Raw genomic sequence first — 71,477 nt, forward strand, 5'->3', positions numbered from 1 at the left:
TTAAGGCGGGCAACATAATGATTTGTTATATGTATATATTATGAAATGATGATCACAGTAAGCTTAGTTAATATATCCACCTCACATAGTTGTTAATTTTTTTTTTTTATTAACACATAATGTATTATTTGCTTTAGGGGTAGAGGTCTGTGAATCATCAGTCTTAACACAATTCACAGTATTCACCACAGCACATACCCTCCCCAATGTCCATAACCATAACCCAATCACCCTATCCCTCCCACCTGGTTTTTTTTGGTGGTGGTGAGAAAATTTAAGATCTACAGTCTTAGGAACTTCTAAATGTACACTAGAGTATTGTTAACTCTAGTCACCATGCTCTACATTAGACTCCCAGAACATTTTTATAACTGGAAGTTTGTACCCTTTGACCAGCAGCCTGCATTTCCCCCATCCCCCACCCCCTGGCAACTACTAATCTGCTACTCTCTGTTGCTAAGAGTCTCATTTTTTTAGATTCCACACATAAGTGAAATGATGCAGTATTTTTCTGTCTTTGATTGATGGGAAGAAGTGTCTTGATAGGTTTTAGGCTTTGCTTAACATAGTATGTGGTGCCTGGAGTGTTTAATAAACATTTGGGGCATGTAGACCTCACTTCTGGAAAAAATAATGGCTTCAATGACATAGAATTCACATGCCATACAGTTCACCCATTTAAAGTAAAATTAATTGGTTCTTAGTATATTCACAAAGTTGTACAACAATCTTTACAGTCAGTTTTAGAACAACTTAGTCATTCCATAAAAGAAACCCCATGCCCATTAGTAGTCACTACCAATTTCTCCCTTGGCCCCTCCTCACCCAGGCCTGTACAACTGCTAATTGACTTTCTGTATGGACTTGCCTGTTCTGGACATTTCATATAAATAGCATAGAGTATGGAGTCTGATGTGTCTGGCTTCTTTCACTGAGGGTGTTTTTAACATTACTCCCTCATTTTTTTTTCCGTAGTTCATTTCTTTTTGTTGCCAAATATTCTGTTGTATGGATATGCACTTTATTTATTTATTTATTTTATTTATCCTTTCGTCAGTTGGTAGACATTTGGGTTGTTTCTACTTTTGACTGTTGCAGATAACGCTGCTGTGAACATCTGGGACAGGGTTTTTTGGACATATGTTTCTGTTTCTCTTGAGTGTATACGTAGGAGTGGATTTACTGGGTTCTGTGATAACTGTTTAAGGAACTCCTAGACTGTTTTCCAAAGCAGCTATACCATTTTTACAATCCCACCAGTGTCTGAGAGTCCCACTTTTCTCTTTGTCCTTACCAACACTAATATCTGTCTTTTTTTTTTTTTCTTTTAAGACTTACTTGATAGAGCGTGAGTATGTATGCACGCTTTGGGGGCAGGGGGAGAGGGAATCTCAAGCAGAGTCCTGCTGAGTGCAGAGCCCCATGCAGGGCTTAATCCCACAACCCTAAGATCATGACCTGAGCCGACTGAGACGCCCAAGTGCCTCTACAGCTAGCTGCTTTACTGTAGCTGGCCTAGCATGTGTGAGGTGTGGGGTCAGTGTGCTTTTGATTTTCATTTCCCTGAGGCCTGGTGATGTTGATCATTTTTCCATGCACTTATCGGTCATTTATTTATCTTCTGTGGAGAAATACTTTTTTCAGATCCTTTGCCCATTTAATAGAATGTTTTGTCTTGGGACGCCTGGGTGGCGCAGTTGGTTGGACGACTGCCTTCGGCTCAGGGCGTGATCCTGGAGTCCCGGGATCGAGTCCCACATCAGGCTCCCAGCTCCATGGGGAGTCTGCTTCGCTCTCTGACCTTCTCCTCGCTCATGCTCTGTCTCACTGTCTCTCTCTCTCAAATAAATAAATAAAAAATCTTAAAAAAAAAAAAAATAGAATGTTTTGTCTTTTTATTATTGAGTTGTATCTAGAATATATTTAAAAAGTCTTACAAGTTCCTTATCAGACATGTGATTTGCAAAAATCTTGCATTTTATGGATTGTTTTCATATAATTACTGTCCTTTGAAGGTCAATACTGCATTTTAGTAATAGGCCAGTTAAATATCTGAAGGGTTTACTGTGAAGGTTGTACTTGTATTACAGTATTGCTAAAAACAGTTATTTTCATTTACGTATTAGTACTTTTAACCAAAATATGGTTTTTGAGGCTAGAAAGTAGGTGATGTTTAGTATACTCGAACGAGATCGTTTCACACGGCTTAAGCAAAAATAATTTGATGTTGAAGAGGCTCTTTGGAATCTTAGCCGAACAAGCCACTCATGATTTTTGTAGATTATTAATCCTACAGCCTCACCATCCATTTCAGTGACAGCTTTGAATATTATGTTAGGAAGAATATATCTCTGCAGATAACACATAGTAATCTTAAGTTTCATGCTAAATTATGCCCTGAATTAATGGTAGTTATTTGTTTAGTATAGTTCTGGCTTCTTTTTTTAACAATAGCTTTATCCATACAGGTGTGTTTCCCTGCCCATCAGATAGCCATCATACTGGAGCTCAGTTAGTGGTCACAGTCTCTGCTTCTCAGTTGTATGGTCCCTGCAGGTTTTAACACTCAGCTTCCCAAATGCTGATATAGGGAGAGAGATTCGAGAATGCTAAGGCAGAGTTAGGAAGGTAAATCTTCAGACGTCTTAATCATTGGTCTTCTGGGGAGAAGAGTCGATGGATCTGGGAAGGAATTAGGAAGTTCATGTTGGGCATTTGGCTTTCTGTTCTCTTTTGCTTTTATTTTGTTCTTTGCTATTCTGTATGAAGTTGTGTTGATCTTATTTTTTTTTAAAGATTTTATTTATTTATTTGGCAGAGATCACAAGTAGGCAGAGAGGCAGGCAGAGAGAGAGGGAGGGAAGCAGGCTCCCTGCTGAGCAGAGAGCCCAATCCAGGGCTTGATCCCAGGACCCTGAGATCATGACCTGAGCCGAAGGCAGAGAGGCTTAACCCACTGAGCCACCCAGGCGCCCTGTGTTGATCTTTCTTTTTTCACCCTAGTTCATTTCTTTTTGTTTTAGGATAGAAACTGCATCAAGGGTTTAACGTTTATAGAATGCATATAATTTTATTACTGGTGTTTACTGTTTATATTTCTTCTTGTCTGAATTGTTTCCTTACACCTTTTCTGTTTTGTGTAAGATACGGATCCAGCTAAATGGTTAGTCATATAACAGGTCTTTGAGCTTCTGTTTTGTGCCCAGGCTTTCTTAAAATTTTAAGACCTGAGACGGGATCGTTATGTGAAGGCATTAGTAGCTTAAGTTGGTGGTTTTCCACCAGGGGCAGTTTTGTCCCCCAGGAGACATGTGACAATGTCTGGAGACAGTTTTTATTGTCACAACAAGGGGGTGCTCCTGGGTGCCAGCCAGCCTGGTGGGTACAGGCCCGTAATGCTGTTAAGCATTATGCAGTGTGCAAGAAAGCCCTCCCTTGCCCCACCCCAGCCCCAGAGAATGACCTGGTTCAAAATGTTAATAGTGCCATAGTTTGAGAAACCAAACTCGCCTGTGAAATAGAGCTTTTAACTGTTTAACTTTTAAGCTGTTTAACTCAGACAAATATTTGAGCTCCAGGTAATTCCTGATCTGGAGAGAGATCAGTATGAGTTGGTCCTAGAGGACAGTTAGGCTCTGAAGGGGAAAATTAGGATATTCCTTTGTCAGAAGAAAGGAATGACAGGTCCTTGGGGAGAGAGAGGGTAGTGGATGTGGGAGAAAGTTGTTTCTTAGCCTAGAAAATGGTAGAGTGGTGACAGAATTGTTGAGTATTTTATTTTTTAAATGCTGCTCGAACACAAGTAGGAAAGACTATTTGCAGATGGTATGAGGTGGAAGAAAGAGACCATGGACTTCTTACCTGCCCAGGCTGGAGAGGTTTGTTACTGTTGTAATTGAAAGTTGATCGTGGTCTCTGCAGTTTCAACTGTAGGAGCATTGTCTCCCCTAAGTGGCATCTGGACTGTCTGGAGGCATCGCAGCCTTTCCTGTAGCATTGCTCGAGTGTTCTCTTGGTACACTTGTGCCTCGACGGGTTCGGGAGAACGATAATTAAGCTCCAGGCCATGCCATTGAGGAGCCGTACGTAGTCTGATGGGTTATTCTGCGTTTCGGTTATCTTGCCTCCAAACGTTGAATCTTTTTTCAGTGTGTTTTTTACTGATTTTCTTTTATATTTAAACTGGTGTAACAGTGGAATGGCTGTCCTAGTGAACGTATACTTGTCTTCGTGTTATGCTCTATAAATTTTCACAACCCGGTCAGCATCTTCAAGAGCTTTCTTTCCTGTGTTTTTTCAGGTTGTAGTTCCCCCGCTCCCTGGAAAAGCGTTTTTGCGTCAGCTTCCTTTTAGAGGAGATGATGGAATATTTGATGATAATTTTATTGAAGAAAGGAAGCAAGGACTGGAGCAGTTTATAAACAAGTGAGTACTTTCTGTACCTCGAGGTTTAAGAGGGAATAGTGTTCTGAGACGACTTCAGGTGAACACTAGTAGTTTAGGTATTAAGCTGAACGGTAACACTACTTTTCTTTTTGGCCATTTCCTGTTTGTGCCATTTGAATAAAGTAGAAGTATGTAACAAGTTGAAGATCATGTGATAAATATTAACACACTTGAGTGATTAAAATGAGTAGCTTTGTGTTGACCTAAGTTTTGTATTTGTTTTTCATAGTTAATTTATGCAAATTACATTTAAAATTGCAGCATTTAAAAAATACAGTTTTACTTACGATTCTCTCTCATTTAAGGTATGTTCTAGCATGAACAATAAAACTTACAGTACACTTGCAATCACTTTGTTTGATTGCAAATGGAGGTATTATCAGCATGTCTTATGTAAAGGTACACATTTAAAATGTTCATGGCAGAATGTATTTTTTTCAAAATGTAAGAAGACCTGAGATTTTGGTTTTTAAACCAAATTTCTAGCTTTTAATTTTACTCCTTTGGAAATGCAGCAGTTTTTAAAAACCAAAGTAATAGAATTCTGCCAGGAAAGGGATCGCTGTAATTGTGCATTGGCCTTAAATTTGACCAAATAAAATCAAATGCTGGAGAATATGGTTGTGTGAGCTTACGTATTAATCAACACTTCAGTTTTTAACCTAGTAATAAAGATTGAAGATCTGTGAGTGGTTAAACAGGAGGGAAAGTTGTACAACGCCTTAAACTTTTACTTAAGTGCTGTAGCACGTCACTTTTGTTGTCTTACGAACGTGCTTTCCTGTAGGAGAAGGGAACACCGCCAGCTGAGGTGGTTTTGTAATTCAGAGATAGAAGTCTGGTCACCCATCTGTATCTTATGTGTCGTCTGCAATGGAAACCTTTAAAGCAAGCCAAAAAGAAAAAAAGAAAAAACTGGACACTTACACCTCTTTCTTAATATTTTGAGCTTTAGTGAACTTCAGTATATTTCTAATTCTGATCCTGTAGCTTTTCCTTCTTTAAAATGTGTTTGTAGAATTAATGACATGTTTCACTTTTGACATTAAAATTCATTTAGGTTTCTTGTGAATATACCCAGTAATATATAAAGAAGTGAATTGGTCACTTGTTCCAGAAGCAGTGCAGAGCAGGTGATTAAATGTTTTCTAAATGACCCCAGTGAGCCAAAGGAAAGGAAGTATCAACCATTTGCTGAGAGAGCATAGCCTTGTGAGCAGTCCAGAATAACACTTATTATTACTAAATCATACATGCTTCTTCTTAACCTTAGAAAATGTGTGTTTGACCCACCAGGCTTGCTTTTGAAAAATACTGGACTAAGTGTGTGTTTTTTAATTCCTAGGGTCGCTGGTCATCCTCTGGCACAGAATGAACGTTGTCTTCACATGTTTTTACAGGATGAAATTATAGATAAAAGCTATACTCCATCTAAAATAAGACATGCCTGAAATTTGGTGAGAAGGGGCAAAAACAAAACAAAACAAAACAAAAAAACAAAAAAAACACACCTCTCCGTGACTATTAATGGTTCATACGCACCAGTGAAGAAGTTCTAACTAACTCTCAGCATGCCGCACAAAAACTGGTATAACGTGCCCTTGGTATACTAACATCCATATGCTCAGTTTGGTTTGGTTTTGTTTTGGCAGTTGACAAGAAGTTAATTTGCTTTAGTGAAAATCCCTCCTTCCAGCCTTTCTATATAAATAGCTCTTCCTTGCTGTTTTAATGTGGTCCCCATGATCACCTCGCAGACCTGTTACTCCAGTATAACCCGCAGTGTCCTAACTAAAGTTACTGACTTGGTCTTATTTGCACAGTTTTTGTGTCCTGTTCGCTTCTTGAATCTGATTAACTAGAATAATTCTCTTATCCTTTTTAATATGTGATGTCCCTTGACCTAATTTATGTGTAGAAGCACTACACCATTGGTTTCCAGTCCCCTGTGTGTAAGATACACACCTGTGTGCAGAAAAGTCTCCCTTCAGGCTTGTAATACCCTTCACGTGGAAGATTAATGAGGGAAATCTTTATATTCTGTATAAAAACAAAATCAAATTTATATACTAAAATCATTTGTCTAAAAATTTAAGTTGTTTTCAAATAAAAAATAAAAAAGCATTTCTGATATGCACTGATTGTGTTGCCTCCGGCTGCTTCCCCACCCCCCACCCCCTTATGGCTTTCCTGCTTAACTCACTGTTGAGAGGGATTATTTACTAATTATATACTTCTCATTCCTGTAACTCCATTCCTCTTAAACAGTGGTGATATCAAATATGCTACCACCCTTTGAATTGGGGTATTTTCTTTTATACAACAAAAAAAGTGATGTACTAGAAAAAGCATTCCTTAAAGCTTACTGAGTTGTTATGAAGCACTTTGTGTATTTGAAAAATGCTTTATAATCTTAAGTCATTCTTCTTAAAAGGCCTCTTAAGATAAGTCAGTACTGTGCCTCCTATTTTTCACAGGAATTTTTTTCCTAGTTTTCTGAGTGACTTGTTTAAACACACTTAGCAAGGGAATAATAACCCTTTTCTTGGTCAGCAGAGTCATGCTTTCTCTTTAATTTGGTTTGGGGTCGTGGTACACTTCATCCTCTTTGACCAAAGCAGAGGGGCACAATGTTCTAGCCTGACTTGTGTAAGTGATAAGAAGCCAGAAAATGAAGGAATCCTTGCTCTCTAACTTGTGTTGTAGCCAGACCATTGCAGTCAGAATGTGGTCTCTAATTTGAGTCTATACAACATCTGGTGGTTTGGGGGGTCTCGTTGTGACCCAGAGTTAAACCCAAGGTAAGGAAAGTTAGTCCTCCCACTCCAGAGCTGTCTCTGGAAACAGTTCAGTCCATTTGAGAGGAAACCAGCTTAGGTCTGGGCCAAACTAGGATGTCCACCAAGCAGACTGGAAGTCCTAGGAATTAGAGCTGCCCTCTAATTCCTTTTGTTGCTTAAATAATACTTCACAATTCCATAAACTGGATATTTCACTTACTATAAATTAAGGTACAAAGCTAAACAACAGGTGATTTCAGTGAGCTGGAGAAGTAACATCAAAGGCCATCGAGTTTTGGTATGCAGGATGAGCAGTGGCAGCTCTGAATTCATTCCTTTCAAGCAGGTATGGTTTTGCCCCCAAGGCACATGTCGCACTATCCCAAGACATCTTCGGTCGTCACAATTGGGGACCGCTGCCGACTGTAGTGGGCGGAAGTTAGAGACACCGCTGAGCCTCCTACAATGCGAGGGGTGGGCTCCTATGTCAGAAAACACCAGGAGTACAGAGGCTTCCACTCACTGGAATTCTTTTGATTTTGGTCATTTACAGACAAGGAAATAACATGGCTTCGGAGGGATGGTATTGGCCTGCTTATTTTTAACCTCTACAATTGCCCAAGGGCAGGCATGTTCTTAGAAAGTTGAAGTTAGGTGAAAAGTTGCTTATTTCAGATACGTTTTTGCCTGATGTGGGAAAGTTCTTCTCAGGGTTGTGTCAGAGAATTGAAGCCATGGTCCCTATTAGAATAACACCTTTGAGGCGCCTGGGTGGCTCAGTTGGTTAGGTATCCCATTCATTTTTTTTTTAAGAAGATTTTATTTATTTATTTGACAGAGAGATCACAAGCAGGCAGAGAGGCAGGCAGAGAAAGAGGGGGAAGCAGGCTCCCTGCTGAGCAGAGAGCCTGATGCGAGGCTCGATCCCAGGACCCTGAGATCATGACCAGAGCCAAAGGCAGCGGCTTAACCCACTGAGCCACCCAGGCGCCCCAGGTATCCCACTCTTGATTTCGGTTCAGGTCATGGTCTCAGGGCCGTGGGTTGGAGCCCCACTTCCAGGCCTCAAGCTCAGTGGGGAGTCTGCTAATCCCTCTTCCCTGTGCCCTGCCTCCCGGATCGTCGTGTGTGCACGTGCACACTCTCAATTCTCTGAAGAAAAAATGAAGTGACACCTTTGAGCCTGTGAAGTAAAAATGCAGGTGCTGTTAACTCCCACCTTAAAGGAGGAGGTTCTAGAAGTCCTTAAGGCTCTTCTTAGAAGCAGAAATTAACCTGGCAGTGAGTTGTGATGTAAGAGCCTCTCAGTAATTGCCTCGTCTCGGCTGTTAGTTGTGAAGCATCAGCATCAGTATTTAAAGCCTCCGGTAACTTACAGTGGTGGGAACCGGATGTAAAATCCTTAGCACAGCGGTATCTGGGACACGTAAAGACTTCGTTATCTGATGGCAGTGCTCATCATTGAAACCACCACTAAACCCATGGCTGTTCCTGCATAGGTTCATCTCGTATTTATTTGGCTTCCTTCTTGGAGGTTCTGCCATCCATGCCCCTCAGTTGAGGTGATGACCTCTGAGAGGGGACGCAAGGGAGGATCTTTGTATTACATCGTGGGGCTTTTGAGCCCCGCCCTCTTGGCGATTACAAGCCCTTGTGCTGCTGCTGCAGCCCGCTCTGTCAGTGTCGGGTTGCGGGAGTGAGGATAAACAGCCACTGGAGAGAGGAGGCTATTGGCCTCTAGACCTTCACAGAGAACAGTGTGACATCTGGATGGACAGATAGCGTGGCACACTGCCGGGCACGTGGGTGGGCTGCTCGGTGGATGCTGGCTGTGATGATGACAGTGGGCCAGTGCTGGGCCTGAGAAATGAGTTAGAAACCATTTTAGGAGGATGAAGTGTAAATTTCCCTTGGTACTTCCTTCGTGATCTCTGTCGCAGAGCATCAATCTCACACATGGGAAGACTGAGGCCGCGCAAGCCTAAGGGACACACTCACGGTTACCCAGGATGCAATGGCTCTGGATGCAGACTGTAGGGACGTCTGACTCGAAAGGCCGTACGTTGGTGCACTTGCTGCTTTTGAACGGGTCCTGAGACCCGGTAACCAGCCTTTACTCGGTAAAGGCTCAGTACATTTACCGAATGAGTGGAAAATGAGTTTTCAGTAACATTTCCTGTGTGTCTTCTAGACTGAACATGAATGAAGAATGGATGGGTTTTGTTTTGGGTTTTGGTTAGATTTAAGTGTGGGTATAAAAAACACTTTGGGACATGAATAACTTGCTGATCAGGAGTTTATTTTTCTACACTTAGGTGTGTACCATAATTGCTCCCTAAGACTGAGTCCAAGAATTTTTTTTTTTTTAAACTTGGTAGATAATTCTGAAACAGAACTGTTCAAACACTTAGCCAGAAGGCCCTTTGCCTAGAATTTGGTCAGATTCCATCTTAACCTAGCTACTTAAGTCATTACAAAACAAAGTCAAGAAATCCAAAGAAAGACAAGTACCATATGATTTCACTCATCTATGGAATTTAAGAAAACAAGCAAAAGGGGAAAAAAAGAGGCCAACCAAGAAGTAGACTCTGGACTGTAGAGAACAAACTGATGGTTTCCAGAGGGAAGGAGGGTGGGAGGATGGGTTAACCAGGGGATGGGGACTAAGGAGGGCATTTGTGTTGAGCACCAAGTGTTGTGTGGAAGTGCTGAATCACTATATTGTACACCGGAAACTCCTATTACACAGTATGTTGACTAACTGGAATTTATTCATTTATTTATTTATTTGGCTCCACACCCAACAGGGGGCTTAATAAACTCAGTGACCCTGAGATTAAGGGTGGTGTGCTATATCAACTGAGCCAGCTAGGTGCCCCTACCTGGAATTTTAGGAAAAACTGAAAAATTTTAAAAAGAAAGGAGTCAGGACTTACCAGATCTTGAGAAGTTACTTTTGTAACTCAATTCACAGTGGGTTGGGCTTCTCCCTTCGGCTCAGGTCATGATCCCAGGGTCCTGGGATCGAGCCGTGCATCAGGCTCTCTGCTAGGCAGGGAGCCTGCTTCCCCCTTCTCTCTCTGCCTGCCTCTCTGCCTACTTGTGATCTCTGTTAAATAAATAAAATCTGAAAAAAAAAAAATTGTCATGAAAGAACTCACTGATAGTCTAGCCAGAGAGAAGAAACGGCAAATTTGAGGACAAAAAGGGATCTAGGAGTTCAGATGGAGGCAAGGCAATGGCTATTCAAAATAAAGGGACTTCCGGTTCCAACTGTGATGTGTAAAGAGGTGAAAGTTGGCACTCTTGTCCTTACAGGAAAAAGCTGGTCAGGGGAGCTGGGGTGGCTCAGTTGGTTAGGCGTCTGACTCTCAATTTTGGCTCAGGTCATGATCCCGGGGTGGTGAGATCAAGTCCTGCATTGGTCTCTGCGCTGGGAGTGGAGCTTGCTCAAGATTCTCTCCCTCGGGGCGCCTGGGTGGCTCAGCTGGTTATGCATCTGCCTTTGGCTCAGGTCATGACCCCAGGATCCTGGGGTGGAGTCCTGAGTCAGGCTCCCTGCTCAATGGGAAGCCTGCTTCTCTCTCTCCCTCTGCCTGCTGCTCTTCCTCCTTGTGCTCTCTCTCTCTCCCTGTCAAATAAATAAAATACTAAAAAAAAAAAAAAAAAAAAAAACCTCTCCCTCTGCCCCCAGTGCCCCACCCCACATGCACATGTACCCTCTTCCCTCTCGGAAAAGCGGGTCACACTGAAATTCCGTGTCTTTCCTTGGACCCACTCATCAGAATTGAGGTTGCAGGGCAAACCGTCATCCCAAAATCTGAAGAAAGAGGCTCCTCTAGAACGGACAGTCAAAATCTGTTTACCTGGAGCAGACACTGCTGAGCCATAAACTCAGGAACACTTAGACACTGATACTGGATTGCTGCAAGTTGAGCGCGGCCCAGCACGAGAGTGAGAAGTTCCTGGAGCCTGCAGTTTTGAGGGGCTGCAGGGCTCAAAGCCCATGTCCCTGGGCTTTTAACCTGCAGGCACCCCACCAGATACCACAGTGAAGCTTAAGAAGATCTCCTTACGGCTCTGGCAGGGAGAGGAGATGAATAATCATTGTGAAGTACACCCAGAACCTTCTTTACCACCAAGGCCTACTCTCCAGGGCAAAAGACTTTGCCAGAGCCTAATCCCTGTCGGGGGAAGGGTGCTCCTTGCCCACCAGCCCCTCTAGCCTTCCTCTCTTACCTAAGGAGGGGGGGATACATTCAGTCAACCAGGTTGTCAAGACTTCAAGGAAACAGGTTGGGAATGGGGCTATCAGAGAAGGGAGGGCGGGGCAGAGGGGCAAGGCTCTACCGCTGCCGGCACACTGGGGAGGGTCACAGGCCCACTACGACAGGGAGATTTAATCTGGGCCTAAGAACATGCATACACTCCCCCCTACTTCACCACCACACCCCAGAGCTCTGGTAGAGCCCTAGTGATTGCCGCTGACTGCTGTAAGACTCTGAGAAGTAATGAGGGAAACCCAAGGTTAAGAGAGAGACAAAAGCAGACCTAAAGGAATTTGAAGCCTCTGGTACCTAAAACCACAGCAAAAACCGAACACATCCACTCCCTAGCCAGATTACCATAAATCACAGAGGCGTACTTACCTCACTTCCTGTTACCCAATGCAGCAAGTCTGGCTTTCAACAAAACTTCACAAGGCATGCCCAAAGGCAGGAAGTCAGAGAGAGAGAGAGAGAGAGAGCAGGCATCAGAGCCGGAGCCAGACGTGGGACAGATTCTGGAACTGTCAGGCAGGGAATTTAAAATAACTATGTCATATATATATATATAAATATTTAAAATATTTAAAATATTAAAATATTTAAATATTTAAAATATTTAAAATAACTATGTCTTTATATATATATATATATAAAGATTTTATTTATTTATTTGACAGACAGAGATCACAAGTAGGCAGAGAGGCAGGCAGAGAGAGAGAGGAGGAAGCAGGCTCCCCGCTGAGCAGAGAGCCCAATGTGGGGCTCAATCCCAGGACCCTGGGATCATGACCTGAGCCGAAGGCAGAGGCTTTAACTCACTGAGCCCACCCAGGTGCCCAACTATGTTACATTTAAAATAATTATATAATATGTGAAAGGTTTTAAGACCACATGCAAGAACAGAGGGGAAACAGAACAGAGCCATGGTCGAGAACTTTCCAAAATTAAAGATACCAAACCACAGGTCCAGGAAGCTGAGAGGGTAGCAAGCAGGACCAATTCAAAACAAAACAACCCGTAGGCATATGATTTCCTAATTGCAGAAAATCCCAGACCAACAGGAAAATCTCGAGAGAAGCCTCAGAGTCAAAGGAATACTGGCCGGACGGTTTTTAAATGCTTTTCATCCGCAGTCTGGAGGCCAGAGGGGGCGCCATTGTTTCATCTGGAGTCTGGATTCGGATGGCGGGGAAGGTTGCATGTCTATACTCCGTATTCTCTAACTGGGATTTAGCATTTCTTCCGTTGTGAAGGTGGGAGCCAACCAGAGAAATAGTAGAATACGAGTATGTGTGTCCCATGTGTGACTGCAGATCTTGAAATACACTGGTTACCCCTTGAAAATGAGTGCAGTTGTCAGACCCGCCCCTGAATCTTGTTTAATGTGTTACAGAGTGGCCTGGATGTTACCTTATCACAAGTTTTAAAAAACACGTTAATGGGGTGCCTGGATGGCTCAGTCAAGCATCCAACTTTTGGTTTCGGTTCAGGTCCTGATGTCAGGGTCGTGAGATGGAGCCCTGCATCTGGCTCCACGCCCACAGGGGAGTCTGCTGGAGATTCTCTCTCTCTGCCCCTCCCCCTGCTCGTGTGTGTGTGTGTGTGTGTGTGTGTGTATACGAGCGCACACTCTAAAAAATAAAAATAAAACCCACTTTTTTTTTTTTAAAGATTTTATTTATTTATTTGACAGACAGAGATCACAAGCAGGCAGAGAGGCAGGCAGAGAGAGAGGAGGAAGCAGGCTCCCTGCTGAGCAGAGAACCCGATGCGGGGCTCGATCCCAGGACCCTGAGACTATAACCTGAGCCGAAGGCAGCGGCTTAACCCACTAAGCCACCCAGGTGCCCCTTTAATAAATGATTTCAACAAATTCGTTATCTTCATAATCTGGTGTGTTTTATTTTATGCTTTTATAAACATCCAAGGAGAGAATGTTTGGCACAAATAAGGTCAGGAGGTGGTGATGTCACAACTCCTGAAGGCTCCTGTCCCAGACCGAGCCCGGACATGTCCTGAGTCTACACGGAACCAGGCGGCCTCACTTGCGTGTGTAGAGTGGCTAAGGGAGATCAAGAGACAACTGACCTACTACTGTCTGTCGTGGGCTGAGGTTCCAGCCTGGGCTTTCACGTGTATTGTCTCATTTAACCCACAAAATAGCCTGTTGGGTGGTTATTATCCTCATGTTACCAAAGAAGAGATGAGACGGTGTGATTGATCAGTCCAAGGTCATCCAGCCAGTAAGAAGTGAAACTGGCGTAGAAACCCATGTCCTGGGGAGATGGAGAGGAGAAGGGAGTTGAGAGAAATTAGAAGGGGAGGTGAACCATGAGAGACTATGGACTCTGAAAAACAATCTGAGGGTTTTGAAGGGGTGGGGGTGGGAGGTTGGGGGAGCCAGGTGGTGGGTATTACAGAGGGCAGGGATTGCATGGAGCACTGGGTGTGGTACATAAACAATAATTTCTGTTACGCTGAAAAATAATAAAAAAAGAAAGAAAGAAACCCATGTCCTTCTAATTCTGGAACCAGGGCCAGGGCCATGCTGACCCCAATACAGATTGCATGGGCCCTTGGCCGTGAGGGCGGGACCCACACTAAGCATCTGCCCTGACAGCCCCGGCCTCCAGATCCTGGGGTTGCCAGGGCCGTGGCCTCTGCGGCATCCATGCCCTCTCCCCTCTCCAGTGCTCCAACAGTTGCCTTGATACCAGTGTTGTTAGCACAGAGGCCAACACAAGCAGAGACTCATTCTCTTGATCTAAAGGAAAGTTAAACAGTGAAGAGAACCCAGTTATAAAACTGGAATGTCCGTCCACGCTTGGCACATACAAACACTGCAGCTTTGTCATTACTTAGCTTCCTCGGTACATTTCCTTTCCTTTCTAGCTAGATTATACTTTAATCCAGTTGTTTTCATGTTCAGTAAATCCAAACCATGTTTAACCGGTTTATTCATTGGAGAATCTCTGAGGTGAAGAAAGTTTTGTCCTTTCAACTGCACTGGGGATTTGCTGTCTTCTTTCTGTAAAGGGATTTTCCTGGACCTGTAATCTGAACATTCTGACCCGTGGGGAGTTTACCCCCCAACTATGAGCAAGTTTGTGAGGCTTGACCCTTTGTGTGCCATGGAGCCGATACAACGGCCTTCTGTGAAATGGCTTCTCCCGAGGACAGTGGTCATGGCCGTGAAGAATGTTAACCACCTGGCTGTCACTCCCCACAGCCTCGCTGCCCATGGCCACTGCGGCCATCCCCCACTCACCTTGGCTACGTGCTTCAGAAGGGACCCACCGTTCCGGGAGAGCATTCTAGAGAGGTCTGCAGTCCGCAGGCTCTAGAGAGCTGGCAGTCTGACTTAAGCTGAGGTGAGTTGGTCTCCCAGACACGTCTGTGTTGGTGAAACGGTGGGGCCTCATACGTGTTGTGGGCCGGCAGGATGAGCTGGCCCAAATTTCATAGAAGCAACTTAGCATGAACCCTGTGGGCCCAGAAATTCCACTCGGAGGAATTTATGTCACAGATGTACTTTCTGCTTTGAGAAATGGTATTTATACAATATGGATATTTTCTTACATAATCTCTGAAAGATTATGAAAGAAAACGGGTACCATTGGCTGCCTGGTTGGGGGCAGACTGGGCGGCCCAAGGGCAGGGGTGAGAGGACAACGTCTCACTGGATACTCAGATAAAGCCAAACCACTTCTTATTTCGAAATCATTTAGATTTACTGAGTGTTGGTACAGATAACACAGAGTTCCCCCATGCCCCCTCCCCTGGTTGCCCTCGTGCTGACATCTTCTATGACCATGGGATTTTTGCCAACTCTAAGAAACCAGCATTGGTACGTCACTCTTCACTAAACTCAAAACTTTGACTTCCACCAGCTTTTCCACTAATAATCCTCTTTCTGTTCCCGGATCCCATCCAGGAGACCACATGGCAGTTAGCGGTCACATCTCTTTAGCCTCTCTGGTCTGTGACTTGGACACCCTTTGGAAATTTTTGGGTTGTGTCTCATGTGACTATTAACTATTCCAAAAAAATAAGTATATTTTTTAAAAGAAAGAGACATATGGAGTTACAGGATGTTAGAACTGGAAGGAATCTCGGGAACAATCCAATCCGACCCTCTCATTATTCAGACACAGGACAGGACTTGTCCAAGGCCCTCCGCTAACAGCAGACCCAGAGCCCAGACCAGAAGCCAAAAGGTGGGGCCAGGGAGTAGTAGAAAGAGAATAAGCTTCAAAGCCACCCACGCTTGGGTTCAAGTAGCAGCTCTATGTCCTTGGACCAGTAGGTATCTTTAAAAAAAAAAAAAAAATTCATTTATCCGAGAGAGAGAGAGGCAGAAATAGAGGGAGAGAGAGTCCTCAAACAGATTCCCCGATGAGCCCGGAGCCCAACTCAGGGATCCATCCCCGGACCCTAAGATCATGACCTGAGCCAAAATCAAGAGTTGGGCGCTCAACCGACTGAGCCACTCAGGCGTCCCAGTATGTACTTTCTTGTCTGGATTCTTTCACTCAACATGTTTTAAGATTCAGCTATGTTGTTGCATGTATCCGTAATTTGCTTAAAAAGACCAAACAAATAAACAATAGCTCTTTGAGGAAGTAGTCGTGATTTCTAAGAATTTGTTGAGAAAAGAAAGTATTCTTGATCTCTACTCATGCAGAAATGTGACACCACGGACCAAACTCTCTTGCCTTCCTGGAAACACACAAGCACGGTGAGTGGTCAGGCCCCGCGCCGCTGAAGGGGGAGCAGTGGGAGAGAACGCTGGGTGGTGAGAGCCCCAGGGATACGGAGGGGCTGAGAAGAAACTAAGCTCCTCAGAGAGGCACTGAGTAGACGCATTCCATACTAAGAAGCAGGTAATTGGTCTTTTATATGGATCGCCAAATTCAGCTGGAGAAGTTGTGGAGAACCTGAGCCCTGGGGTCAGCCGGCTGCGGGACCGTGGACATGTCCCCCCTGCCTGTGCCTGCATTTGAAGCAAGGGGAATGGAGAGCTCATCTCTAAACTCCGTCGGCTTCTCGCTCTTGCCTTTCTCCCCACTCGCACCTCTCAGTGTCCATGCCCTTGTGTTTCCTTGGCACTCGTCAAACGGATCAGTGGAACCTATCTCCTCAGTATAATTGACCCCATACACTCTACTGAGGTCTTTATTCAGGACATCGTGACTGTTTTCTAAGCACAGGACACGGAACTGGATGTCGCCGTCTAGTAGGAGACTGAAGGTGTGTACAGCCCCAACAACTCAAGGCAGAAAGTGATGTCTAAAGCAAGGTGTACATACTCTTCAGAATCTGATTCCAGTCTTGTTTCAAACATATCTCCTACCTTTAGCCCCTACCAACACATCCTCCAGCCTCTAAGGCTTTGAACTCAAAATGCCAGTGGAACGGGCATTTGCACACGCTGTTCCAGCTAAACTGCTGTTCCCGGCTGGTCAGCACCTCATTCACCCCTGCTCTCCATTCAGGAGTCAGTGTCACTGTCACCCGTTCAGCGAAGGCTTACTGCACGTCCCAGGGAAGAGGTTCTTCGGCTCTCATGTCCCCTTAGCAAGGTGGCCACGTCTCCATTCATGATGGCTCTCGTCACTGCGTGTTTCGCTTACTAGACCACGAGCAAGCTCCTTGAGGGCTTTACCATTCGTGTCTGTGTCCCGCCCTTCTGGTGTCAGCAGACCCTCAGTCAGCCTTACTGGCTGAAGAAATGAATGAGCGATGAATACCATAACCGGCGAGGTGGTGGCAGGCATCCCATTCCCTTCCGCCAATCAAAATTCTTCTTTCGGATGACAGCGCCGGAATGCCAGAGTTGGCCAGGAGTTTGGAGATCTAGTTTCACTATTTCACAGTTCCAGTGATTCACCCAGCTCCTTAGAGCAAATGGAGGAAGCCCAAATGAAACTCCCACTACAATTCAGTTGCAAAGTGTGCAATTTCTTCAGTTTCTCTACAATTCCCCTGGTCTTCCCAAACTCACCTGCTGCTTCGAGATAAAAACTCACTTTGCAGCTTCTCTTGTGGGGGTGATTTCCATAGCTTTTTGACTATTTTGCAGTCCCCCAGAGAATGACCACTTCTCCCTGCTTTTCTCCCCAAGAACGTGTCCCCATGTCATGGGGTTAGTGCAGCAGAAATGTGCTCCCAGTATCCGGAAGAACTGGGGTCCTCGGGCACAGCGCCTCTGAACCACTGGTCTCTGGAACGGTTGCTGCTGAGGGGTTGCCCACCCATGGGTATTTGCACAGAGCATTGCAGCAGCTCTAAGTCGTTGTCTGGGCTCCAGGTGTGGTCCCTGAAGGATAGGGCAGCACTTCAGGTCTTGGTGGCTGCTGATCCCCGGACCTCTGCAGAGTTCTTCAGATAGTCGTAGACCCAGGGATCCACCCTGACCCTCTGTGGACCAGTCTGTCTCCTTGCTCTGCCAGGGCCAGCCCCTAGTTCTCGGGTTAGCTTGCATGTAACAGGAAATCTGAGAGACACTGAAAGCTTAGGACCTCGCTTTTCTTTCCACATGCTGGGGCCAGTTGCTATGACCAGCCCAGGACGATCGTGGAAGCAGCCTCCGAGTACTGGGGCTCCCCAGAATCCAGATGTGGACACAGAAAACTCCTTCTTCCCAGGAAGTTATCCTAACTTCTCCATGTCCCTCCCCAGCACCAGGTGAAAGGTCTGGAAGTTAGGACACAGACATGGGCCTGGTTCATTCTGCTTCACCCTCTGGTTTTCCCTCTCCCTTCAAGAAACAGGAAGGTAGGAGCCTTTCTTTTACTTCTTCCCTCTACTTCAGCCATCAGGCAGCACACCCCATGGCTTCACTGTCATACACCAAAGCAGAGTTTTCTCTAGACTACAGAACTCCGTAAACTCGGTTCTCTAGCTGCTGCCTTTGAAAAAGGAGAGAATGGGGCACCAGGGGGGCTCCATTGGTTGTGTCTGACTCTTGATTTCGACTCAGGTCATGGTCTTAGGGTCATGAGATCGAACCCCATGTCAGGCTCTGCTGGGCATGGAGCCTGCCTGGGATTCTCTCTCCCTCTCCCTCTGCCCCTCCCCACCCTGCTCATGTGTGCTCTCCCTCACTCTCTCTGTCAAAAGAAAAGAAAAGAAAAGAAAAGAATAAAGAGGGGCACCTGGGTGGCTCAGTGGGTTAAGCCGCTGCCTTCGGCTCAGGTGATGATCTCAGGGTCCTGGGATCGAGTCCCTCATCGGGCTCTATGCTCAGCAGGGAGCCTGCTTCCCTCTCTGTCTCTCTGCCTGACTCTCCGTCTACTTGTGATTTCTCTCTGTCAAATAAATAAATAAAATCTTTAAAGAAAAAAAAGAAAGAAAGAAAGAAAGGAAAGAGAAAAAGGAAAACTGAAAATAATAAGCCTGGTTTGTAATGTTATCATATTGTTGTTTAAACTCATTTTGGTGGGCACCTGGGTGGCTCAGTCATTAAATGTCTGATCCGGTCTTGATCCCAGGGCCCTGGGATGGAGCCCCGCATCGGGCTCTCAGCTCAGCAGGAAGCCTGCTTCTCCCTCTCTCACTCTCCCTGCTTGTGTTCCCTCTCTCACTGTGTCTCTCTGTCAAATAAATAAGTAAAATCTTAAAAAATAAAATAAACATATTTTTTCAGATCAGAAGCAGAATCCTCCCCCTCCTCCCCAACCTGCTCTCCTTTCATGCTTTTTAGAACAAATCCCAGTATTTCTCTCAGCCCAATGGATATCTCAGCTAGACAAAGGCAAGGGTGAAATGCTCAGAAAGGTATGCAAACAACGTAGTAAGTCATTTTCAAAATTATTCAAATGCAGAGGTACATGGGTAGGAATCAGAAAATATAGGCAAACATGGAAAGTTGTCTAAGGGAGGTGAAATTATAGATGATTTTTGCCCCTCCAGATTTTCCTATATTATCATCTAATAAAAGAAAGTCCCTTCTATCGTTGTTATAATGTTCTATTTAAAATAAAAATAACTGGGGCGCCTGGGTGGCTCAGTGGGTTTAAAGCCACTGCCTTTAGCTCTGGTCATGATCCCAGGGTCCTGGGAGCGAGCCCTGCATTGGGCTCCCTGCTCAACGGGGAGTCTAGGGAATCTGCTTCTCCCTCCCCTCCTGCTTGTGTTCCCTTTCTTGCTGTGTCTCTCTCTGTCAAATAAATAAATAAAATAAAATCTTTTTAAAGATAAAAATAAAATAAAATAAAATACCCCTGGGGCTAATAATAGATTATATGTTAATTAAATTTTTTTTTAATGCAGACAAAAAATAATAAAATAAAATAAAACTAACTACCCTATCACCCCGGCCCACAGTGCACCTCCTATGTATGTGTGAGATAATCCACCAGGCACTGTGTGCCCTCGAAACCAAATCAGCCAAGCCAACTCTCCCAGGAGGGGGAAATGCAGCTACTATCCCCGGGGCCACTCTGATCACAAGCCTCCAGCCTGGAGGTACTCGAGGCTGGGAAAGGGGGCACAGGTTGTGCACTGCTCCAGGCTTAGCTGCTGTCTATGGGGTTCCAGAGGATCTCTGAACAAAGGGATGAGGGAGGAGTGGTAGTCCTTAGGCCTGACAGTCTCAACACCCCGCTTCTGAACTACAGATAATCTGGACCGACTGCCCTTGCCCAACATGACTCTGAGTTGCCCAGCGTCTAAAGAATCCATTGCTCTCTCCAAGTCCCGAGTCCTGAAGAGAACCTGTTCCCCTTGCAGAGAGTGTGCGGTGGACAAGGGGGTAGCCTGAAGTGTTATGGGCAAGGGCTGGCTTCGTTCTTTTGACATGTCGGGCTGGTGAAGCCGGCAACTGGCCACAAAGAGCTTGGGGAGTCAGTTCAAGGGGGCACCGCCCCTCCCTGCACACCAGGCCCTCCCCTGCTTCAGCCTCCCCACTGCCCCGGATGCTCGCTCTGAATCACAGGCTGCTGCCAATTACAAAAGGACTCTTAACTCTGCTTCGCAGCCCCTTGATTGATAGCACTGGTGAGTGAAATTATAAGCCTTAATGATCACGTTAATTTCTGGGGAAAGGGAAGCGGTCAGAAGAGGTTCTCAATCACAAGCGCCACAATCAGCTGGGTGAGTTCAATGACAGGCCAGAGCAGGGAGAGAGGGGAAAGAATTAACTTTTTTAAAGGTCATCAGCAAGTAGTGGGAGAGTAACCAGGCATCAGATGATCCTGGAGCCTGGACGCGAACCCCCAGCCCAGGGCTCCTGACTGAGGGTGGGCCTCGCGGCTTCTCCTCCTTAGCCTGGCTCCCAGGACGATGCCAAGGCTCTGCCCCCAGAGATTCTGCTGTCACCGTGCTTGGGACACGGCTCGGACACTGACAGCTGTGAGGGCTTCTCATGGGATTCTCGGAGCAGCCAAGATGGAGAACGACTTATCTAAATGAAAGGATCTGGGGGCAAGTAGTTAGGATTGAGCGCATCTGGGGATCCACTTAACCTGACTGGTTTTTGCCACTGAGGGGACTTTCTTCTGCTGGTCTCCTGACCCCACCTGAGGACAAGAATGAGAAGAAGTCCCCCTGGCTCTCCTGAAAATCAAACCTAGGACTTCAGCCTTCTCGAAGCACTGACCCTACTCACAGTTTCACAGGAGAGCATTGCAACACCGGGGTAGGTCAGGCAGCTGCCCAGGCGATGTGGCAACATCCTGGTTACCACATTAGGGAGACTGCCCTGTGCACGCGGCCAGGGAGCCCAGCTCAGCAGTGGCGAAAATTCTGATGACCCTCCCTGATGGTCTCTGTACTGGTCATCAGTCTTTAGAGCAAACAGCTACTTCACGTCCCAGTACAGGCTTCACAAATCTGAAAAGATGATTTATGGGGCACCCAGGTGACCCAGTTGGTGAAGTGTCTGCCTTCAGCTCAGGTCATGATCCCAGGGTCCTAGGATCGAGTCCCGCATCTGGCTCCTTGCTCAGCGGAGAGCCTGCTTCTCCCCCTGCCTGCTGCTCCCCCTGCCTGTGCTCTTGGTCTGACAAATAAATAAGTAAATAAAAATCCTAATAAAAAAATAAAAAGATGATTTACAAATACATATGAAATAAAATAAACCATGCGTCCTTTGTGCTAAAGGCACTGGGGTTCATCAGAGAGGGTCATTGTTCTTCAATTTTTCCTAAGTGATTATAAAAAATGTTATTGTAAAATGAGTGGCTTGAGATTCTCAGAGCAGCATCTTAGCCCCAGAAAGTGGCTGCCAAGCTGCTTCTACATTATCTTTAAAAAAAAAAAAAATCATTCATCTACTTTCTCTCAACCTGCCTCATGACATGGGTACACTCGAACGCTCACTGGAGAGGTCTGGACTGAAAAATTGGGGGACTTGAGCTTGACGGTGGACAGGCTGAGACCTCCTTGGCCAGCCAGGGAAGCAGTACAGCGGAGGCGTGTCCAGCACAGAAACACAGACGCGCTCTGTATTTTTCTAACAGCTTCTGAAGTGTTCATCAAGTCCGTGTCTGATTAAGCACTTTTAAATTCTGAGCAATGAAATGGGCCCTCTCATACCCTCTTGGCAGGAGTGCACATTGATCCAAACTTTTTGGAGAGCCATTCGGTTGTATGTATCAAAATTAAAAATGCATATAATCTTTGATGCAGAAATGCCACTTCTAAGAATTTTTCCTACAGAAATACCCCAAGTCCGTGGATGTAGACGTGGAAAGATGGTTCTTTACAGTTTATTATGGTGAAAAACAGCACCTAACTTAAAGTCTGTCAGTGAGGAATTAGTTGGATCAACAACAGTTAATCCATAAAATGGAATGCTAGGCAGACATTAAAAAGAATGAAGCAGAGCCATGTGTACCCCCAGAAGAGAGAGCCAAACACACAAGAATAATCTGCGGAAACATAGAGGGTTTCCATTTTTATAAAGATTAAGGACGGCAACCACAGTTCACATCTCTGGTCAAGGGGTTCAGTTTCTAGGCTCCTAAATTAGACTGAAAACCCTAAATTCTAAGTGAAATAATTCGGGAGCGTTATTGACTGAGCTCCTGAACTCACCCACTGTTCTTTCTCTTCCCTAACATCAAAGGACAACTAAAAGCAATTCAAACACAAAGATAAGACTGCTCACCTAATTGTCACAGTAAATAAGTAATACTTTTGAAAAGCAACCCTCCCAGATGTAGAAAAACCATGTGTTGAGAAAGAGTCCAGAAGACTGGTTTTTGGCTGCAGAAGTCACTTGGCTAGGCCCACCTCCTCTTGTTTGTGTATTCAAATTCCATACATTAAAATGGTCTAACTTGAACTTGTATGTCCAGAGGCCCCTGTGACACAGCCCCCTCAGCCCCTTAGCACCAGCCCGCAGAGGATACTTGCCTTAAGATCCAGGCAAGCACTGAGGTTCTTAGAGCACTGAAGCCGCAGCCAGCAGAGATCCCCGAATCCCAGAAGAGAGTTTTTAACTCTGGGCTTTTTCAAACATTGAAAGCCAGCTTTGATTCATGCTTACACCCCAGACAGGCAGTTCCATTGGGAATGTGTTCTAGGGCAGGTCCCACGAAACTCACTCCATCTTAACTTTATGGAGATGGTTTTCAATGGATTAAAATAGATTCTGTGTTTGTGACAGATTTTACTACAGGTCGGTGATACCCCTCTGTCCCTCTCCTCAGAAACATCTCAGAAACTTTCTAGCATCTTCTTGGTACCTTTCACCAATGCACACATTCCCAAAGGTAACCACTATTACGGAGTTAGTGTTTATCCTACTCATGTTTGTTTTAAATATTTACAATATATTTATATATCTATAAACATAATCTGGTATTGTTCTGTAGGCTTTAAACTTTACACAAACACCAAGCTCTATGTCTCCTTTGTGATTCACTTCCCACCCACTCACACACTGTAGTTCACAACATGGACCCTTGATGAATACATTGGTTCCAGGCTACTCGTTTTAAATGCATACCTTCTATGGAATACTATATATACCGCAAGTATATATTCTCCACTGGTGCACATTTTCCTCTTCAAACATGAGCAGTATTACAAGGAACGTTCTTACACACATCTTTAAGTACCTTGCTTTTCTCTAAGCCTCGCTTCTCCTCTCTGTGGACTCAGCGCAGGAGTGCCCAGCCGGTTGTACTTCCATACATGCAATCTTTAGGATCAGTTTCACCAAGAGTCGCTAGTCTGCTCCAGGCCCTCACTGGAGCTGTTGCCCAGGGGGACCCCACAGCGCCCTTGGCCTTGGGCACCTCTGATTTCCGCTCCTGGCCGCTGACGTGGGAGCGGCTGGTGGCAGTGGGGTCAGTGCCCTGAGATATGCTGGGAACATCTGAACCCTCTTCCTACTGCTCCTTCCACATCTTACTCACCAATACAGACCTTCATACTCTATCTTTTTTGGTCACTAAATGATTTCAAGTTCCTGGTCAGGACTGAAATGCTAGCAAGAGAGTTAGAGGACTGAGTGAATGAAGACTCTGTTAAGCGTCTTTCTTCTTCACACAGCAATTTTTCTAACAGATGCAATTACATTTGAGAGCTGCAGAGAACGGAATCTTATGTTTTATTTCTTTCTTCATCATTTTACAAATGGGATTCACTGTAAAAAGGAAATTGCCTTTGTGGTTCAGTTCTCCAGGCTGGGGTGCTCCAAGGTTCAATTTCTACACCAGCTGCCACAGCCACCTCAGAGCTGGGGGCAAGAACCAGCCAGGGAGGGAGGCTAAGAAATCAGGGAGCATTCCTTTAAATCCAATATATTTTTATTCTTTGTAAATACAATGAGTACAACCTTTTAACTTCACAAATCAGTTAATTCACTTTGTACAAGAAAAGTTTTACTCATCCTATGATAGTCCAAGTGCTGAATATTTTTCCTCAGTGCTAGTACCTAAGAAATCAAAATGTGAAAAGTACAGCAGCTATTTTAAAATGGTTGTTTCTACATTTCCGTAAGTATAGATTCATACCAAAGGAGCAGCTTATAGTGTAGGACGGTGTGTGTGTGTGTGTGTGTGCGTGTGCATGTGCATGCGTGTGTTCAAGGCTTTACTAGAAACCGGTTTTCGGAAAGGCATTGAAGAGTCTCAGACTGTAGCCATGGATCGATCAAGAAACCTTTTAGCCTTCATCTCCAGTGGTTCCTTCTGGCCTCATGTCTCTGTTCAGCTACTCTGCTGTGACTTGCCGAAACACGAGTTTGGACCCCCATCGCCTTTGGTTTCAGCACTTTGATAACGGGACAGCGATCTCCCTCTGCCTTCACCTCCGCTTTATTTGGTTTTGCTGTTTTTATCCATCCTCCGTCAACTTGCGTTCTTTTTAGTCAAGCTCTTCTATTTTTGAGATGTTATCCAAGCTCAAGTCCTGGTGCGAATCTCATTTTCGTCCACCAGTTCCTTGGACGAGGTTGCCTGGCCTATGGTATTGAAGAGAAGGAGGAGGAGAAGGAGGGAAAGGAGAAGGAGAAGAACAAAAGAGAGAGAAAGGAGAGAAAACAGAGAAAAAACAAGTCTCACGGCATAAGCTACCTTTCATTTACTAACTCAGTCCGGAAGGCCACTTCATGATGTATTACGATAGAAGAAAAACTTTTGATAAAACTTTTGATTGAAAACCTAACCATTATTTTTAAAATAAATTCTCCAACGTAAAATAGTTCTGAAGGCTGCCGTATGATGTTATACACAGAGCTCTATTTGGTTACCCAACTTCATATGCTAAAAAAGAAAAGGAAGTTCTACGGACGGTTCAGGTTTTGAGAGTGCAGCCCGGTCTTCCAGGTAAGAGGCAGGATGGCACGGCCTGCGGCAACCCCCCCAATCTGGCCCCCCTCCCAGGGTGCGGCAGCAAGGAGTTCTCTCAGCTCCGGTGGTCCTGTGACGCCCCCTTTCCTTCCCTGCTGCCTTACCCTAGGGGAGGCAGCAGGTCAAAGCAACTGGAATTGTTTTGCGTCCATTGGCATGTTTTTCTGAAGGCTACACATTCCCACGTTTATGCTTCCTGAAGGGTTTGTTAGTTGAGGCTTGTTCTCCGCGGGTAGAAGTTCATCAGACACTGTCCCATCCTGAAAAGTGGGGACTCAGAGCTTAGATATCACTGGATTTGTACATATCTGAAAGCAGTCTTGTAATGGGCACGTTGCCGATGGTTTTTTTGAAAAACACTTCTTCTATGGTGGATGGACTAATAGAACGTAAAGCTGGCAAAAGCAACAGGAGTTTTCCAAAGCGACAGGGCTGCGTGGGGTATCTGGAAGAGGAGAAGCCATAAAGCAAGGTAAGATCCATTCCTCATGGAAATTCATGTCCCATACTTGAAGACACACCCTCTTCCTGGCTGGGCCTCTGTACTACCCCACCCTCCCTACCTGGAGGCCCCCACAGGTGCTACTGGCCCTGCTCTGCAGGGTGAACAGCCGAGGCAAGAAGAGCCTAAATGACGTGGCCCAAATCACGTGGTGACTGTCTCTACATCAGGCAAAGGGCTTACATTTTTTTGGATGAAAAGTAATTTTTTTTAAAGATCTTATTTATTTATTGACAGACAGAGATCACAAGTAGGCAGAGAGGCAGGCAGAAAGAGAGGAAGGGAAGCAGGCTCCCCGCTGAGCAGAGAGCCCGATGCGGGGCTCGATCCCAGGACCCTGGGATCATGACCTGAGCTGAACGCAAAGACTTAACCTACTGAACCATCCAGGCACCCCTGGATGAAAAGTAATTTTTATTTTTAAAAAAGATTTTACTTATTTGCAAGAGAGGGAGGTGAGAGAGAGAGCACAAGCAGGGTGAGGGGCAGAGAGAGAAGCAGGCTTCCCGCTGAGCAGAAAGTCCGGTTTGGGGCTCGATCCTGGGACCCTGGGATCATGACCTGAGCCAAAGGCAGAGGCTTAACCTACTGAAGCACCCAGGCGCCCCAGAAAAATAATTTTAAGAAACATGGCGCCCAGTTCAGGTCAGATAATACACTGAAGTCTGCCAGGGCAGGAAGTCACCATGCTGCTGAGGATAAAGGGTAGCGCTGACATCCACATTGTCTGATTCACAAGGCTCCTTCCTCAGGCTCGTTTCCTCAGATAAAATGGTTTCCTTTTCTAAGCCATTCTCCAAATTATTATTCAGGCATTACACTTAGTCACTCTCAGGAATAATTCCGTCCTTATTACACTGCAAATTAAAGACTAAGTTCTGTTGGGTGGTATTGCCATCCAACTTTCATGTCAATGAAATTGGCATATAATTAAAGATGTGAGAAATTGCTTAACAATTTCCTCTCTTGATGTCCAACATACGTCTGTGCTCAGATGGGCAAGTTCAATTTTCTGCTGCCCTCAGATGCCTGTAACCTCACCGTGGCCCGGATGCTTCCTCCATTAATTGTTTGCAATCAGCTACCTATGTATTTCTCAAGGAGGGCTCCCTCCTCCACAGCACACCACCCAGAAGACTGAGCTCCAGGGGCACCTGTCAGTAACCAAGCCAGGTTTAACCCCTCCCTGGCCACAGAGGGCTAGAAACTGATAGATACCAAAATTCATTCATAGGAGCTAGGTAGCTGAATGCTGAGTTTAACTGACCAGTAATGTCAGCCTGCAAATAGAATCGAGTCATGATCACTATTGTCTCTTAGCTTTGGGCACCCGGAAATCCCTCTCTTCAACCTGATACTAGGCTGATAATTCTTCCTGGGCCTCTGAGGACCTCATTTGGCTGTTCGGCTGCCCAGCTTCATTATCACCCATGGACAAGGAATGGAAGGGAAGGAACCCCCAGACCCACATCTCCCTTCTACCTGACTCTCTTCAACAGCTCTGCTTCCCCTCCTGGGGTCAGGCTGAGGAGCAAGAACCCTACAGTGGGTGGGAGGCCATGGGATGCCTAGACAAGTCTCCGCCATGTCTGTAGCCCTCACCCAACATGCTGGAATTTTCCCATGGTGAGGAACCACTGTGGGAAGTAGTAACTTCCAGAAAGGATGGATTTTGGAGAATCCATAGACCATTAAATCTTGACTTTCTGCATGGAGATTATCCACTCACCTACTCACCTGTTTCTTTTATTTCCTAGTTAGGAAGGGGCTGGTTAGTCAACAAGGATGAACTGTCTGTTATATGTGGAGTCTTGTACTACCCAGAAACAGTAACAGTGTGTGTGTGTGTGTGTGTGTGTGTGTGTGCGTGCACGCGCGTGTGAGGCAGAGAGAAAGAGTGCCTAACTACTCAATATTATTTTTTAGAATATCTGTGTCCCTGATTTTGTCCATTAGCATAAATAGCGAGAAGCTTTCTTTTCAGGCATAAGTGTTCTGTGTCTGTCACAGATCCGTGTTGTTTGATCTTCAGTTATAACATAGCTTGTGTGAAATGCCAATTCCTAGCCTTTTCCTTATGTCCTAGATAATTAGAGAAGTAGCCTACAGAGCTGAGTTTGCAATTTTTAACAATTAATGTATAATTAGCTCAGTTTGCAATACTGACTTTTCATTTCAATTTCAGATTTTATTTTTCTAGACAGGAAAGTGCTAGAGGAGAATATTCTCTGATTGAAGGAGCTAAGAAATGAGGCGTATGCAGTTTCACCCTATGTATGACTCTAGGTATTAATATTAATTACAGGGCCACCTGGGTGGCTCAGTCAGCGGCGCATCTGACTCTTAGTTTCAGCTCAGGTCATGATCTCAGATGGAGTATGGAGCCTGCTTAGGACTCTCTCTCTCTCCCCCTCCCCCTTCTCTAAAAAAAAAATTTAATTATAGCTATAGCTCATATTGTGAACTAAAAATTCCTTGTCAAAGCAAATGTGTTCCTTCAATAAATAATCTCCTTGTTTTGAGGCTGGGGAGAAGTAGTTATTTGCCATTTTGCTAAAGAAGACTTTTGTTAATTTGTGGTTGCACTCTCTCAGGTCACCCTAGAAGAAACTTCTGGTGGGCCCTGCTCTCTCAGACTCCCCTTCCTGGACTCTGGCACCTCCCACAGCACCTCTGCTGGCTCTCCTCGAAGCCCTTCTCCCCTGCTGAAGGCCTGCCATTCAAGGATCAGCTCACATGTTGTCTTCTTTCCCTCACCAACTAGAACTCGTCTCTCCCACTGCCCACTTTGCCTTTTCTCTCTTCTCTGGTCTGACCTGAATAAACACTTGTGTCTACTGCATGCAGGGATAAGTGTCTTGCACTTTCTGGTGTCCCACCATGCTCACCAGGAGCCCTGCGTGGAGCGAGTACTCAGCAAAGGCTTGCCTGAATCAGTAAGTGGGTGTCACATTCTCATCAGTGTGATGTTCTTTACACCTTAATGACTCTAAATGTCGGAGTCAGTCATGATATACAAGTTAGTTTGTAGTGGGCAAAAAGTGCCCCAATTACGTACTGCTCCATTTTATAATTTTGAACAAAGATGAAGTGTTTACCGTACATTCGGAAATTTAACACGTATTTATAATTTTTAAAAAACAGCACTTTGATTTGAAAGACATGTACCCAGGCACTATCATGCAACAGAGTTTCAGTGATATTCCATGGACAGGAACGGGTTTATTAGTTAGTTTTCAAAGGAGGATTTATGACAAAATAAGCAGCTTCGTAGCAGAAGCTCTGTTCCCCCCCAGTGAATCCAACTGACTTGGGATTTCTCCCACCCCTAGATGAGGAAGGCACCAACGGCCAGAGCCACTCAATTTATGACTCCCAGCACTGTGTCTGTGGGTGATGTTGAGATGATGGAGAAGGTTTCCATGGGCTTCCTTTCAAGGTCAATCTAAGAAGAAATAATCATAAGCAACTCTATTCTATTCTATTCCTCAGATCTATTGCAATCCTAACTTACGAAGCTAGCAGTGTTCTGTGACTCTTTAAAAGTCTTGCCTTTTTTCATTTGAAAATGAAATCAGAGTCTATACACCTCTGGGTGGACTTGTCCACTGGTGGGCCAGGAGGAGCACCGCTGGAGCCCCAGTGGCTGAGAGTTTCTCCAACGAGCCAAGAATAGCCTCCGCCAATGGGCTCTGCTCGGCCGGAAGTGGCCATGACTCAAGACAACTCAGTGGATACCAGTCACCAAAGCCAAACAACAGTCATGACAGGGTTACAGATGGCCTCTCAAGGATGATGCGACCACTCTCTAATAGATCAGCTAACAGATCACAACACTTTGGCCTTCATTTTTGACCCTTCCCCTATCAGGTCCATTTACACAAATGTGGCCAAATGTTTTGATGGATCAGCTTGTTCCGGGTCTGGCAATGCTTTCCCTTTGCTCATCTAATCTGACCGCCTCCTCTCACCCACCTGCGAGGTAAGTAAGGTTCTAACTATATTAGCGGGCGGGCAACAGGATAATTGGTCACAGGATTTGAACTGGCTGACTCGGGCCTTTTCACACATTCACAATGGAAGCGATTTTCTGAAGTACCAGGTCAAGGCAAACAAGGGTCACCTGGTATGGATGTAGCTGTTGAGGGTTAGCTGGGCCTCATCTTGAAGGGCTGCAATGGCGGCAGCATTCCGGAAACTTCTCAGCTCAGAACCACTGTGTGTAGGAACTAGAAACGAAGATGGGAGAAGCTGTGAGAAGCAGCGCAGGAAATGCAGATGGGAAAGCACCTCCCTGGAAATGGCTGGCTGGCTGGAGAACAGGTAGGGCCCCCACCACGGAAAACGGGGCCAGTCCCCGGTATCGGCTCCCTTAAAAAACCATCCCCCCTTTGTGCAATGATCAGTCTGGACCCTGAGGTGGCTGAGTGAGGGAGGTGGCAAGCCCAGGGAAGGAGAAGAGGCGGGGGTCTGCGTCAGCTTACCAGCTTTGAAAGTGACGATGCATTTCAGACAGGCGAATTCGGTAGCATCTAACCGGAGTTGTCTAAATCGGGCCACCACCTCCTGTAAAGCTTGTATTTCAGATATGATCTTGTTCAGCTTCTGGGAATCTGTGTTGTCACCGTTCATGCCTAGAATAGAAATATGGACTAAATGCTCTAATATGAAGGCATTTTCACGATTTAATATTGATTTTTGACAGAATTCTGCATATCAATATCTATTCAATTGTCACTCTAAGATATCTGATTCCATGTAAACCGGCTATATTGTATGAAAGTTAATATAAAATCTTCTCTTGGATGATAACAAACACAGTAATTTGCATTTAAATAACAATGCAAGCAGTCATGAATACAACAAAACAACATTATTTGCATTTAAATATAGATTTATAAATGACAGGTATACTCTATTGTTCAGCAGGAATTTGTTATTCTTTACATGTTGTTCTTTTTTCAGTAATGTATTTTTATGGTAATTTCTACAACAAAGTCATTAAATTGTGCAATTCTTACCAGATACAGCCAGTAGAGTGTTAGCATCAACCGGAATGGCCCATTGTGCTATTCCTAGAACAAACAGTTCTCTCCAAGCATCTTCCAAAAGCATCAGCTGTCATACAATAGATGTATAATATAATATAGTGTGTAATTTATAAATTTATAAACAATTTCAATATGTAAATTTCCATTATTTTAAAAAGTGTTTTAAATGCCTGTCTTGGTAAATTTTCCTCTGAATATTCCAGCTTTTCCTTTATTTTCCACATTTTTCCTTTTTGAAAAGGTGCCTATAGATAAGCACAGGCATCTGAGAGTCAGCCATTCCAATTCCCCAAACTTTGCTTCCTTTGGAAAAGGGTTTACCCTTCTTGGCCTTGCATCTATTCATTCCCGACCACCTAGAAACTTCTCCAGAGACCCAGGCTCTATGAAATGCCACCAGCAGCTCAGCAGGCAGATCCCCTTCATATAAAATGCTGATATTATCAGGGTTGAGGATTACAGACTAAGCGTGCAGATCTGGGCCCCCATCTTCCTAGAGGGTTGGGGGGCTGGGCTGGGAGAGAGAGAGAGAGAGAAAGAGAGATCACTAATTCCCAAGAGGCATGCAGGGAAATCAGGGTGTAATTATGTTAATAGGGTTTTGCTGAGTTTACCTCATCTCACTGCCTGATTTTTCTGAGAATCATAAGTGGACAGCATCAAGGTGCTTGTCATTTTCACTCTAATAAAATGTGCTACTGAATATTTAAAATGAAAATCTGACTCCTTTTCCAAATTAATATACCGGATTCCACTTCATTGTAGTTTGCTTGTTGTTGAAGGGTTTCCACTGAAGGGCTAAGTGGCAGACAGTAAGTAAATTTTGTTTCTATTAACGAGTATACAAATACCTGTTTTCAGAGAAAGCAGCCAGTACACATACGCGTGGGCTCGTGCGCGCACACACATACACACACACACACACACACAACAAATGGTTAGAGTCAACATGCAACTCTGGTCAAAGATAAAACCTAACTATTTTGGAAAAAAGAAATCTGTTTTGAAAAATCTCTCAAAAACCAGTCAGTTCTGGATGATTTATGTGAAAGTATTTCCTTTTGGGAGCTAAGAGCTGAATTGTGAAGGCTTGTAACCGAAATCACAATCAGACCAAAAAGGTTTAATTTTGAAAATGCTTTATTTTTAGTTTTATTGCATTAGGTACAGAAAATAATACTTTAAAATGCAAGGTAAACAATATCTAATTCTCACCATGTCTGAAAGTCCAGGCTATGGAAAAAAGAACATCCCATGCTAGAAGATTAAATGTTTTGAGCACATTGCTAGGTCTCTCCGTAGGAAACATACTTCATATTAAAGGGCACCATTATGCTTTAATTAGGTATAAAATGAATTAAAGAAATAAGCCACTTGCTTTCAAAACTACTTATTAGCCTTTTGAGAAATGTGTCATTAATTTCCATGAATGTACTGGTAACGTCTAATGCTTACGAAGACTTCATTTTCTTTCTTTCCCTTAAGATTAGAAAAATTCTGGCAGACGCTATCCCTGCGATTTCTAACAACAAAATTTCCGGCTTTTAGTAAGATGTAATTTTTAGCAGCATATACTTCTCTTTCTGACTGTCATTTACAACCAGAGAATTATGCACAATGCCCATTTGTTTATAAAATCTCATAAAGGACTTCAAGAAGCAAGGAAGATCCTGGCCTGAGGGAGGTCTGCAAGGCAGCCCATACCCATACATGCTCATCAATTAGTGGTCAAGGCCACAGTGGAAAATACAAAGCTGTGAACATAAAACAATGAGACTAGCTCTGAAAATCTTACAAGCAAATACTATCAACACTTCTGCCAGGTCCAATATTCTTAAGAAACACTGTTTTATTAGCAATTTTACTGTCATTAAAATTTTTTAAATTTGTGATTAAATTTGGTGTTTCAATTAAACTTGAAAAAAAGAGAGCTAATGTTTTTGTCTATTTGTTTTTCATAGACCAGATCCAACTTTCCTGAAATAACATAATTATGCTTCTTAGTAAGGATTCCATAGCTAGATATTTTGAACCCATCGTAGGAAGCTGATAAAAATAGTTTCCTCTTTGCCGTTAAGAACAGACGCCTGGCCTTTGTGATTTATCCAGGTAACCTCCAGGTTCATGAGACTGACCACTGTTGGTTTTTTGGTTTTTTTATTTTGTTTTGGTTTTGTTTTTCCCCCAGTCCCCCTCCCCAAGAGCTCAGTGCCCTCCTGGTCATACCTGGTCCTGCAAAGATAGCGTGGAGAAAGCTGGTACACTCTTAGCCCACTTGATACTCATGAACAGAAGCCTGGCAGCTGATTCACACACGGACTCCGTGGCCACTTCGTACAGATACATCGGGGTCCCATTCACTTCGTGGGGATACTGAGCAGGGAAGAAAGAGAAACACCACAGAGTGAGGAAACCACAGCTTTGCAAGAAGAGCCAACCTTTTAATTTCCTAATTAGACTGGGGAAGGAGATAGGCGTTTGGATGTTCTGCTTAAACACGCAGTTGCCATCGGTAGACAAAAAAAACAAACATCTATATCTATAGAATTTGAGAAATAATAACCATTGGGAAAGGCCCATTTCCACTCTCTGGGGGCCTGTTCTTCCAGAGGGGCATCTGGCTTTTCTATCCCCTGCAGCAAATTTTCCTCCAACTGAGCCAAGTGCCAGGCCTGTCTCCCAATTTAGACAAGAGCTGCTTGCATTTGTGTAAATAAAAATAGATGTGAAAAAAGTATAAATTAATAGGCATCCCAAACACAAATATGCATATGAGTATTTTTAGAAAGGATTAGTATATTATGGAAATATTTCAATTAGACATCTTAATCATTCACAGAGCGTCCCCATTCATAACTGACAACATATTCATAACACTACTTTCCCAAGCTTATTATACACATCAAGGGTAAGAAAGCAATATTAAATATTGTGCTTGTGTGTGTGCCCAGGTGTTTGGCTTCCCTGCAGTTTGGGGCTGCAGCTGGCCCTCCCCTTCCGTGGCCTGGAGTGGGTGCTTTGGGTAGGTACCAGCTGGAAGCCTGGAAGGTAGTCCCTAGGTGGCAGCCTTTTGAAGTGTTCAGGCTGTGGCCCTTCTCAACAGAGACTCAATCCGCAGCCAGCTTCCTCAAACCATCCTAACAGGGTGCGCTCCCCTTGTTGGTTGTTGCTGCATTAGGGACCCTACAGCTTTGCCCCAGAAAAACAGATCCCTGCGATCTGCCACACGGGGACTCCTCTCTGCCAGCTGCAGCCAACTCCTTTTCCCTAAACACAGAAGTGCTCTTCCGGCCTCCAGAAATACCTAGGTTGCCCCTCGGTTCAGCCAGGACTCCACCCCACTTGGCTTTTTTTTTTTTTTTTTTTTTTTAAGGGGCAAATTCCTGGGCCCCACCTCAAACTTGCTGGAAGGGACTCTCTGGGAAATGGGGCAGGGAGTTCACGTGTGTAGCCAGTCCACCAAAATTTGGACACTCCAGGCTTAGGCGGGGAGAGTGGGGGGCCGACAGCTCCCCGCAGAGCCCGACCCAGCACCCCGCGAGGTCGCTCAGTCTTTGGCTCCCCCCATCCTAGCGCCGAAGATTTGGGCGCCCCGCCCCCGCCCTCAGCCAGCCACGGGGCTCCTTTGGGCCCAGCAAGGACACGGACCTTGGGCGTGGGCTGAGCCAGGCTCACGAGAGTCTGCCGCTCCGGGGTGGCGGACACCGCGGCCAGCTCCAAGCCGTGGGGTTCGAGCTGCGTGACTGCGGTGAAGAACGCGGGCGCGGGCAGCGCGGCCGAGGGGAAGTGCGCAGCCGCCCCGTTCTCCTCCTTGTGTCCGCGGAAGTAGAGGGCCACCTGCTTGCGAATGGTGGACGTCCGAGGCCCCCGCTCGTGCTGCACGGCTGCAGAGACAGACAGATGGGCGAATGCCCAGGATCAGAGACTCGACCACACTTAGCCGCTGCCGGGCTCTGGGGCCAAACGCCACGCCTGGGCAGGCAGGGTCACTGGAGAGGTGAAGAGAGGGAGGGACAGGGAATGTGCGGGCGGAGGGCGCTCCGAGGTCGTCTGCCTCTTACACTGCAGGCACGAGAGCCCAGGCTGAGGGGAGAAGCCGGACCCAAGTGTCACGATAATGGCCAAACCTCCAGCAAGACCAGGCCTGTTCTCTGGTCCGTTCAGGGCTCTGCCCCACCCAGAGGAGGTCGCAGAGAAACCGGAGACCCTGGGGGTGGGGAAGCGACAAAGGGGATCAGGAGCCCTGTGCCCAGCCAGGCACTGCCTTCCCTGCACAAGCATTTCCCGGTCAGCCCAATGGTGACTCCCCCCACCTCACCCCCCCCCAAGTGGCGTTTGGCCTCCGAGGGCCTCAGGAGCAAAGGACCCGAGGGAGAGCCCGTCTTGGAGTGTGCTGGAGGAAGGCAGGGGAGATGTGACAATTACCGCCAACAGTTTAAACAAACAAATTAATTCAGGGCAATCTTCCGCTCGCAGAGCTTGACAACTTGTCAATACACGAGTTCAACAGGTTGGACGTTCCCTCCTGCTTCCTGCGCTGCTGAGGAAGGAGCTCTCCCCAGTGGGCTCTGTGCCTCCTGGAGCTGCCACCCGGCCCGGACTGTCGCCAAGGCAAACTCTCTCAGCATCCTATCCTGAGGCCCCATTCCTCCCTCCTGGCCATGACCCCGGCCCCTGGGCCGGCCGGGCCTGGGGCGCCCTCGCCAGGCCACCACCAGGCTGGCACTCAGCCTGCGTTCTCATGCTCTAGCTCTTGCTGCGCGCCTTTAAGGTCCTTCTGAAAGTCAGCTGTGCGAGGCACCCACAGGCGTCTCCCTGCCTCTCCAGCCCCTTTTTGTAGAACCGAGAGAAAAAGCCCAGATCGCCACAATGGCTGTCCTGGTTTTGGAGTCTTGATGAATTAACAAACACAGGCTTGAAATTCCGTGCGCTTGTGTCTCTGCCCTCCCTACTCCAACAGTCCCCTAGTCCCCACAGTCTCCAACCTCGGAGACCATCCAGATTTCGAGATCCTGCGGAAGGCTAACAGGCGTAGGGCTGCAAGGAGAGGTCAGAGGAGGCATTAGGATCCAGGAAATCTGCACGAGTGTCCAGCAGAGTGAGTTCCCCCAGAGTGCTGTCTTCATGGGGGTGGGGGGGTTGCAGGGTGCAAGTTCCCTATGTGGGTATGGACCCTACCCTACCTCTAGAGTTCAGTGGGATGGGGGTAGGGGCTCACGCAGAGAAACAGATAAGACTGAAAGTTGGAGGCCAATTCCCAGCATCTGGAAAGAAGTGCTCTAGAGATGATTTACATGCATTGGAGTGCCATGTATTTTCTGTACATATAATTTACTTACTAGTCAACCAACATTAGAGAAATAAAAAGCTGTACTGATTACCATCTTTGTTCATGTTGACTTCCAAACACTTCTTCAGCCGACACGCCCTGCACTGGTTTCTGTGCGTCTTGTCCACCGGGCAGCCTCCCTAGAACAGAGCACAGAAGGTCAGAGGCCCCCAGGGCCTTTAGACTGGAGATGTGAACGCCGTTTTGGGGGAAACGTGGAGGGGGGAATGGACCCTGCCACCCATCTGGGAGCTGCAAGCCTGGGGCCCCAAAACTCGAAGGCCTTGGGCATGAACAGGGCTAGGTAGGAAGACGGCCGGGATTTCTGGGGCTACTTCAAAAGGAACAGCCCCCAACCTTGTGAAAGTGGACAAGGAGGAAGAGTCCTTCCCCAAGCAGGCGAAGGGTCAAAGCGCCTGGATTGCCTGACTTTGCAGCATTGGGAGGACAAGCTCTAGAGAGGAGCTTCCGCCAGGCTCAGAGGTGGTGGAACAGGGCCGAGACGTTTCAGGACCGAAGACAGCGACCGGACCCAGAGAAGGTGGATCAGCCAGGATCCCCTCCACCCCACCCCTCCTGCCAACTATTCTTTCCACCTTCAGGTTTCGAGTCTACCTCTTTCTGTCACTTTGGGGCGGGGGGGGGGGACATTTATTTGTCGGATACATATTTCCCATTTAGTCTTCACTCTCCTGTTTTCCTCACTCTTGGCTTTGTACTTGAAGCCATCCTTCTAACCAGCATGTTAACGTTGTCTTAAAGACTGGGCTCAGCCCAGATTGACGGAAACACAGCCATTCCTGGAAGGTGAGGCAGGAGCCAGAGTGGTTAGCAGGGCAAGGCCTCCAGAGGTGAGGATGAGAAGGGAAGAGCCCAAGGCCTGGGCAAAATCTTGAAGTGTTCACTATGTAAATTTGACCAAGAAGATAATGTCATGGGCTGTCTGACAAAATGATAATATGGACTGAGAATATTAGCATGGTACCTGAGGGGGGGTGTGCGGAGAGCTAATTACTGCCTTAGAAATATTTATTTGAGAAGCACGAAAATGTTTTACCTAATGCAATTTTCGGGAAAAAATACAGGCTATTACAAGAGGAAATTTACAGAGAAAGTTTCTTATGGAATTCATTCACTGTTAAGTGTTATTACTGAGGGAACATATACACATAGATAGATAAAGAGTCATATCTACACATATACTTTACACACCAAAAATATATAAGTTTGGTGCTCTCCTGTATTTATATGACTTGCAACTGTTACAAGTACCGGGGGAATAAAGAGAATAAAATAAATGTATTTTTATTTTCCTTCATAATCTAAAAAACTCATGTAGTGCGAATTGTGGGTAGGCACATTTTCTGAAATAGCCCTTAAGAAAAAAATGACACACTTGAATACACTTTTTTAAAAATGAGATCCCACCCTTCTGATTTAAAATATGTTGAGGTATTTAAAATAAAGACAGCGCAGAGGTTTGTAACAATTTCTCTATGTCCTCATTACTGTTAATAACAAATTGGAACATTATTTATCTAATCTTAGAATACAAGAGATAAAAGAAATAATTTTTGCTTTCCAAATGAATTCTTCAGGGCATCTTTGCTGACCAGTGTGATAGCTCGATGTAAAGAGGGTTAAAGAACTTGTTATTAATTGCAATCGTATGTCTATCCTCAAATGTTATCTTCCTAGTATTCTGATAAACAAGCTAATGCAAAATGGAAGCCTTCACTTGTTCTTAGGAGCGTCTTCAAATCAGATCAAATGTGTATAAATATCCAAAGCTTGAGAGAAAGATGAGTGCTTGAGCTCAGCCCATTTATTCTCTCGGCAAGGAGAGGACACCAAGCCTGATGAGTCTATTATCAGTCCTTTACAAGGACTTGGACTGACATCAATATGTTCCAACTGATAGCCAACCCCTTTGAAAATATCAAGCATTAACATCTGAGATTTTGATTTCCTAATTCTGTGCATTGCATAAAATTAAAAGGTAATTTAAGTAGAAGCCTGCTCAAATCTGATAACCCACAGTAATACCCCATTCCTATGGGGCTATAGGGATACAGTCCTGCCTGAGTATAATGTGATGTGTCCATATGGTGAGCCAGAGCTGTGTGCCCAGTTAAACGGGTACCAGGGTTGGAGTTCAAAATAACTTATCCAAATGTAAGTATCTTCTTGTTCTTGTTGATAATCCAAATCTGGGATATTGACATGAGCAGACATAGCTTTAGAAAAAGAATACTTCGCTAGCTCCAGACAATGTGTGTGTGTGTGTGGATACCATAAATATTAATTAGTGGAGGTATTTTACCATTTTGGTTACCAAAGGATGATTCTGACTAATATACTCTCCTGGGTCTTCTTGGGAGTCAAGGTGTTGGCTCTGTGCTGAGGGTCTGTGTGCCTGGCTGAGGAGAAGTCAATGTGGGACCAAAAGGCTGATCTCCCTCAAATGGGCCTATTACTGAGCTGGAAACTGAGTCAGGGGGTCCTACTTGTTCTCTCAGGAAGCTCTGCCTCACTCTCAGCCCATGCTCTAACTCCCTTGTATTTTCGAGGCAGTTCTGCCTGCTCCATCCCAAGACACAACCAACCAGGCCCTTCTCAGCAGCAAAAGAGAAGAAGATACGGGAGCCTTGGAGAGGATTCCAGGTACCCCTTCCTTGAGAACCTTCTCTTCTTGCTCACTCTGCCCTTTCCTGACAAGGCAGAGCTGAAGTCTCATGGAGGCTGCAGCCCCCCTGCTCCCTTCAGAGCGGTCCTGCTTCTCCCAAGTGGAGAGGACAAAGCCCTTCCCGCAGCAAGTCCTGTGTTCCAGGTGGCCACACTCCTCTCAGGTGTGCCTGGGATGGATGCCTTGTGCCTTTTACTTCCACCATGGCAGGCAGTGGTCAGGGCACTGAGCTTGGGCTGCGGCTTGGGGGCAGAGGCGGGGTAGGGTACAGGCAACACAGCACAGCCTTTTCTCCAGCTTGCAACGTGTGGTTTGGATTCTAAAGTTCCTTAGGTTCCCTGGGCTGGATTTAAAGCCACCGGGGGTGGGACCTACCCAGTGTCAAAGTGTGTGAGAGGATTACAGAAAGCGGGGTGGGTGGGTGTGTGTGCGCGAGGAGGAACCCGGATTTCAGATGTGCCCCTGCAAACTCTTGTATCTGCCCTTACCTCTTCCCGCCTTTCCCACGCGGAAGGGCCTCTGAGAGCTGAGGCGGGAAGGAGGGGAGAGGAAGGGAGAGGTCAGGACTCGGTCTCTCCTCAGCAGCTTGGAAACCCGGAGGAGGCCTTGGCACAAACAAAAGAGGGGGAGGCAGCCGAGGGGAGCCGGGCAGTGCAGCCCTGGCCGAGGTACCTGGTTTCCAGATTTGCAGACATACGTCCTATTCCGCCGGATACTCCGTTTGAAAAACCCCGAGCAGCCGTCGCAGGCGTAGACCCCGTAGTGTTTCCCCGAGCTGCGGTCGCCACACACTTTACAGGGGATATCTAAAATACGGCCTGAGATCGCAGGGAAGACAGGGTAGGGGGAAGGGACGAGAGGGAGAGGAGGGCGGAGAAGAGGGAGGCAAGGGGAGCCGGAGAGAGAGATGCTAAGCAATCTGACCTCTGAAGGGATTAGCACCGAAGCTGCGGTAAAAGCAAATAATGAAGTGATTTTATAGCCAAACTTTTTTTCCTTGAGCAAGTGTCAGTTTCCTACAATGAGCATTATTCATGCACCGCTACATGTATTTGGGTCTCTTCTAATCGCCGAGACCCATTTTGGAATAAAAGATTACAGCAAGCCCGGGCGGCAGCACGGCCCGCCGCTGCCTTTCTGCTCCGCGGAAAGTTTGGCCGCCTCCCTCCCCCGCTCTCGCATTTAACAGAGAAAGTTGTTAGCGCGCGAGGAGACAAACTTGAAATGTAAAAGGGGAAAGAAGAAAAACAAACACGGCTGGAACCGGGGATGGCAGCTGGAAGGCAATCGAGTTTTCTCTGAGCTGCCGGGCGGTTGTTATTATTAGGATTATTATTGTAATGCTAATACTAGGATTATTAATGATAATAAGGGTAGTGGTAATTGCCCAACTTTCGCTTTACCTATTTTAAAAAATGCTTAGTGGATCGCTTTTGAGAAATTATTTCTTTTAGAAAAAAAAAAAAAAAACATTTTCCCCCCAAAGTAACTAGCACCGGGCTGGGCAAATGAGGGAGTGGCGCGTGCGCGGTTCCTTCCCAGGTTAGCGCGGGACAGCCACCCCTTCTCCCTCCGCACTTCAAGTTCTTGCGCAGAGACCCACCCCCTCACACTGGATCCCGGGTGGGTCCCTTCCTGCCTGTTTTTCCTCCGCCGTGGAAGGGTGATGTTTTAAAGGACCTAGCTGGTTTCTCTAGACTGCCCGTGTCCACCCCTGGTGGCCTCGACGGTCGCCTGGCTTAAGAGAACTTTTCTTGGAATCCCCTCAAGCCCGGAGCGGCTACGGACGGACCTTGGAGGAACGTTCGGGGGAGGTGGTGTTCCAACATTCCGGGGGAGGGAACTCTTTTGCTCTTAAGGTTCAAGAGTCCAACCAGCCCGAAGCCATTCATAGGGGCTTAGAAATCTTTATTCTTGCAAACAAAGTATTAAAGTACTTACACTTGGATAATAGTAATGACGGTGGTAATAATTAACTTATTTACATTGAATTTTCCCCTCGCGACTCCACCCAAGGCCTCCAGTCTGGGCCCGAAAGGCCTCCTCGGTGAACCTGGACAGTTGCTGTCCCGAGCCCTCAGGTTGGGGAACGCTACCAGGCTGGGGTGCAGGGCGGCGAGTCAGACCACCCGGCCAGGGTAATAGAGGAAGAGAGGGTGCCACGTGGGGAGGGCCTCGAGGTCTCAGAAGTGGAAACTTGCTCGTGGATTCCGAGGCGTCCTGGCGGGCGGGGATCCCTCCCTGAGCAAGGCCTTGGAGGAGCTGCGGGGGGCCGGGAAGGAGGGGGGCGTGGAGAGCCCAGCGGCCAGGGTGGGGGTGGGGGTTCGATAACGACCAAGCTCGGCCGGGGTAATTACAACCCCGCCATAGCACCTGCCTATAGAGCCACCAGTGACCCGTCAAAAAGAGTAGCATGGGAATTCAGACGGCGACAAAGGCCGGTGGGGGAGGCGCGCAGCGGAGCGACCACCGCCTTGGAGCCCCTTTTGCCGTAGGGTGGGGAGGAGAGGCTGTGCTTGGTGGGGGGAGGAAGCCGCTGGAGAGAGCCAGGCAAAGCCACGGCGGGGCTTGTCCCTCACCCCCTTGGGCCTGTCACCGTGCCCATGGGAACTCACAGGCGCCCAGGAGCCGGGGACGGGAGCTCTGCGGCATCGCACTCCCACTGGAAACAGCAAACTTGGTTTCCTTATTTTGCAACCATCCTTCCCAGCATGACACGCGCCCTCTGGCTGAGCTGGGGTCCATGTTTGGGATTCAGCAGTCCTGTCGCCCCAGCTGTCCTCTTCCCGGTGGCACTTTGGATGATGCCAAGATGAGCGCGCAGGAGCAGCAGTGGTGGTATTTCTCCCCCTCTTCCGCACCCCCCCTTCCCAACCAGACAGGAGCACAGGGATACACCACATCTCTGGAGAACCTCATGGGGCGCAGGGAGGACCGGTGCGGGGCGGGTCACCCCTCTCCAGCTGGGGGCCGGGGTCGGGGCTCCTCGACAGTCGCCCGGCAGGGCCACCACCGCTGCGGGTGGGTCCTGCCTCGGCGCAGACTTCTGGGCCTCGGCTCCCGGGGCAGATTAGAGGCAGGCCGACTGGCCCGGGGCGGGGCCCAGGAGGGAGAGACGCGAAAATTCCGGGGCAGAGCGGGTCTGAGCCTCAGACTCCGCCACCCAGCCACGTTAAGGTGACTTGGGGTCACGAGACAAGCTGGTTGACCCCGTTGCAAAGCTCCTCTCATTTAGCAAACCGAGCGAGCTCCGACGTGAGGCAGGCGGGAGTTTCCTGAGGCTGGAAAACCGTTCTTAACTTCCCTGCCAGGGGGTCCCCTCGGGGCTTTTTGTGTGTCATAATTGCCTAAAGATATATGGCAGCTTCGATTACTGTAATTACCATCAGAGGCTGTTGAAAGAAGTTAGTCTGGGCTGCAGGGGTGACTGGCCGGGGTCTTGTTACCACCCAGGCGGGGCTCCCGGGTGACATCGCTCTGCCCTCCAGCTGTGCGAAACCCAGCGAGGCGGGGGCTGCAGACCTCGCGGACCGGCTCGGTCCTGACCTCGCCCGCTGCGCGCCGACCTCCTCGCCGCCTGGGGCCCGAGGGCCTCAGTTTTCGGGCCCGGCTGCCGCCACCTGTCTGGAGAAGGCCGGGATGCAGCGGCGCGGCGGGCGGGGGCAACCTTCCTGCGGGCCTGAGGAACTGCCACCGCAGCGGCGGAAACCTCCTCCAGGTCTCAGGCTTCCGAGGGCGAACTCAGGCTCTTGGGGAGTTGGGGAGCTCCCAAGTTTCCCCAGCATGTCATCCAGCCTTTTCTTCCTGAGTGCCGACGGCTCGCCTGAGTCCCCGTCCACCGCACGCGGGTGCGGGCCCCAGCGAACCGAGCTTCCCGCTGGGCCCTTCCCTCTCTTCCGAGGCCTCATTTTTTCAAGTATCCCCACACACAGCAACCCCGGGGCTCCGCACCCCAAGTGGGCGAAGGACTCCGAGGCTCCTTACTTCTAGGGAAGGAGGCGAGGGCCTGTCACGGAGAGGTAGCAAGGAGGCCTGTGGAAGGCCGCGGGCTCTGGTTTCTGCAACTGGGGCTCAGAATGCAGCAGGAAAGGTTTCCTTCTGCACCTCTTGGGAAGGACCTCACACGCCAGAACACGGGCTGCAAAAAGCGAGCCCACCTCGCTTCCCAGAGACTAGAGCAGCAAGGGCCAGCGTAGGCCCGAAGCTATCTGGAATGCCAGGCCTCCTCAAGGGTTGGCTCCGATTTGGGCGGCCGCAAAGTTTCCATCTCTCTTCCCTCTACCCTACTTTTTAACATTCTCCTTTTCTCTTTTTGGTTCACATTCACTTTACTTGAATTTTTAAAATGGTAACACCCAAACCAGAGCAAACGTTTAAACGTTAATTGCTTCCCACTTCTGTGGGACTTCAGCATCAGTGCCCAGAAGTATCTTGGATTCTCCCAACTTTCAAAGACTCAGGACAATGAGGGCGAGTGAGGGGAGGGGGTGTTTGAGGAAAGCACGGAGTGTCCAAAATGCTATGGGCGAAGGCAACAAGGGCGGTTAGAGAACTCCGGGGCCGTGGGGACTGCGACAGGGGCCACCCCAGCCGTGGGCCCTGGAAAAGGCAGCCCCCGGCCACCGGAAGGCGGGAACTGAAATGCCCCCGGGGAGATCCAAGCCTTGCGGCAATGCCCGCCCAACGCCGGCTCGGGCCTCCACATTCTCGGGTTCCGCGGGCACTGGGCCGGCAGATGCCCTCGCGCGCACACTTAACCCCGCACTCCGGCGTCTAGGGGCAGTTAGAGATCAGCCGGGGCTCGGCATCCTCAAGGGGAGCCACCAGCTAGGCAAGTTTGAGGAAGGAGAGAAGCGCGCGAAGGGAACAGGCCTGCCTCTGCCGAGCTCTGATCGAAAAATCCTTGGGATTAGGGATTTGGTCCCCTCTTTGCTAGAGCGGTTCGCCATACTTTAAATTCCCCAGTTATGACCTACGCGGATTTAGGATTAAGGAAAATGTGACTTTTAAGTTGTTTCTGCTTCCCAGTTTGCAGGATTATTTGAAATAGCTAGAAACGGGGTGCAAAGCATTCCATTCAAATCCGCTTTGCGCAGAGTTGCTTTTGCGCGCTGGAGCTCAGAGTTTTGAGCGAGCGCGTTATTGTGCTGCCGCCTGGAGCTGCGGCCTAGTTCCCGCCCCTGTCGCCCCCCATTTCCCCGCACCTGGCGGCCAAGCGGAGACAACTCGCGCGACTGGTGGGCTGCTTGGGTCTCAACCTTCCTACCCTACCAGGGCGGGGGTGGGGAGGCGGCAGGGGGAATCCAACAATCCAGAGGTAACGAAATTCTTCTTCCCTCGCCACGAAACATTCCGACTCACGGTCTACAAGAAGCTGGGCCAAAGCGCACACGCCGCCGGAGTCCCTTTCCCCGGCGCGGAGCTGCAGCGCTCGGAGCAGGACCTCCCCGGCCTCCCCTCCCACCCACCCCAGGCTGCGCTGCTGAGCCCCGCGGCGGCCCCAAAGGTACCCACTTGTTGATCCGGCCGGCTTGCTCATGCTGGCTGTCCCCGGGCGGAGCGGTTGGTGGGCGCTGCCCGAGTCCCGGCCGGCAGCGCCCGCCTCGCCGCCGGGCGCCGCCGCTCTCCAGCCGCCCTCCAGCCTGCAGGCTCCCGGGCCGGACAGGTGGGTGTCGGTTGCGCGCTGCGCTGCTCCCTGGGCACTCAGAATTCGTTCCACGGTGGGAATTTAAGCATCCTCAAGTTTCTTCCCGGCTCTTGCAAAACCGCAGCTGCTGGGAATGTTGCTTGGTAGGGACACGCGCATGGACAGACAAACGGAGAGACGGACAGGCAGATCGAGGAAGATGGGAGGAGGACAGCAAGAGAGGAATAGTGAAGGACAGAGATGGAGACACGAAAACGGTCTTCCTACGGAGCAAAAAGGAGAAAATCCCTCTCTTTCCCCATTCCTGTCTCTCAGTCTTCAATTTCTCCTTCTACATTAGGCATGCGGAGTGTGGCCAGATCTCTACAGAGCGCTGCTCTTTTAAGGAAAGAAGGAAAACACAACCGCGGTCTCTCTCAGGCAGATGGGCTCCGCGCTGCCCAAACCCGAGAGCGGAGTGGGAAACTAGATTGCTGAGAAGTCTTCCGAGGGAACAGGCGGCCAGGTCCCGGTTTCCGGGGAGAGCCGCGCACAGAGCAGCAAAGGGTCCCCGAAGTTCATTACCCCGTGACTTTGTGCTTGTCGCTGCGGGCTGGGTCCCCTGTAATATCTCCAGAAGCGCTCTGACAGGCAGCCGCGGGGAGGGGAATAGGGCGTCCCTGGCCCACTTAGCTTTTCCCCCAACTCCTGGCGGGGTCTGACGTCAGCCATGTGCGGGGAGGGGATGGGAAGAGGGAGGGGGTTAAATGCTAATGATATTAATGAACCTCCAAGCGGCTCCCAAAGAAAATGCAGGCGCTGTCGGAGCTGACGAGTTAGAGTGTGAATATGGGAGTGTGGCTCTGTGCGTGAGTGCTGGTGAGGACCGTGCTGCTCTTGTAATAAAAATGAATTATTATATTTCATGGCAAGGGGGGAGGGGAGGGGAGATGGAGCATTCTCAAAACGCTTTCCCCCTTTTCTCCAGAGCGCCAGACAGATTCGTGGAAGAAACTGGGTGGCTGTGTGTTTGTGTGTGATTGTGCGCACCGGATATGGCCATGTGAGTTGGTTCATTCTTGGTCCCGTGCCCCTTCTGTTGGGTAAAACTTGGATCTGGTCCGAGGTGAGTAATCATTCATTTTGCAACTATCTACGGAAAGTTGTAGCTCAGGACGCTGTGCGCGGACTTGGGGCCTGGGATGGGGTCTGCTGGAGGCTCCGCGTTCCTGCGGCCTTCGCGGAGTCGGCTTGGGCACCAGCTGCGGGGAGGGTGCCGCCCGCTCCCCAAAGCAAAGCCCATCTGGAGCAGAGCGAAGTGCCTGTCGCCTCCATTATCTGCACCGGAGCGACTGGAAGGCAGAACTTTCCCTTTTGTAGCTCATCCCCCAGAGGGCTTCTCTGGCTCCCCCTCTCTAGGAAGCGTCCGGGAATCTGCAGAGCTTTCTCCGCCTTAGGCCCCCACTGCTCCCTCCAGCCTTCCCTCGATTCCTGTGCTCTCTCGCGCCCCTGTCCCTGCGCCGCGGTGGGAGAGCGCACGCCGAGGAAGCGGTGATCCCCGATCTCTAAGAGATTAAATCTTATTTAAGCTCTCCCAGCAGCTTGAACTTGTCGTACAAGAGCTTGCCAGCCTGTCCTCCGGGCGTGGGCCGGCTAGAGGTCAGGGGTCACACCTCCTGCTCTCCTGACCTCCGCAGCGCGTTTGGCTGGGAGGAGGAGTGGGGGCACCGGGACGGGGACGGGGAGGAGAACTGAGACCCGCACTCCGCAATTCTACCCGCCCTTCCCTGGCCCCACTTTCTCCAGACTCAGGGTCCACCCGGGCTTTTTTCAGAGTTTGTGTGTGCAAAGTGAGTGCTTGCGTCCCCCGAGCCCTCGGAGGGCGCAGCAGCTCCTCCGCCCGGCGTCTCCCAGGCTCCGGCTGCGCGCTGGGGTAGGCGGCCTCAGCACGTGACCGCAACTTTCCGCAGCAGCCTCCGCAGGGCCTGGAGCCCTGGCCTGCGCACACCACACGCTTGACAGCCCCGCGTCCTCACCAGGGTCCTAGGGACATCCGGAAAAAAGCAAAACAGGGGACATTTCCCAAGTTAGCCCTCCTCGTTTTTTGTTTATTTGTATTGGGACGAGACTGGGGAATTGTGGGACAAAACCATAAACCTGAGGGTATTTTTTTAGGAGACAAGACAAGAAATCAAAAATTTTGACAGCTAAGTTGGGCAATGTATTGGCCGCGCACGCGAAATAGTACAAACTTGAACTCCGTGCCCAGACCAGGAACTGATTTCCGGGGCGTCACTTGAGAAACAGTTATTGTGCCAGGCTCTCTTTTGGCGCCTGGGGTTCTGGCTCCCGCCGCCGCCACCACCGCCGCCACCACCATCATCATCACGTGGACGCGGAGTGGAGCGCTTGGTTAAGAACAAAGAAGAAGATCCAAGTACAGTAATGTTTCTTGGGCAAAAATGAAAGCCAGTGTCAAAGACTAGACCTAGGCCTTGTCCCCAGGGGGAAAGTCTAGGAGTCTGTGGCAAGAAGGAGACTTAGAAGCCGCTTTTTGGGGGTAGGATTCGGGCTTGGAGGTGAGACGACTATGGCTCTGTAGAGGTCCAAACTACCTCTCCCCCTATTCCCCGACATTTTCGCCCTGCTGGCTCATTTGTAGGCACCAAAACTTGTGGAAAATACTCCTGGAGCTCACCAAATTGTCTCAAAATCAAGATGGGAATGCCCCCCTTCTTTTTCCCAATGAAGCAGGGTATCCATCCAGAAGGACACTGAATAGAAACGCGCGCGCCCACACACACACACACACACACACACACACACACACACACATACCATCCCCACCACCACACCATCCAGCCCTGGCAAAAGGCACAACACGCGCGCACACACCCGCAGCCTGTTCGTCCTGTGTTCTGCGCGCCCGGCTGTAATTATCCGCGCATTTTGCATAAATCACAATGCAATTCTGAAATCATCATGATGACTTTCTGGCATGATTGGTTCGGTGGCAACGGCAGCTACAAGATCCAGGGTTGGCGGGAGGGGCTGGGGAGCGGCCGCCCACCAGGTCCAGGAAGAGCCTAGAGCCGAGGCTGCTGCCGGCCAGAGGGACCTCCGATCTAAGGTGTAGAAAAGTGGGAATCTCAGCGAATTCAGCTCAGGGAAGAAAGCCTCCACAAGACAGAGACTGTTACTTTCCATCTTCCTATCAATGCGTCGCATAGCTGAATTATAGCTGCATAAATGTGGGGTGAATAAATAGAGGAGGGAAGTCTCCTGCAGAATTCCCAAGAAGTCCCCCCACCCCGGGCACAGTAAGGCCAACCACTGGAAGCCAGCAGGTGGGGGTTCAGGCTCTGTCCAAGTAGCTGTGTAACCTTGGGCAAGAGACGACCTCTCTGGGCTCCAACCATCTGTAAATGATTCAACCTTAACTTTCAAAGATTTTTCCTCTGAGTCCGGGATGGGAAATAATTGCTAAGGGACAAATGTCACCGATTTCAGAAATACTTTTTTTTTTTTTTTTAAGAGACAAGTTCAAGGATGTGTTTATAGCAGTTATCTTGGGGAGGGAGTGAAGCCATATCCCAGAGGTTCTGAAGTCCTTCTGCCCAGGTCTAAACAAAGCCCTTAATTTCCTCTTTAGCTTTTTGTGATTATGGGGCTCTCCACCAAACCAAAACCAAAACACAAGGAAGGCATCTTTTATTATAGGATGTTTATATTTTGGCCCAGACGATAAGAAATAAAACCATGAGAAGGACCATGAACTCTAGGGGTGTCTCTCTGCCCATCCATCAATCATCACGCTCCTGATCACATACTGAATACCCACCATGTGTCAAAGATTAATGACATGATCTCTTTCTCAAAGAGTCTACAGAGAAAGCAGACACGTAAAAGGTGTTAAATAAACTGGCTTGGACTAAAACCCAGGGCATTCTGGAAATATACACAAAGGATCCTAAACCAGTGTGGGGTGGACTAGGCTGTCACGGGATGCCTGGAAAGCTGGTGTTATATTAGGGGAATCTACTGCCTCTGAAAACAGTCTTATATTATAGCTTACTCTCCCTACTCCATTACTTTTTGTAAATTACCATATAATGTATTATTTGTTTCAGGGGTACAGGTCTGTGAATAAGAATAATCAGCCTTACACAATTCACAGTGCTCACCATAGCACACACCTTCCCCAATGTCCATCATCCAGTCCCCCTATCCCTCCCACTCCCCTCCCCTCCAGCAACCCTCAGTTTGTTTCCTGAGATTAAGGGTCTCCCTCCCTCCCATCTCCCTCCCTGTCTCATCTGGTTTCATTTTTTCCTCCCTTCGCCCCACGAACCCCCTCTCAAATTCCTTATGTCAGAAAGATCATTTACTCCATTACTCTTACTAATGCCCCTTCCCATCCATTTAAAAAAGGAAGTAGAGTCCTGCTAACTAAATGGTATAAGAGAGGCAGGGGTGCAAGGCATGTCTCCAACATCAGGTTATCTGGGTCTCACTATTCACTAGCATCACCAAAAATGGTGCCATTTTCTCCATTAACGGTCCCCCCATCCATTCTACATTAAAACAGCAGAGGAGAAAAGAAAAAGCTTTTCCATCAGCAAAAAGAGCTGAAGTTGGTGTGGAACCTCCCCCACCAATGATCAACCCCCTCTCAGAGGCCATTCTACCTGTAGAGATTTATTCCTTTAAAATGCCCTTCACCTCACTGACGAGCAGAGGTGAGAAATACCCAGACCCAGAAAATGTCTGAGAAAACCTACCAGCTAAGCTTGGCTGAGGTTTGATATTCAGTCTCCAAAAGATGGTGAGATACAACTTTGTTTATATATTTGTTTCCATGAGGAAAAAGCTGATTTTCGTTGCTTCCAAACCATAAGTCAACCTGTGCTTGATTGTTGCTTTCCCAGTAGATGGAAAAGATTGTCTAGCACCAAGTATGTCTCAGGGAGGGCTTGCTAAGTGACAGAATGAAAGAAACCATCTCATCAAGCTTGCTCCTGATTTTGCTTTGGGCCTCTCTACAAGTTGTTTAGGTCCTATCTAACTCTACTGGGGGTGGGGTGGGGAACACACTGAAAACAATCCAGAATAGAGACCCAGATACTCTAGAACCCAGCGGGTGCTGAACCGTGGAGTTTTTTCTCTTGACGTTTTCCAGGACTGTGTTGGCTAAGAGTTGTCTCTTACTCCCTACCAGATGAGAAGATGAACGCTGTTAAGAGTAACCCGATTAAGACAATGTTCGGTGTGACCGGCTTCTCTTTTCTCCCCCTTCACAAATAACATGGTCTCTGCATTCATTCACACCCTCCCTCCCTTGGAGCCTTAGCAGCTGAAGAAATTCAGGTCTAGAGACAGGCTAAGGATTAGAGGCTTCTGCTTCAGAGTCTCTCTGTACCTGGATATTCTTCTTGCCCCAAGAATAATCAAATAGAAACGTCTTTCCCCCACCTCTTCTTTTATCTCCTACCTAAAATGTTTTATTCATTTATATGGTGCGCTGGTGCCAGAAGAATTTATCATGGCTCTCTTGTCAACTTGCTTTAATTTGGGACCTGGGCTCCCTCCCTAAAAGAGGACTCAACTTGAGATGTATTTAAAACAAAACCAACCAAAGATCGTTAACAGAAATATAGGAGCAAAAAAATATTGTGATCTCCTTCTCCTTGCCTGGGGAAGATGGGTCAACAGAGACAAAGCTGTCTGTTTCTTATTTCCTAAGGGCAAGAGTAAGAGGTTTAGAGGAGGCAGAAGAGATACCCAGCTCTCAAGCCAGGGAGCTCCTTGAAGTAGAGACTATCTGCTTCATCTTTTGGATTGCCAGTGCTCGGGCTCTGGTACATAGTGGTGCTTTATAAATGTGGACTGTGTAAGTGACCTTGCCTCACAGTACTCAAAATGAAAGGTGAGGATTGAGGTGGGGGGCTTGCCTTTGCTCTGCCCCAGCAACAGGGAGGGTAGGGAGCAGAGACAGGAACTCTAGACCTCCAAACCATGAGAAGCAATGCAGGTAATTTTTTTGGCTTTCTAAAACAAAAGAATGATGAGAGAGATGAGAAAGCAGATTACATCCAGGGAGAGACTGGCCACCAAGCCTTCTTCAACCTCTAATTTCCTGTCAATTACACAGTCTGACTTGGTTTCCATTTACCCCCAAATTACAGAGCACACAAGTCAGAAGGGACCTTGGAGATCAGTACTCATCTGATTCCATCATTTCACAGATGAGAAAACTGAGATCCCTAGAGACAAAGCTTGTCCTAAGTCACTCACCTATAGGCAGAGGCTATCACCAGAACGCAGATTTCTTGCTGAGTTTAATGCTCTTTGAAATATTAATTCCACTGCATTAAGCTACCTCCCATTTCCCAGAAGGGCTTCTAGAACCTCCAATTAAGGCAATTTCACTCACTTACAAGTGAAGTAATCAGAATTAAGAGAAGTGTTGTGTGCATCTTGAAGCAATGGCTCGGTGTTTCTAGAACTTCAAACTTCTGCACTTTATAAGTTTTTCTTGCAGTTCCTTCTCTGACAGTAAAATGTGCCATGTCCCAATGGAGAGCAAACTTGTGAGGTCTTTTTCTGTTTTGTAGAAAGAATGATATGAGCTACGAGAGGAACTACTTAGAGATACTAATTGTAGATGCTGAGAAAAAGTCAATGATTAGACTGAACAATTAATTACTAAATTTGATTGGTGTGGATTGCCAATCTGGGCCTTTCAGATTTTAAAAACATCCCTCTATTCCCTCCACAGCAGGGACCTGCTTTATCAGGATTACTGTTTCAACACTAGTAGAAACAATTGTTATGTAAAATGGGGTAGCCCGTTTAAATGTGGCTAGCATATTTGAGAATAAACTACGATTCTTTATTCTGTGAATAAGTATATCAAGATCACATATTTGATCTCTGCCAATGCAGTGAAAAGCATCATACATTCTAGTATGCTTTGTTTCCAAATGATCTAGTTCACACAGTACCCTGTTGTCCTCCTATTCTAGTAAGTAATTTCAGAATTCACATCACTTACAAAGATGCCGAGTGGCTATTTAGGGAAGTCTGATTCAAAAAAAAAAAAAAAAAACCTCCAAAACAAAACAAACCTCCCCCTCTCATCTCCCTCCCCCAAACCCCACGCGCTTTGTGCAAGACGGAGTCAACCAGTGGGATTCACAGGAGGTCCCCAAGTCAAATGCTGCAGCTGCGTTTTTAAAAAGGGTTGGATAAACTACAGCCGTTAATAACATCTGTATCTATGCAAGCTAAGATGATGATAGGGGTAATCAGATCTCATGCTTCAGGGCATAAGATGATTGCCTGCTGGGAGGGGGAGGATTTGGCCTTTCAGGTAAAGCCGTTCACAACACAGGAGGTAGGTTGCAGACATTTCTCCCAGTTTCTAAAATTTCAGGTGTAATTGACATGATTTTGGAGTAGAAGAAACAGTGATTTGAAACCAGATCAGGACGTTGAATAATGAGATATTTGAAATACCCACATACATTTCCTAGGACATATGTGTATCTTTCTATATAGATGAGATACAAATATTTAGATGCCCCCCCCTTTTTTTTTGAAGGCTGAGGTTCCTTGATATGTTTTGGCCATCTTTTATGCAAAGTGGAAGGTTAATAAAATGTTAACAACAATGAAAACAGTGGAAGAAATTCAACTTTTGTCCATGCATTTATGATTAGCTAAAATAATATATAATTACCCGAGTGTTCATAACTGCACCTATTTGGATTCCAAAATATATCTATTGCTAGTTGTATTAGCTACATAATCACTGAGTTGCATGTTTGGATTGTATGAGGAATGCATTCATTTTAATGTCCTGGTCGCTGAAGTAATTTTTAAAAAACTTAGTATTTGTCTGGAAGTGAGAAGGGAATTAGGCAAGATAATCTTACCTTCTCTTTTGATTTCTTTAACATTTTCAAACCCCAGGAGGGGTACACTTTAGTACAGTTGCACAATTTAACCAATTTTGAAAACACTTCTGCAAGTGTGAGCAGGGTTAAATAACTCCCTTTATTTAGACATGTCAACCCATGCTGCACGGCATACGACATCAGACAGCTGTCCACATTTCAGAGAGGTGTAGAAGCTTTTGAAGGAGTAGGTTTCTAGCAGAGTGGTTAGAGTCCTTTTGGCATGAAAGACATTCTTGCTACTGCCTTCATCATTATTACTAAGCCATTCACTTCTGTTCTACACAGAGGGACTGTTCTGAAGGATATGGCTGTTAAATGCAATTTTTAAAATAATGCACATAAACAGTTTTAAAGGGGGGGAAAATCCTGCAGCTGTTTGGCTGCAGACAGGCATGGGAAATTAGTCAGAAGCCCAAAGCATCATAGTTAATAACCATTATTCTGTTGTCTGGGATGTTTGTTTAAATACTATTGACACTGTGTATGTATTGTCATCTTCTCTAAATTGTAGCTCTTAGCCACTGAAATCTTGTTAAAGACCACCTAGGGTTTCCTCTGTATGATGCTGAATTGTGTATTCACCTGATGGATAAACAAAAACCAGATTTTTTGTTGTTGTTGTTGTTGCAATTTTTCTCTCATGTGCAACTAGCAAGAAATTTTCTGGAGTAAAGAGATTGCCTGAGTACACTGGAAATAGCCGCTGTGGGGTCCCAACCTTCGTATTTCTCCTCTAGTGATAGAAAATGAACAAACCCATCAACTGATTAATACAATTCAGTTCTGCTTAAAATTCACAGATCTGTTTGGTATGAGACTGTATTTTAAAAGACTCCTACTTGCCATTAAGGGTGAAGAAATCAGTAACTATTCTTTTCATCAACAGCATGTTGGGCTTTTTTTTTTTTTTTCCCCTCCCCATTTCGATTTTGCTTATTAAGTGAGGTCATTTGAGAGAAGAGCTGCTCCGGTGGTGGGTGGGGAAAAAAAATCTAAGAGCCCGACTCCCAAGTTGAGAGCTCCGATCACGGGCCATTCAGTACAAAGCGTTTTATATCTTGACTTATGAGGGGACAATAGCCGGCCTTACAAAGGCACCACCTGTGATTTAACGCCGTTGACATCTTTGTTAAGGAGAAGCCGGAGGGCAGAAGAGAAAACAGCACGTGCACAAGCCGGAGCTTGTTTCCAAGACCCACCTTCAAGGTCGTTTCACAGCGTCGCCCGAGGCCGCGTCACGTTTTTGTTGTTTGTTTGCTTGTTTTGTTTGTTTGTTTTGTTTTTTGTTTTTCCCGCAGAGTTTTTTTTTTTTTTTTTTTTTTTAAAGGAAGTGGGGAGAGAGAAAGGAAATGAACGTTATCCACGCGAACTGACCCAAAGCTCTGGACTGAGCCGTCTTGCCCGCACCGAGCGCTCCCATTTTACAGATGGGTACCTGGAGGGCGGGTCGGCGGAGCATCTGGCTCAGCGGGTGCGGCGGGGAGGTCCTGGGGACCCCGCCGGGCTTCGGGGCCGCCCGGCTCGGGGCGCGGAGGGCAGCGCGGCCGCGAGAGGGACGTCGAGGCCCCCGTCTTCGGCCCAGCCTTCTGGCCGGTGGCTTTTTGCTTCCTTCCCGAAGGTCGTTTCTGACAAATCTATCTATTTGGGGCAAATTGTCAGTGAGAAACTTCCGCTCGAACTGCCCTGGACAAAACCGGCTGTTTGAAAAGGGTAAATCCCGCGGCCCGGCGAGGGGAACAATGGGCCGCTGGTGCTGCTGCGGCGGGGGCGGCCGGGCGGGCCGCACAAAGGGCGGATTAATTGGGGCCGCGGCTGAGCGGTTCGCGCTAGCTCCACTCAGCCCGCGCTGCGGGGCGCCCCATTGACTGGGCCCCGAGCCCCACTTTTCACAAACTCCAAACAAAAGTCAATTTCTTTTTTATAAGGCGGGGGAGGGGGCCGCAGCCAGGATTCTCCGCTCGCTCCTCCGCCACATTCTTGCAGCCCGGGGGTGAGGGGGTGCTGGAGGGAGAGGGGTGCAGGGGAGCGGAGGGGATTGGAAACGCACGCGGGTGTGGCTCCCGTGCGTCCGCGTTCCCGCCTGCGCCGCCTCCCTACCCGGTCCAGACCCTAGTCGCGCCCTCGAGGTCGCACCTAAATTCCAGGCGGGAGCTTAGATCCGGGCGGGAGGCCGGGTAGCCACCGAGACACGCGGATGGGGCGGTGGCGAGGGCCCAGGTGAGGGCTGGGCCACCGAGCGCAGGGTGGGGGGGATAGGCGGGTGATTTAGGAGGAGGCGAAAGAGACTCCTTGTAGGTATTCTAGACCTTGGGAGGTGTGACCAGTCATCAGATATTTATTGAGCAACTATTTTGTTCCTAATGCGGGGGTGGGGGGGCGACAAAAGCGAGTTTGCCCTCAATTTACACACAGTTGGGAAGGCTGACTCCCAAATCAATTAGCAGGTGGGGAAAGGGCTTGCCAAGACGGGGCCCCTAAGGAAGGCGTCCCCACCATCCTTCTGTAAAGTTATGACATGGACTTGCCCGTGTAACATTTGGAAAAAGATATCTAATTACTTTGTAGACACACCCTAGTATGAGAAGTGGCAGTAATTAAAAATTGTGGAGTTAATATTGTGACGGTCTGAAGACCAAGTATGGAGGGACCAGGAGTTCATCTCCTCTGTTTCTGTCCTTTCAAGATAGCAGAATGAGTGCAGAGGGCTCTTCAACTGACACTGAGAGGGGCAGGAAATTCCTTTAACAATAAAACTCGATGCATTCCCCAGCCTACAAGCCTCTGTTGTAAGCTGGGTAGGCAATGGTTGCATACCAGACACCCCAGTCCTTGTGGTTAGTGCAAAGGCCACATTCTTCTTGGAGGACCGGCTTTCCAAGTGAATCAACAGGGAGGAGGGACCACGTGCAGGTGTAAGGGAAGCCATTTGTTGATGGAGGGCTTGAGCCTGTGCTAACAGATTATATTACAAGGTTTTTATTTTATGGGAGATACTTCTGTTCTTGGATCAGCAGGCACTTGTGTGCTCTAAGGCTGGTGAATGGAAGTCTTCAACAGCTAGGCTTTTACTGTAGAGACCCTCCAAAGGCATCAGGCCAGGGTATTGGCATGCCTCTAGGCGGGCACTGTAGAGGGGAGCTCTGATGGCAGGTACTGAATCTGTGGCAGGCTCAGTAAGAGGAGTGAAAACAAGCCTTCAAGGACAGGCTGAAATATGGCTAGAGGCAGAGAGGGCTAGACATTGACCTCAGGAAGCAACAGCCAGGAGGGATCTGCTGGCAGAATTCAACCTGTGCTCCTCTTTAACCACCGTTGTAAAGTTGTAGATTTAAAACGATCATTTCTACATAAACAATGAATTCTGAAACACTGAAAAGAAATTTAAAAATAAATAAAAATTAGGGGGGGAAAAAACGATCCTTTCTGGGCCAGACCATGAACTCTTCCAGATTTCTGTTGAGTTGGAGGCTGTGCAAATTAAGGGCAAATATTTATCTAAAGATGTCACAACTTTGAATCTCAATAATAATTTATCTGCTAATCTCTGATGGAAATCTAGTACAGCTGTTACTCCATTGTGTATTTCGAATTTCCAAAAGATAAATTGGGGATCAACATTTTTTCTTCCACCAATTCTCAATATGCTTGCTTTTAGTTTACTGACACTTTTGCAAGTTCAAAGCAAATAGATGATAGGGCCTTTTGCTTATTATGAAAGTTATTAAAGCCTACCAAAAATATACTTAATATTCAACTTTTATTGGCAAGTTGTGACAATGCTGAGTGAGTCCATGCCAGCAAAGTTTGAATGAGCGTGGAAAGATTGAGATATTGCATTATTAGGAAGAAAAAAAGAAAATACAAGTATGAATCAGAGTGATGTAACTTCCAACATCAATGTGTAGGTTTAGACAGAACGGATGACGGACTCTAGTGTCTATTAATGGAAAGCTTATGACCCTAGCTTCTAGGAACTCGCAGCATGATTACTCATCATTTCTGTTTTACAGAAGAAATTCTTCAGAGAGGGGGTGAAATCACAAGGTGATTTTAATAAGGTCCACCCATGAAAGGGGTGACATACTGGCATCAGGCCGTTCCATCACTCAGGTTAGTGCTAAAGACTTTGAATTACTCTGTCTTTTAGAAGGAATTGTTTTGGAGTCATTCGATGTGAACATCATTAGAGAAAAAAAGCTCCTGGAGATCTGATTATAATTAAACTTCATATTTTTTTCCTCTTAAACTTCATATTTTTTTCCAGCAAACACAGCTGGAAAGAAAAGATGATCTTGGTATCCCCAGTCTTAGGTTGCCAGAAAAGTATAGAAATCTGAGCTCTAATAATGGCAGAGAAGTGGCAAATCCATGACTAGAGTATGTAGTCATGAGCCAACAAGGGGCACTCAATCTGGGAACGGAATGGATTTAAATCAGTTAAAAGATGGTGTTGGGGCGCCTGGGTGGTTCAGTGGGTTAAGCCACTGCCTTTGGCTCAGGTCATGATCTCAGGGTCCTGGGATTGAGCCCTGCATCGGACTCTCTGCTCAGCAGGGAGCCTGCTTCCTCCTCTCTCTCTGCCTGCCTCTCTGCCTGCTTGTGATCTCTCTCTGTCAAATAAATAAATAAAATCTTAAAAAAAAAAAAAAAAAAGAATGGTGTTTTCCGGGGCGCCTGGGTGGCTCAGTGGTTTAAAGCCTCTGCCTTCAGCGCAGGTCATGATCCCGGGGTCCTGGGATGGAACCCTGCATCTGGGGGGGGTCTTTGCTCAGCAGGCAGCCTGCTTCCTCCTCTCTCTGCCTGCCTCTCTGCCTACTTGTGATCTCTGTTAAATAAATAAATAAAATCTTAAAAAAAAAATAAGAATGATGTTTTCCTTGAGGAGGTAAATGGCTCCGGTGGCTTTTCCTGGAAGAGGGAAAACAAAGGAGACATAGTCGTTGAGCCTTGGTGTGGTAGCCAAGATTCTGGAAATGAAAGAGCTAACATCTGATTGTGAAATGTATCATACATATAAAATACAACAGGAATGTATCTGTACAATTTCAGGAATGAGTTAAAGCAGATGCTCTTTTCCTAGCAGCTACATGTTAAAAATAGAATCTCACTAGTATGTCTTAAGGAGACTCCTCTGGGCCCTCTCGGATTGCATGTCTTCCTCCCGCCGGTACATACCAGAACTTGAACATCACCACCTTGAACTGTGTTTTGTTCATTTGTTTACTTTCTTTATGAGTTCACTACTCATGTATGTATCCCTAAATAATGTAGTGTGGAGTTTTTTGCTTTTTTAAAAAACTTAATATAAAGAGAAGCATACATTATATAGTCTGTAGTGAAGTGTTGTTGTTTTTTTTTCTCCCAACACTATGTTTAGTGTTGGCATTAAACTAGTTGTGGTACATTCATACAATGTGGTTTCCTCATATTCTGTGTCGTGTGGTAGTCCCCTGTGTCACCTTGCCACAAGCGATTGGTCCTCACTGCTGTGAAGAGACATTTGGGTTCTTCCCTTCCTTTCCCATTCTTTCTCTCTCTCCTTTCTTTCTTTTGTAATTATAACAGATGTTTCTATGCATTTCTCTTGTGCATGCTTCCTGGTATGCACATAGGCCAGAGTTTCTCTAGTTTATAAACCCAGGTATAGAATTGTCCCCCCCACCCTGCTTTTTTTTCAATTAGAGAGTGGGGAGGGATGGGCAGAGGGAGAGGGAGAGAGAGAGACACTCCAGCAGACTCCCTGCTGACCTTGGTGTCCAACGAAGGCCTCCATCCTGAGACCATGACCTGAGCCGAAGTCAAGAGTCTGGTTGCTTAACTGACTGACCACCTAGGCACCCATAGAATTGCTTTCTTTCTTTTTTTTTTTTTAATTTATTTTTTATTTTCAGCATAACAGTATTCATTATTTTTGCACCACACCCAGTGCTCCATGCAATCTGTGCCCTCTATAATACCCACCACCTGGTACCCCAACCTCCCACCCCCCGCCCCTTCAAAACCCTCAGATTGTTTTTCAGAGTCGATAGTCTCTCATGGTTCACCTCCCCTTCCAATTTCCCCCAACTCCCTTCTCCTCTCTATCTCCCCATGTCCTCCATGCTATTTGTTATGCTCCACAAATAAGTGAAACCATATGATAAATGACTCTCTGCTTGACTTATTTCACTCAGCATAATCTCTTCCAGTCCTGTCCATGTTGCTACAAAAGTTGGGTATTCATCCTTTCTGATAGTGGCATAGTACTCCATAGTGTATATGGACCACATCTTCCTTATCCATTTTTCCGTTGAAGGGAATCTTGGTTCTTTCCACAGTTTGGCGACCGTGGCCATTGCTGCTATAAACATTGGGGTACAGATGGCCCTTCTTTTCACTACATCTGTATCTTTGCTTTCTTATTCAATTTCACTCCAGGGTTGTATTAATTTACACTCCTTCCAGGAAGTGATATGAATTATTGTTGTTTCCCATCCTTGTCAACACTTATTATTGACTTATTTTAAAATTTTTGTTATACATATGGGAGAAATATCTTTTTGTAGTTTTAATTTGCATTTCTCTGATTCCTAATAGAGTTGGATATTTTTCAGGTGTCCGCGGGCCATTTTTATTTTCTCTTTTGTGAACTATGTTTGTGAGTTTTGCTATCTTCCCATTAGGTTGTTTTTCTCATAGGAGCTTTAAAAAATCTATTTTGGCTAATAATCCTTTATCTTGATTATATTTATGGCAAATGTTTTTTTACTTTTAATGACTGTCTTTTCACTCTCCTTTTTTTTTTCTTTTTTAAAGATTTTACTTACTTATTTGACAGACAGAGATCACAAGTAGGCAGAGGCAGGCAGAGAGAGAGAGAGAGAGAGGGAGGCAGGCTCCCTGCTGAGCAAAGAGCCCAATGCAGGGCTCAATCCCAGGACCCTGGGATCATGACCTATGCTGAAGGCAGAGGCTTTAACCCACTGAGCCACCAAGGTGCTCCTTCACTTTCTTCTTAATATCTTTGATGAACCAAAGTTTTAATTTTATGTGGTAGAATTTATCAGTATTTCCCTTCATAAGTTGGTGATTCTTGTTTTAGAAAGTTTTTCCTATTGTGAGGTTGTAATGACATTCCCCTAAATTGTTTTCTAGAAGTTTTATAATTTTGCCCTCTGTGTCTAATCTAATTCCAATCCAATTGGAATTGATTTTTGTGTATGGTGTGAGGTAGGGTTCCAATTCAGTTTTTTCCAAGTTGTTTAATACATTTTCCTAGTATCATTGACTGAATCTTCTATCTCTAGTGCCCATTACATTATAGAAATAAGTCTCTATATATGCACTGATTTGTTTCCGTGTTCTCTATCATATTGGTTAGGCCCCTTTGGTTAGCCTTCTGCCAGTTTCCCATTTTCTTACTGTAGCTTATTTTGATATCTGGGAGGACAATTCTCCTTACCTTCTATCTTTTCCTTAGGGAGTCTTGACAATTTTGGACCCTTTCCTCTTTCATTTCAATTTTAGAATTAGTTTGTCAGGCTCCATAAAAAATATTGCTGGGGTTTTTCATTGGAATTAGATTTAGTCAACATGGGGAGAATTGACATCTTTGTGCTATTGAAGTTTCCTATTAACAACTTGATATTTCTCCATTTACTTAAATCTTCTTTAATTTTTTTTCAATAAGGTATAATTTGGGGCCCGAGGGTGGCTCAGATGGTTAAGCATCTGCCTTCAGCTTCAGTTGTAGGTCCTGGGATCAAGCTCTGAAGGGGGCTCCCTCTGCCTCTCCCCATCCCCCTCCCCTGCTCTTGTGTGAGCTTTCTCTCTCTTTCTCAAATGAATAAATTAAAAATCATAAAAAAATAAGGTACAGTTTTTTTCTGTAAATGAGGTACACAACTTTGATTAGATTTATGCAGAGATTTATTATATATTTTTGCTCTTATAATGGCATTGTCTTGAAATTATATTTTCTTATTGATTGTTTTTGCTCTATAGAAATCTATAGTGATTGGAAAAACTCTCTAATGAATTCTAATAATTTACCTATAGTTTTTTTTGAGTTCTCTATGTGGCCAATAATGACATGTGCACATATGACAGCTTTTTTTTGAATCTTTCTTTTTTCATCCTTAAATTTCTATTTAAGGATGAAAATAGTTTCTATTCTCATCATACTTACATAGTTTAGGACCACAAATACAATATTGAATAGTTGTGGTGGCGGTAACTTTGCATTTTCCCTGATATTCAAGAAAAGTATATGATTGTTGGTGCATATGGGATACGAGTTTGGAATTTGTATATCTTCTGGTGAATTCAGTAGCCATTAATTTCATTTTTAGTAATGATTTGGCGTGGTCTAGTTTCTTTGATATTAATTTAGGCATACTAGTTTACTTCTTTGACTTTCAACCTTTCTTGTATTTATAGGTCTTTTCTAAATAGTATATAACTTTTTTTTTCCAATTTGATAATCTTTGTCATTTAACTGGAGTCTTTAGTACATTTATATTTTGTACGTACTGATATACTTAGATTTATTACTACCATATTTTTGGTGTTTTGTATTTCTATTTTTCACTACTTTCCTTTTTGTTTCTTTTGTATCAGTTGAGGATTTCCCCCCCTTAGTACATTTTCCTCCCATTCTTGTTTGGAAGTTATATTTTTTGAATGTCTATTTTTTTAGTGGTTACCTAGCTATTTTAATATTTTCACTTAACACAGTTAATCATTATATTTCCACCTCTTGAACAATATGAGAACCTTAGAAATCTTTTCTTTTATTTTTAAGATTTTATTTATTTATTTGACACAGAGAGAGTGAATGAGAGAGAGCACAAATAGGGGCAGAGGGAGAGGGAGAAGGAGCACCATGTGGGACTTGATCCCAGAACTTGGGGATCATGACCTTAGCCAAAGGCTCAGGTGCCCAGAAATCTTTTCATCTTATCCTTTTCTAGTTTTGGGATCCCATTCCAGCTTAATCACTTTCCCCATGCAGATTAGATATTATTATTAATATAAACAAATTTATTTAGATTTACCCACATATTTACCTATATATTTGCTGATTATTTTCTTCTTTCTGAAGTACATCCTTTATAATTTTCTTTAGTGTAGGTCTGTCAGTGTTAAAAGTCTCTCAGTTTTTGGTTGACTGAAAAATATCTATATCTTACACTCATTCTTAGGTATTTCACTGTGGATATAATTCTTGATTTGAAGTTATATCAGCACACTGATGATATGATCAACTATCTTTGGGGGTTTTGTTTGTTTTTACTGCTGTTGAAAAGCATATTTTACAGATGATATTTCTTCTCTATTTTTAAAGTTTCCCTTGCCTTTGGAGTTCTGCATTTTTCCAGTCATAGTTCTACATGTTGATTTATTTATCTTGCTTGGGATGCACTTGGCTTCCTGTATCTGAGCACTGCCATCTTTTAGAAAATTCTCAGCTGTTACCTCTATGGAAATTGTCCTCTCCTTGCTCTATTATTTTCTTCATGAACTTTCATTAGGAATCAAAAAACTCTTAACATTTCTTTCATAATTTTTGTCTCTTTCTGGCCTATATCTTGAAAACTGTGTTTAAATCCATTTTCCAGTTCATTGATTCTCATTTCTATTGAGTCTAAGCAGCTGTTTAGGCCCCTCATTTAAAAAGTAATTATTTTATTTTTCATTTCTCAAAGTTCTGTTTGGTTCCATTTCAGATCTGCTTGGATTTTCCTGTTTCTTGTTCCATGCTAATATTTACAAGCTTTTCTTTAAAGTTTCATAACCATGTAAAATTTGTTATTTAGTCACTCATAATGTCAATATTTGATTTCTGTGGGCACCAATTTTGGTGTCTGCTGCTTTCTTTTTCTGGTTTTCCCTTCATGTTTCTTCCTAATTTGGGGATGTTTTTCTCCTTTGAGCTTCTCAATGTCTTCATGCTTTCTTTCCGGGGATTCCTAGAGGCCAAAGTTGAAGATGAATTTGTGCAGGGAAGATTTGCATTTGCTCTTTCTAGTCAAGGCATCTGGTTGTACTACCAACTTGGGATCCCTTTATGTTGAAGTGCTCTATTATTAGAGTCTAACATTTTTTTTTTGACCACACAAGTGGTATGACTCCAGATAGAAACCTGTGTGAGACCTTGCTGTGCTTCCTAGTTCTTAGGGAATTTTTGTTTTCTTTCTGTCTTCTCAGTATCAACCATAAGATAGCAAATGCTCTTGCTGTGGCACCCCTCTTTGGATCATATTTTAAATTTATCTTTACACTGAGGATATAGCCCCTTGGGTTTTTAGTTTTATGCAAGGATTCTCCTAACAGGTTCCCCACCTTGGGCATTCCCTGAGCATTATCTTAGAGTTGAGAGATGCAAGGTCTCCAGAGTCTGCCAGAAACTCTCAGGGTGAAAGCTGGCTTTGGAACTTCCTTAACCTACCAAGGTTCCTGTTTTCACTTACTTTTGGAGATCTGAAAATCCCTCCTGTTTGTTCACTTTGCCCAAAGTGGGGCTCGAACTCACAACTCTTGAGATCAAGAGTCTCAGATTGCACTGACAGAGAAAGCCAGGTGGCCCTAAAAAGATATTTTAAAATATTTTAATCAGGGGGCACCTGACTGTCTCAGTCCATAGAGCATGTGACTTTTGATCTTGGGGCCATAAGTTTGAGCCCCATGTTGGGCCTAGAGATTACTTAAGGAAATAAAAGAAAGAAAGAAAAACTTCAAAAAACTTTATTAAGCATTTTAGTTATTTTAGTTGAGACTGTCATTTGGGGTTCTCCATATAAAAAGATTATATTATATTAAGAGACAGAAAGAGAGAAAGGTTTTAAGGAACTGGCTCACAAGATTGGGGGGAGGGGTTGTAAATCCAAAATCATGGAACAGACTGGTGGGCTGGAAATTCCAGCCAGAGTTGATACTGCAGTCTGGAGTCCCAAGGCAAGTCTGAAGGCAGAATTCCTTCCTCCTGGGGACCCTCAGTCTTTTCTCTTAAGGCCTTCAACCAAGTGGATGAGGCCCACCCACATTATGGAGGGTAATCTGCTTTACTCAAAATCTGCTTTAACCACATCTAAGAAATACCTTCACAGCAACATCTAGACTGGTTTTTGACCAAACACTGAGCCCCAGAGCCTAGTCAAGTTGTCACATAAAATTAACCACAGCAGAATCTAATCTACCAAAGTGCTAGAAAAAGAAACCAGAGGTATAATTTCTCATGACAGAAATGATAGCACAAGGAAGGGGCACAATTATGTCATGCTTAGAGGCTTCTATGCAAATAGGTCTAAGACGACAGTGGGCATTTTCTTAGGAGGCTGACAGACTTCTGTCATCACCATTTAGTACGTACTGTTGGCTTGCAGTGCTTACTCCAGGTTGAGGCAAATGTGCCCTTTCATATAAAATTACAGGAAAAGGAGGATACACTCAGTTCCCTCAATTATAGGTCATAATGATGCCATCTAGATTGGAAAAGTATATTATTTACTCAAACTTGCCAAAATTCAGTAAATATCTTATAAAAATTCAAAGAAAGCCAAACTGAGGAGAATACTGCATTGCAGGGGATCAGAATAATGACCATTCCTGTTTTAGAATCTAAAATGTGTTGTCAGGTGATTAAAAAATTCTTTTTCTTCTCCTCCTCCTCCTTCTAGACAGTCATGATTTCTTAGAAGCCTAGAAACAGATGCCAATCAAAAATTTAAAATCCACAAATAACCTAGCTATCTACATACAGAATGTTTGTACTTTCTTCACAGTGAATAACAGTGGGCTCACATATAATGCTTTTAGGTTTAGAAAAGGTTTTTGTTGTTGTTGTTCTGTTTGATTTGGGGGAATGCCTCTGGGGAAGAAGATGTGGGGAAATAGCGTCAGCCGTCAGAAGGAAGAGAGGCAAGAGAATCTTGCAGGGGGCGCCTGGGTGACTCAGTGGGTTAAAGCCTCTGTCTCCGGCTCAGGTCATGTTCACAGGGTCCTGGGATCAAGCCCTGCATGGTCGGGCTCTCTGCTCAGCAGGGCACCTGCTTCCTTCCTCCTCTCTCTCTGCCTACTTGTGATCTCTAACTGTCAAATAAATAAATAAAATCCTTAAAAAAAAAAAAAAAAGAAGAGAGAGTCTTGCAAGATTTCTCCCCCTTTATCCCTCCCTGTCATGAAAAATTAAGCAATGCCTTAGCATGAAGAATTATTGCATAAAACAGAACAGAAAATGTCTAAAAAAGGAATTTCAAAATAGACACATAGACTTGACAGAGACTGGAAGAAAATATGAACAGTGGTTATCTGGATGGTGGAATTATCAGTTATTGTTTTCTTTATATTCTTCAGTATTTTTTCAAAGGTTCTAAACCAAACACAATTTCATACTGAGAACATAACTTGCTCTTATGTTTATTTTACAGAGCAAGAACCTAAAATATCTTGAGGATTGTTTTAGAGAAAAATGGGTTTTCCCTATGCACAGTGTATAAGACTAAGCTTTTATACAATGTAAAACCATTTTCAAATAACCATTCCAGTGTCAGAAAACTTGTTTTTGTGTTTGCAAAATTGAAACTCACCAAATGGTAACACATTAAGATCATTTGCTAAATTTGTGTGAAAATTTTTAATATTTTATATTCATTCTCAAGAATTTATGAACTTTTCATTTTATTGGCAAATTTCAAAACTCTTCTTTGCTAAAACTAAAATATTTTTTCCAACTTCTCATTTAAGCTGGTATTTTGCTTTTGAAATACATAGCTATCTCTAACACTTGTTACCTCTTTCAAATCCCTACAGTCTATGTATAGGCTAACTGTAGTTAGAACTCTTAGAATTCCAAATCATGAGGCGAGTTGATTTGTAAAAGCTATGATTCTTTGAACTGTGTAATTATGGAAGGCCAGAAAGATCAGTTTAGAGGTAGCGAGGTTCAAGGTAGTTCCTTCCGGGGAGTAATCACATAAAACAGGAAATGTGTAAATCTGTGAACACATACATTCTTAAGTTTCTCTGTAAAGGATAACTACTGGCAGAATTAGAGAGGAATTAGTACTATTGGTAAGACCTCCTAGGACTTGACTGGCTTTTCTTGAAAGGAAAAAAAGAATACTAAAAGGTTAGGTTAAAAAAAAAAAAGTTCTGCGCTGGCATTTCATTGTTCTTCTCTGGAAAGTTATAAGGACGGTGCTCAGTGACCTCTCGGAAATGTCACAAAAAGCAGTGGCATCTGGATTAGTAGAGAAATTAACATGCAGAAGAGACTTCAAAGGCCACTACACAGATCCAGAAAAATCTTTAATGTATCTGTATACATAAATTGCATGTGTACTAAATTAAGCTCTATAAAATATCTCTAGATAGACACAAGGCCGCCTTGTTTGGTGGGTGGGTATGAGAAGGGATTCTGGACCACCTGTAGTTCTTAAAGTTAAACTGGTCTTTCACCCCGTAAGGCAAAATTCAGAAGGAAGACTTTAGAATTTCAGAATCCAGACTCTGTAAACATCAAATATACTAACTACAGATTCATGTGTTAAAAGACAGGGGGAGGAGAGTTGAGAGAAATAAAATGGAGGTGCAAAACAGGAAGAGAGAAGGGAAGAGAATAAGGAAGGGTGAAGAGGGACAGGAAAAGAAAACGAATATTGAATGAGGGGATTAAATTGGGGGGAATGGGGAATAATCCATCTCCACAGGGTCCCTCTTCCCATGAACTTTTAAAATAGAGAACCCAACCCATAAACAAGATGTAACCTTTCAGCAGAGAAAACATCCAACTTTCTTAGCGGTTAGGAGGTCTCTTCACACTGGGAGGAAATCTTCCCCCTTGTGCGTGGGTCTCACTGATGTTGAGAACAAAGAAAAAGGAATTGATACTAGGGGTGGTGTACAAGGGTGAAGTTGCCATCCATTATTTCTGGCCCAATTTGGTGATATCTAATCCTATTAATGCCTGGTATTAGAAGACTCTTTTATTTCTATCCTACCCTCTGTTCTCTCTGTTTCTGTGGGGTGAGGTGAGGCATAGTTAGGGAGTTGGTGTGAATGCATAGAATTGATCTTAACGAGATTTTCTAATCTTCCTAGCAAATCACGTACTTGCTCATCTCCTTTCCACCTTTCCCTGGCCCTTGTATTTTTCTCACAAGAGCAAACAGGAAGACTAAAGAAGCCTATTGATCTAATGGAAACTTGTGACCAGATACATGATCAAAACCTGGATAGAAACCTGGAAGAATGCCCTTGAAAACTGTGCACTTTTCCCTTCCCCCAATGCTTGTCCTTTATCATCATGTTTGTTGTCTTAGCTAGTGGGAAATATTTTGCTGCTTGTCCAGTGTTTGTCGTGTGTTATATGATGGAGGGGTCTTGTGTGTTGTAGCAGCAGCCAAAAAAATAAGCAGCCTGTCCCGGGTTTTCCTTTCGAAGTCTGATGCTGGATAAATCACTTCACTAAGCTTTTCCCTGAGAGATGGGAGATGGGAGGGCTGAAGTTTGGCCCCAAGCATAAGGCTACCTGCCCCCGAAACAACTGTTAGCTCAGTTTGTAGCCTGTCAGTATCAGCACACGTTGAACTTCAGGCAAAGTGAAAAATACTGCACTCAAATGAGGTGTGTGTTATAAACTGGTAAGTGGCAAGAAGAGGTGAAGGAGATGATTAAAAAACTAACATAGGCTGAAAGCTGACCACTTCACTAAAAGGCCTTTGGTACCATAAACTTAATGGAGTAATTGAAAAAAAAAATAGTAGAAGTTTAGAGGAAAAATGATGTTTCGGTCTAAGCCATTTATAGTACTTTAAACCTATTATATTTTAGTAGATTTTTTTCATGTACTCATAGACTTGAAGATTTGTATGATTGCTGAATCTGAAATTTTTTAGAAAAAGATTTTATTTATTAGAGAGAGCACAAATGATGCGGAGGGGCAGATGGAGAGGGAGAAGCAGACTCTCTGCTGAGCAGGGAGCCTGATGTGGGGCTTGATCCCAGGACCCCTAAGATCATGACGTGAGCTGAAGGCAGATGCTTAACTGACTGAGCCACCCAAGTGCCCCTGAATCTGAATTTCTACTTACTTTTGTTTCAGAATCTGAAAGCTGCTAATCCCGTCTTAATTTAATTTTGTAACAAGAGCAAAAACATATTTGAAACATAATACTCAAGATTTTCTCATGCCAACTGGTAAGAAATTTCTACCTCTTGTGATGAATGGAAATAATGTCCTCAAATACAATCCCAGCAATAACAAGCACCACCACAACAAAACAGCAATAACTACCTGTTACTGACTTTTACTATGTCCCAGGGACTTTGCAAAATATTAGTTCTCTTATCTCAGTTAATCCTCACATACATCCATAAGGTAGGTTCTGCTTCAGCCTCATTTTGCAGGTAAGTAAACAGAGGCCTATTTTAGGAATCAGACCCATAATTGCTCATGAGAAAATGCACCATGATCCATTCATTCATTTATTCCATTCCATTTATTCCAGATAAACAGAGTTTATCTGGACATATGGTTGGTACTGAGGCACAGATGTGGGCACTGGCCTCATAAAGTTTATAGTCTACCGGAAGATAAAATCTCCATTCATTTTTCTTATTTTTAAAAAAGATTTTATTTATTTATTTATTTGATGGAGAGAGAGATCACAAGTAGGCAGACAGGAAGGCAGAGAGAGAGAGGGGGAAGCAGGCTCCCCATTGAGCAGAGAGCCCGACATGGGCTCAATTCCAGGACCCTGAGACTATGACCTGAGCCAAAGGCAGAGGCTTGACCCACTGAGCCACCCAGGTGCCCCCAAGTCTCCAGTCATTTTTGCTTAAATAAATGCAGATCTAATTAGATTAAAAATTATCTTTCTTTTAATAAATTGGCCATATGTATTTTTGAAGGCTGACTCTTGGTTGTCCAGCAATCCTAGAATTTTTTTTTAATTCTAAAAATTCTAAAAGATCTAAGGATCTTTTAAAAACAATTATAGTTATGGGAGGCATCTTTTTTCTTTCTTTTTCTTTTGTTAAGAGTTTATTTATTTATTTGACAGGCAGAGATCATAAGGAGGCAGAGAATGAGAGGGAAGCAGGCTCCCCATTGAGCAGAGAGCCCAATGCGGGGCTCCATCCCAGGACCCTGAGATCATGACCTGAGCCGAAGGCAGATGCTTTAACCCACTGAGCCACCCAGGTGCCCCTTTTTTGATTTTTCATAACAACTTTATTGAGATATAACAGACGTACCATTAAGTTCATCTTTTGAAGTGTATAATTCAGTATTTTTTAGTATATTCATAGAGTTGTGTGCCAATATTCTCAAATTCCAGAGCATTTTTTCACCCACAAAAAGAAAATGTATTTCCATTAGCAGTCACTTCCCATTTCCAGCTCCCACTCATCCCCAGAAACCACTAATTTCTGTTCTGCCTCTGTGGTGCCTGTTCTGGACATCTCATATAAGTGAAATCCTATGCTATGTAGCCTTTTGTGTCTGGCTTCTTTCATTTAGCATCATGTTTTCCGGGTTCATCCTGTTGCAGCATGAATCGGGACTTCATTCCTTTTTTATTGCCAAACAATATTCCATTGTATGGATGTGCCACATTTTATTTATCCATTTATCAGCAGATAAACATCTGTGTCATTTCTACTTTTTGGTTATAATGGGTAATGCTGCTATGAACATTGCTATGTTTTTCTGTGTGGATGAATGTTTTCACTGCCCTTGTATATATGCCTAGAAGTGGAATCACTGGGTTATATGGCAACTCTATGACTAACTTTTTGAGGAACTGCCAAACAGTTTTCCAAAGTGGCTGCAGCATTTTACATTATCATCAGCAATGCCTGAGGGTTCCAGTTTTTTACGTCATCGCTAGCACTCATTATTATCTGTCTAATTGATTATAGCCATTCTAGTGGGTATGAAATTGTGGTGTTCATTTGCATTTCCCGGGGCACCTGGGTGGCTCAGTGGGTTAAAGCCTCTGCCTTTGGCTCAGCTCATGATCGCAGGGTCCTGGGATTGAGCCCAACATCGGGCTCTCTGGTCAGCAGGGAGCCTGCTTCCTCCTCTCTCCCTCTCTGCCTGCCTCCCTGCCTACTTGTGATCTTTGTCTGTCATATAAATAAATAAAATCTTCAAAAAAAAAACTTCATTTGCATTTCCCTAATGACTAAAGACATTGAGGAGACATTTATTTTTATGATTTTAAAAAATCTCGACTAGAGGAACACAACAGAACTATCTGAGGAGTTTTACAAGACTGGGCTTCACATCACTCCAAGTGGTAAAAATATTTGCCAGGATGCCCTACTGAATATTTGGAATGTAATAGAAAACCAATTCGAAATGGCTTAAGCAATGACAAAAATCATCATCACACACAAGAAGTACAAGGTTAGGGGATTAACAGAGTTATTCTCTATACCCACTCAGTACTATCATGGGGATCCAGCTTCCTTCCGTTCTTCTACTGTGTGACCCTAGCATGTCCATTTTATCTGCATGCTTGCTGCCTTTGTAGTAGGAAGATGGTTGCTGGAATTCTGGGTGGGCTCTCTGGATGGGAAAATGTCCAATGGGAGAGAAATCTTTCTCTGGAGCCTCTAGCTGTCCTTTCTTATATCTTATTGGCCTAGAATTGTATCACATGGTCCAATCCAAACCAATCACAGAGAAAAGAAATGGGGATTCCATGTATATGTTTTAGTTGAGGTGGGATTTACTCCTTTCCAAAATGGGAACTGTATGGGAGTTCTGCTAACAGGGAAGAAAGGAGAAATGGATGTTGGATGGGCAACTAACAATGTCTCTGTTATGTAGCTATATGCTACAACATCATGATGATGAAAAATATTAGGTTAAATTTTGAAATTGCTGCTATTGGATCATTGACAACACTAATTTTACATAGTTCAACCTAATCATTTCCAATGCCATTTGACAGATTGGGCTGAGGCGTGGGGAGAGGATAATATTGGCTCCAGGTTTTAGTTCAATCACTTAGAATGGCTCATAAAGCGTGAATCACTTTAAATTGATTGGTACAAGTAAATCAGACTCTTGCGAGCAAAAAGATTTTGTGTAATACAAGATCTTACTTGATTTCTTTATCTCTTTCTTGGCACATCTCAAATGTTGGGAAATCTATCCATAATCCCAAAGCATTTGTCCCAATGCACGTGCTGACGAAGTCTGTGAATGTTTTATTTATACAGACTTAATGGTTTGCTGAATTTTAATTTTAAACAATTAAATCACAGAATGCATTATTCTGTTTTCATTAAAAAACATTTAAAGATTTCAAAGAGAAAGTGACTGTCTACTTTCCATTTTAGGGGTCTTTTAAATGAGGCCGACTTTGAGAAGTCTAAAATGAGCTATTTAGGATGTAGAAATAAACAGAAAGATTTTAAGATGGGGCTACCCTTGAATTGCACAGAGATGTGCCCAGAGCAGATTAGAAAATGGCCACCTCTCCCTTTTAAAATTCTTAAATTCATGTATTTATTTTTTGAATAGGCGACATATTCACACAGTATAAATTCAAAAGATACAAAAGTTCTAGTGATGGCTCCTTCCCACAACTGCTCCTTAGCCACTCAGTTCTCTCTTCCCAAGACAGCTGCTACCAAAAGAAAATTTTTAGGAGAATTCAAACTATGCCTTTCCCTCCATCCAACAGTATACTGTACACACTGTTCTGTCCCTTTTTGTTGTTTGTTGTTTACCTAATAGGCTATTTTGGAGACCATTCCAAACTGGTACATAACGAGTGTCCTCATCTCTGATTTTAATGGCTGCGTAATACTCCACGGAATGGACCCTATTTCTTCAACCAGCCCCCAATGGATGGACATTTAGATTGCTTTCAACTTATTATAAGCAGTGCTGCAAAGAATAATATTATACATATGTATTTTGCATATGTGCAGGTATACCTGGGGGAAAGTTCCTATAGAGGAATCGCTGTCTCAAAGGCTGTATGTGTTTGTAATTTTGATAAATGTGATAAATTGCCCTTTTTT

General features: G+C 45.3%; 2 protein-coding genes across 2 annotated transcripts in view; one reads left to right on the plus strand and one right to left on the minus strand.

Annotated features, from left to right (window-relative positions):
* Positions 1–6,583, plus strand: part of SNX3 (sorting nexin 3) — a 40,185-nt gene extending 33,602 nt beyond the window's left edge. The window contains exons 3-4 of the mRNA XM_044244555.1: positions 4,301–4,425; positions 5,792–6,583. Of these exons, the coding sequence (XP_044100490.1) occupies positions 4,301–4,425; positions 5,792–5,897 (231 nt within the window). The 3' untranslated portion in view covers positions 5,898–6,583. The remainder of the gene's footprint in view (positions 1–4,300; positions 4,426–5,791) is intronic.
* Positions 6,584–24,237: 17,654 nt separating this feature from the next.
* On the minus strand, positions 24,238–44,406 carry NR2E1 (nuclear receptor subfamily 2 group E member 1). Its single transcript, XM_044244562.1, has 9 exons — positions 44,382–44,406; positions 39,540–39,685; positions 36,234–36,321; positions 34,501–34,736; positions 33,079–33,225; positions 30,823–30,919; positions 30,286–30,435; positions 29,925–30,030; positions 24,238–25,744 (listed from the first exon to the last, which is right to left on the minus strand). Exons 1-9 carry the CDS (start codon positions 44,404–44,406, stop codon positions 25,582–25,584), a joined length of 1,158 nt encoding a protein of 385 aa, XP_044100497.1. The 3' UTR covers positions 24,238–25,581.
* Positions 44,407–71,477: the final 27,071 nt, after the last annotated feature.

Source organism: Neovison vison, chromosome 1 (genome assembly GCF_020171115.1).
Source record: "Neovison vison isolate M4711 chromosome 1, ASM_NN_V1, whole genome shotgun sequence".
Taxonomy (NCBI): Eukaryota; Metazoa; Chordata; class Mammalia; order Carnivora; family Mustelidae; genus Neogale; species Neogale vison.

Excerpts from the sequence above, each read along its gene's own strand:
- NR2E1 (XM_044244562.1), bottom strand. The coding sequence starts at position 44,406 with ATGAGCAAGCCGGCCGGATCAACAA. Across the intron at positions 33,226-34,500 it reads TGGCTCAGCCCACGCCCAAG|TATCCCCACGAAGTGAATGG; the intron begins GTCCGTGTCCTT and ends TTCCCTGCTCAG. Across the intron at positions 25,745-29,924 it reads AACAGCTACATCCATACCAG|ATACCCCACGCAGCCCTGTC; the intron begins GTGACCCTTGTT and ends CTCCTCTTCCAG.